The sequence below is a fragment of the Mixophyes fleayi genome, chromosome 2 (assembly GCF_038048845.1).
Source record: "Mixophyes fleayi isolate aMixFle1 chromosome 2, aMixFle1.hap1, whole genome shotgun sequence".
Classification (NCBI taxonomy): Eukaryota; Metazoa; Chordata; class Amphibia; order Anura; family Limnodynastidae; genus Mixophyes; species Mixophyes fleayi.
Window position 1 is genome coordinate 219,991,620 of NC_134403.1, and position 72,089 is coordinate 220,063,708.

Below are 72,089 nucleotides of genomic sequence, written 5' to 3' on the forward strand. Positions count from 1 at the left end.
GTCGGTTTTGCAAAACCAAAATCAAAACACGAAGGTAATCCAGATCCAAAACCAAAACCAAAACCAAAACACGGGGGTCAGTGAGCATCTCTAGTTTTAAAATATCTTAGAAAAATTAAAAATATTCAAAATTATTTTTTTTAGCACAAAATTATTAGTTCATAAAAATAGTAAGAATGTTTTTTTTTTTTTAATATTCCGGTTAAAAACATTGTTATATAAAAAAAACTTGTTGTGTGAGCCTTTTGTAATTTAATTACAAGAATTGTGTTGAGGTTATTTTAGCCAATAATGGCTGGACATTTAGAACATACCTTAATATTTAATTTACATTGTTCCCTTTGCACTACATCATAATTTATTTCATCATTTATTTATTTATGATGGTACCAGCAACTCTGAGGCACTGTACAGAGAACACAGTCCCTGGGCCATAATTTGGGCATCATTCTACTATTGTAAGACCAATTTGGGCTTTGACATGTGTATAAGGTAATCCTTGCAAAGTGTTTACCATAATAGCACAATGATACACCAATTTCATTCTCCTCAAACAGTATATTGGCCACCCTCCAGAATGTATACAGGAGGGTGGCCAGTAATCAAGTAGGGTATGATTCAATAAGGTCAGTTAAGCAAAAGTAAGTAAGGCAAAACCATGTTGCATTGGAGGGGAGGTAAATTTTAAATGTGATAGTAAATTTAGATTTGGTTTAGGGCATGTCCCTAGATCAACTTTAAATCTCAGTGTACAAAAAAATCCTCAAGTATTTGTGTGTTACATGCAAAAGCAGCCAATATTTTCATTATCTCCAATTATAATAAACAAATTTGCACCCTTTTCATTGCAACATGGTTTTGTCCGAAAACATTTTTTTGTTTACTTACCTTGGTGAATCAGGCCCGTAGCTATTACTGACCACTGCCACACATTCCCTAGGGAGGTGGAAGCCCCCCCTCACCCCCAACACAGGGGTTTTCAACCATGTGCATTTATTAAAATCTCCCTTCACTATACACAGTAGTGTTTTTGTGACCTAAGTAGCACTAGTACTACTAGGTGAGGAATATGCCATGGCTGCAGGCCCATGCTGTGACCTAGAGGGATTGAGTTGTAAAGGAAATGAAGGCAGTGCAAAGCTGGTAATGTGCAACTTTGCACAACCATGTCACAAAGCAAGGGTGATTAAAACCCAGGGCACCAAACCAAAAAACAATATGATAGGTTGAGTTATACTTGGAACAGCCCTAACCCTACTCAAAATCTTCCTAGGATTAGCTTAAGCTGGGTACAGACTACACTGATTATCGGGCCAATCAGACGATATACTACTGATTAGCCAGATATCTGTGAGTGTGTATACTTACCCGATGACCCAATGTCATCCCAAAGTGGCGGTTATCGCTTCATCTGGTTGGTCGTACTGGTTAGATTTTTGTCGTTTAGCAGCTAGTTAACAGTCAGCAGCTGCTGACAGTTCAGTGTAAATCTGCACTATCTGCATCCCGAGTGAAGGAGAACCGAGACAGCGAGCAGGCACACGGTCAGCGCTACAGATAGTGAAAAATGCCAGCCCTTTCATTCATTCATTCTCCTGCAGCACAAGCCATTGATGAACGCTTCACTAGGTTAGCTAAATAAACAAAGAGTGGTCTTTAAGGGCAGAGCTGACACTGCAGACCATTTGCATGCTTCAGTTCCTTGCCATAACATCTTCCAGGCTGACGGTGACAGGCTGTAAATCTGAAGGTAAATTGTGTGTAGTGTGTACAAATGAATCGGCATTTCATGTAGTGTGTACCCAGCTATACTTTATAATTGACACACTTAAATACTACAAGAAAATTCAGTAATAAAATCATGTTACCCTGCAAGTGGGGCTAATGAGTACTCTCTTTGGTCTTTCGTTTACAGAATGTGTTTTATATTAAATTCATGTGATGTTGAAAGCATTTGCACATCATATATTCATTTAAAAGTGCACAACAATGCAACATGTTCGGGCATAATCAAGCATTTCTTCCATTCATTTGTGGAAAAAGGACATAAAAAGAAGCCTGTTCAAACAACACACACCACAGGACAATAAAACCTTTGTTTGTTCTAGATTAAGAGGTACACACATATTTATGGCCCCCGGAATAAGGAACAGACAGGTCAAAATTGAACTTTAATTGTAAGAAAAGCCACAATTAAGCATCAATGCTTATCACTTTACACAAATCAAGTGTATACTGAAGTTACACACTTGTCCCTGTGCCTCAAACAATGTTAGTTAACCAAAAACTAGTATTTTCATTTTTGAATGCACCTTGGTTTATGATGGGTTTAAAAGATTGTGTGGGGGGGGGGGATATGCTTGTGTATGTATTTGTTTACAAAAACACATGGCTTACACTCATAAAATATGTGTAAAGGTAATCCTTAACACTCTTTTACTATGTTGACAGTTTACCCAAATAATTTACGGATTGGTTCAACCTATTATTTATACCTTTATTTCACTTCATTGATCGTCCGCCGACAAGGAGCAATGGCATTCACTTGTTGCGTGATCTGTTCCCACTGTCTGTTTTATCCAATGGCCGACATACGCGTCTGGTGTGTATGGAATTTCTCTATATACAATTCCACCAAAATCTCCACCTCTCTCCCTGTAAAATTTAATTGCCGCCTGCTTTTAGCCCCCTGAGTGCGTGGCCCAGCATCAGACATTTTGTTTTGAAAACTAAAGATAGATGAAAAAAAAAAAGACCAAAAACAAATGTAAAACATTTACATTTCTTAACATCCCCCCCAAAAGAAAATGATTGCATGCTTAACAAAAGCAATGCATTCCTCATGCTCCTACATAGTTTGCAACTACATGAACATTAGAATATAAATGGTGGTGCATTTGAATTTGATACGTGTAGCGTGTACCTAAGTGGATGGCAAAAAGTCAGAAACTCACCATTTTACTAGGGTCAAATATGAACTAAAAAAAAAACCTTACACTGCAAAGTACTCCAAGACAGTTTTATAAAACAAAACATAGATATTGGCCAAAGCAAAAACTCCAAATTGGAACTGAGTGAATAACCTGATAATACATATGAGGCAGCATCAGAACAAACTTCAAACCCAAAAATAATGTAAACATTATCCAGAAAAGGTGTATGTAATTGCAAATCGAGCTAGTCACTTCTCAACCCATAGCAACGGCCCTCACCTCCCTTCTGAGGGCCGGATAAATGAAAGTAAAGTGGACAGATTCCATTCCTCTAGCTACTTCATCAGCCTAGTTTTCGGCACAGACTACTCACCAGAATCCAAATCCAGGACCAGACCACCAAGCAAAAATTTGAAAATTTCCGAAACAACACCAAAGAATCTAAGGAGAGGCAAATGCAAAACATAAAGACTATTGATATTAGAGTGTTTTTTTAAATAAAATTTTGGCACGTTAAAGATATTACATAAATACATTACAATGATTCAGGACGCCAATGCTATAGTGTACTTACTCTTGGGTTTAGTGTGGAAAACCCAGTAGCAGAGTGTAGCTCGAAATGTGTCACTTTTCACTAGTATATACAAGAATACATGGCACATGTAAAATGACAAATTGCACTAAAATTGTTTTATATATAAACAGTGAGTTACCTTATTGAAAACAGCTAATCTCTCTTAATACATGTCAAAGTGTACTCACTGCAATAATGTCTTCCAAGTGTCCCACAAATAAATGTATCTGCCTGAAATCATTGAAAAAAAGAGCATTACGGAAGGAAGAGCACAGCTGCTTCTAAATACCCACTGAATTGCAAATCCAGGTGTACATGTCTCATCCGATATATGCGAAGCACAGTGTACGCAAAATGTTAACAATCCCACCCCAGCTGCAAGGATACTATTGTTGAATGACAGGCAGACATTTTACTCAAAGATGTAGAAATGATCTGCGAGTGACGTGAGCTCGCACTCACGTGCTCTGCTAACCAATCAGAGAGCAGGGTATTGGAGAGTAAATTAGAGATGGCAATGATGAAGTCGGCAATGTTCTCGAGGAGAAAGCTGAGGGTGCTGACCGAGGGCATGGATAGCATGCCCTCTGCTCCGTACATTACCAATGAGGCCAAGCTGCGTGCGTACTAGAGGGTGCACCGCTACATTTGGCAGCATTTTAACTGCTGGCGCACAATAGTACAGATCCAGCAGCGCTAGAGTGGCATATGCCGGTATTAGGCCCAGCTTTTGGCGGAGCTCAGGGAGGAGAGAGTAAGATGTGAGTTCTGTAATAATCGCATAAAATACTGTAATACAAGCATATGAATAGTTTCAAACTTTAGTTTCAAAGTTTGCCAAGGAGGTGGACTACCCCAAATAGAGATCTGTGTCCAGATTTGAAATGTGAGTCCCCTTCCAATGCCACATAGTTAGGCCCCTGTTTCTTAATTTTAGCGGGATATATTTTCTTTCATTAATGATTAAGGCCCAAACTCCAGACCAATAAGCCATGTTTGGGATTCAAACTCGTGACCAAGTGCTACCCACTAAGGCAACGTGCTGACATTACCTTTCAGACATCAAGTGGCAGATGTGTTATATTGCCATTTTTGTAAATAATGCTCACAGTTGGCCTAAGATGATTTTCACATATTAGCAGGCCAAACACAAATACCTCCTGTATTATATGTCCCTAATCAGTCATTAATTATCTGGCTGCTTTAATTATGATGGGGCTCCAAAAAAGGACTATTTTCAAATTACAGACTAAAACTGAGATAGTCCACATCCCTAAGCCAAAAGCAAACATTTGTTACAGGCCATGTGAAGTGGTGTGTGTCTGTCATGTTTATATCCTTTTGGAGAAGTTAATCTTTATCTGTGGTGACAAAAAAAAAGTTTCACAATGTCTGATCACATTATTATTGGACTATATCTATATAATTGTTAAGGAGGTTCATCTTTGAACAATACACTTATATGTTATTTTTATTCAAACATAGTAGACGTCGTGAATGACGCCAGGCAGAGGAGGAGGAGGAGGAGATGCAAGAGGTGGAAGTGGTTGGGGAGCCTCAGGAGGAGGAGGCAGTGGTGGAGGCAGAGGACGAGGAAAATGAGGAGGTGGTCACGGAGGCGGTGAAGACGGTGGGTGGAGGTCGCAGAGGCAGTGGAGGAAGTGGAGCTTCCAGTGGCAGCCAGCCAAGAGGCCTTGGTAGATGGTAAGTATTTACATTAAAACCTTTACATAATTTAATAACATTTAGATGTCCATTGTACTGGTAATAAATACTGGTAATAAATCACACATGTTCAATTAAAGTTGACATAAATGTCACAGGTTTCCATCTTGAAGGGCCTACAAAGTATTTTTGAAAAATACACTCTCCAACCCCACTGCCCTGGCCCCAACAGAATTGTGTATATATATATATATATATAAAACTGCAACAAAAAAGCCTTAGGCCTCTTGCTCCAACTGTATTTTGCATCCCATTAGACATTGCAGTTTAAAGTAATGTAACAGAACACGTCTCTGCTAACTCCTGTCTGCTTTCAATATTCGGTGGACATGAATTTATTTATTTTTTAATTTTCTTTTACAGCTCCCGAATACACCTCAATAAGGACTAGAAACTGCCATTCGGTGGACGAAATCTCTGGAAACATCCGAAGATATTCTAAAAAAATACCAACAAAAAATAAAACAACAAACCAAATATTGGACGAGCTTTATGGTTAATTTTTTTTGTTTTGTTAATTTACATATGTTTTCATTTTTCAAAATTTGTTGAATAATATAATATAATCAAACACAATCATTGGTGTGTGTGTCTTTATTAATATATTATAATTGCACAACATAAAGACAATAAAGAATTGAGCTTTCAATAAAACAATAGTAACATTTAAGCTTGTTAGATTGTTTTGTTACTACTACATCATCATTGTAACATATATATATATAGCACCACTAATTCTGCCTCAGTGTACAGAGAATGCAATCTGTTCCAAAAGAGTTTACAATGTATAAGCTGGAACACAGACAGACTTAGGTCAATTTGTTAGCAGCAAATGAAGATACTAGTATGTCTTCGAATTTTGCGCGGAAATCCACACTAGCATGGGGAGAACATACTGACTCCACAAAGAAAAGGCAATGGTCAGGAATCAAACTCAAGACACCAACACTGGGAAACAGAGGTGCTAGGCACTAAGCAACCATGCTGACCCAGTGTTAGCTGCAGTATTTTTCTATACAAGATGGGTAAATAACATTGCAGCAGTAGATGAGCAAAAAAAGGTTTGCAGTTGCTAGTTGCATTTCACAAAAGGGAACCTGTGCCCTCAAACAACAATCCCCACCTACAGAGGTAGCCCATCCGTAGTAATAGCATACACATATTGTGCCCTGGGGGCCAGAATCATTAAGGAAGGTATATGCCAAATGCCATTCAAAATTAACAACTTCCCAGAATCATGTTGCATTTGAATGAGAGGTAAATGTTAAATCTGAGGTGATATTTAAATTTGAGAAAAAGCATATTGCACATCAACTTAGAATGTCAGAGTAAACCAATGCAAACATGGAAGAGAACATACAAACTCCCCACAGATATGGCCATGGTTGGGAATTGAACTCATGACCTTAGTGCTACAAACCAGAAGTGCTAGCGACTAAATTACCATGCTGCTCGACTGTGGTCTGTGTTGTTTTTTTGTGAAGCTGAGTACATAACATAACATATAAGCCGTAGATGCAGAAAAAACAAGGTTTCAAGACAATGTTGCATTTAACTCCAAGGAGCCTGTCCCTCCAAATCAACTCCCCCCCCCCACTCTTAGGCCATTCCTAGTAATAACTGTCAGCATTGAACATAATAATGTACATGTGAACTGTAGGGCATCATCCTTTTTGAAAGTTAAAACATTGTCAGAAAGAAAAAATAAAACTTGCGCTAAGAAAGTTGCATTTGAGGGGAGATACATTTAAAATATGATGGCAGATTTGTCATTGTGGTAGAGCGTGTAGTAGATCACGTTTGAACAGCAAAGTAAAAAACAAGCTACCAAGTCTTTGTGTGTTACATGAAACAAACCGTTACTTTCCTTATTAGCTAAATACTATCCTAATACTTGCTCTTGCAAAAACAAAACATGGGCTGGTTTGGCCAAGGCTCTTGTTGTGTTTCTTTCATTTCATTTCAAGGCCACAAGCTGCACACAGATGCTACAGCCATGCTTGGTATTCAAACTCATGTGGCCAATTTTGTGAGACAGAAGTGCTAACCACTAAGGTACCTGTGCGGATCATAATTGGCATATATTTTTGAATAATAACTAAGAGTAATATTATCTAGCTCTTACATCGGTTGCACACATGCTGTATTGTTGTGCTTCTCACTCTAGTCTATAGAATTTATTTATGTTTCCAAATGAATGTTTACTTAGTGGATAGCCAATCCACCTTCCAATAATGGATTCATGAGTTTGATTTCTGACTCATGCCCTTTCTCTGTATGCACTTGTCTATGTATTGCTAATGGAAGAGTAAGCTACGCTTTTTTTTTACCACAAGTGATAGAAATTTTAAAAAATACATTAATTACTGTTTATTTTAATATGCATGTTCATTTATGCTAGTGAATTATTATAAGATTAAACCTTCTTAGTTGTAACCAAACTCTTTATACAAACTTTCATTAAGAAGGTGTGTTAATTTAGTTAATTAAAAACAAAACAAAATAATTTGTGCAAGGTTCTATAAACTTGTAAGTGTTACAAAGAATAATTATGTATTTTTCCTTCCTTGCTGACATAAGGCACTAAGTAGTATAGAAAGGCATGTTACAATGATATAAATGATCAATAGGACCACAAGATCTACTATATATTGTACTATACCTTTAACCGACATCCATTGTGATAAGCCTACACCTAGCTATGAGAAAGGATCCCATGTCTGTCTGCTTATTTTACTTGCCTCTTTCTCATTTTTGTTAAATGCCCCTCAACCACATCATGTTGATCTGAAATAAAAGTACATCATTCTTGGCATATTAACTTTCATACTCCTCACCTGTCTGTTAGTAACACATCAAGCTCTTCTCGGCTTTGTCATGACACTTTCCTTATTTGAGACAATTCTTCACTTATGATTGAATGTGATTCGTTAGTTTCATTTATCTAAACGTTCTGACTATTGTTGCAACCGCTACTTGAGGAAAGGGTGCAATGCCAGAACTGTTTATTTATGCTTTTGTATACTACCACTCTTTTCTGTACCTTATGTACTTTGGGTAAACTATTTCTCATCACTATTGCAGGGATAACTCAGCCGAGGAAAGTTCCATTAGCCCCAGCCAGTAACCATGAGTAAGCCTTTTTTCCGCACACAAAATACAGCTCCCTGGGTAACACAAAGGAGACCCCATAACTTATGGCCTGGGCTGCTTTGTGCCATATGAATTATTTCATTTTGTAGGAGGAGGTACACTTAGGCTCAGGGCATGTCATATTTACATTAAATAATGTGTCATTCTTTGTATTGTTCATTTTGATAAAATTATTGATATAATCAGAAATTCCTTATCCTTATTACTAAATGTGAATTTAAATTATATATTTTCTGGGTCTGTGTCTGAGGTTTGGAGACACTAAGGGCTAGATTTACTAAGCTGCGGGTTTGAAAAAGTGGGGATGTTGCCTATAGCAACCAATCAGATTCTAGCTGTCATTTTGTAGAATGTACTAAATAAATGAAAGCTAGAATCTGATTGGTTGCTATAGGCAACATCCCCACTTTTTCAAACATGCAGATTAGTAAATCTAGCCCTAAATCTCTTATCAATGTTTCTAAATTAACACTAGTACAAGACAGAATGAACCTGGAAAAAGAATACATTCCATGAAGCATGAAAGTCATTCATTTCTTGCAAATCTTAATTTCATTCAAACTATAACATATAGCTACAATATAGTTTCAATAATGGCTCCTAGACTCCATTTTGTTATCCTTACTGAATAATCAAGCTATTCTACAACAAAGGCAAGGGTCTTCACGGCCACTTCCGCTGCAAGGAAGCTTTCCCCAGGGGAACTGGTTCTTCAGCTCCCCCCACATGGAGGAAGCCTCCAATGATTAGGGAAGAGGGTCGCCTATAAGGGTATATACACAAACCCCATAAAACAGAACATGCCATACACAAAGAAAAAAACTTGAAAAAAGAGGTCGCCAGTGACCGTGTTGAAGTCCAATATAGACACATTTTTCTAGTGTGTTACTGTTAGAGTGAAGAAGATTATATTAAACCCTTAAATACATTATATCTGCATTAAAATGAATTGATGGAGATGGAATATGTCTGCTAAATTGACAGCACAGAGAAAGAGTGTATAAGACCTAAACAGTGACTTAATTACCCTTTACTATAGTGGAAGTGGTATCATTGAAGACTACTAGGATGAGGATATTATTAATGTCAGTGACAACTAATACTATGTACTGAAACTAAATACTGACCTGTCACTCTGTATTGCAGCATATAATATAGCCAAGATTCTGCATTTTGTTACAGGTTTAGCCTCAAAACCAAGGATTTGGTTTTGGTTTTGTATCTGGATTTAATTAAGAATTGTAAAAAAATAAGAAAAATAATGTGATTTTGAGCTGTTTATCCTCCTATATTACTATTTATAGCATTAACAGTCAATTGCAGTTTATTTTCTAATAATGTCTTCACAACTGTACAAATATTTGACAATTTTGGCCAAAGTATTGCTGATGACCCTCTCCAATGTGTCACACATGCTACCTAACACCTACCTACTTGGTGTATCTTCTTATTTAAAATGACAATGTAATTGATGTAGACATCTGGGATGAGGGTGAGGATAACACTCATTTGTCACCATTGAGGAAGATGACCAGTGACCACTGTTATCCAAATCCCCATGATTCATTTGTTAACATCCATATCTATTCTCCAGTCCAACAAACAAAATGTTGGATTTTGTGTGGGCCCAAACAAATGAAGCATTTCAGCCACAAAAGTGGAAGTCCCTGTTGCTGCAGGGCTTGGTTTAGTAAACTATGTGCATGTCCTTTTCAATATATGGGTGGATGCGTGGGCCCAAGGACAATGTCATCTTGACTTGCACCATTTAACATTGTGCTCTCTCGTCATCTTTTAAATGACTACTAATGCCACTGTCAGTCTATACGGTTCCTTAACTTCATCACTGTCAGATTCACTATAATGGTCGGATCCTTGAAGCCCCGTGTGGCTAAGCGCTACTCAGCCCAGAGGTACAGAGACTAGCAAGGCAGATGGTTTTAATCAGGGATCCCCACAAGGCGTTTTGAACTTTGTGACCTCTGTCCCATAGGTCGCTGTCCTCTGAGTGACTGCCAGGCGAGACCAAAGTACCCAGAAACTGGGAGTAGGTGATGATTCAACTGAGACAGGAGAAGAACCAATGGTATGAAGTGGTTACTGGAGATTAGGAGTGCTGGAGCACAACACAGTTGCCTGATACAAGGTATTATGCGAAAGGTAAGGAGCCCAATGAGAACAGCTGCAGACAGGAGCGATAGTCTGCGGCAGATATGGAGACCACTGTGGTTAGCTACAGAGTTGCTGGAGACAGAAGTGATAATCTGCGATCCAAGGAGCAGAAGAGCAGTGGGAGCCACATCTGTGTGCTGAAAAGAGCTGACTCAAAGAACAGGCACCTTACCTGTGGAACAGGTGGGTGCCTTAAATATCCTGAGGGATAATTAGTCTACCAATGAATGGGAGGAGGTGATAAAAGCTGGGTCTGCACATGTGTCATGGGAAGCTGCTGTACCACAGAGCTGGCAGGATATTTAGGGAGCGTGGACAGTTGAGTGCGCTTAACCCTTGGCGTTATGCCTGCAGATCTGAGGTGTGACAGTACCCCCCTTTTAAAGGTGGGCACCAAACATTTAGGACAGGGCTTCCTGAAGAAATTGACATGGAATCTCTTAAGTAAAGAGGGAGCATTGATGTCTGAGGAATCCACCCAGGAGCATTCTTCAGGACTGTAGCCTTTCCAATCCACTAAATATTTAATCCTACCCCAGAAAGTTTTGGAGTCAAATTCATATCCTAGTTGACACTCAACCAGAGCGGGATGAGATGATGGATGAGAGAAACAATTGATGACCAGAAACTTCAAAAGCAAAATATGAAATCCGACAAGATGGTGGAAGCTTAATATTAAAAGAAACGGGATTGATGACCTGCAGGTTCCTAAAAGAACCAATGAAGCGTGGAGTGAACTCATGCAGGGATCCTTCAACTGAATATTCTTTTAGCAAGACAAACCTTAACTTTAACCTTCAGTGTGGGAAGTATTCAATGCTTCTTATCAGCAGAAAACTTATAGTGGTCAGATGTTTTCTTGAGGCAACCACCTACTTTGGACCAGATGGAAGTGAAGTCAGGGTGGAGTGCATCTACAGCAGGTACCTAGGTGGGAGGGAGGGCCGTGAATTTAAATAGTGAAGGATGAAGACTACATACTATATAAAAAGGCGTAGCTGAGGTAGATTTGTGGAATAAATTACTATAGGCGAACTTAGTCATGGCAAAAGATCGGACTAGTTGCCCTGGTTAGCGGAGGAGTACATTCCAATATAGGTCTGAAGGTCTTGATTGACCCACTTCGCTTGTCTGTTCGACTGAGGACGGTAGGCCGAGGAGAAGTTCAATTGGATGTTGAGAAACTTACAAAGTGCTCTGTAAAATTTGGAAATGAACTGGACACTAAGACAATTTCAAGGGGACAGCTGTGTAGCCTGAAAATTTCCTTGATAACGAGCTGATCCATTACTGGAGAAGATGGTAGTCCAACCAGGGGAACAAAATTGTCCATCTTAGAAAAACTATCAACTATTGCCCAAACCGTGTCAAACCTCCTGCTGAGAGGAAGGTCTGTGATGAAATCCATGGAAATATACGACCATGATGTGGCTGGAATAGAAAGCGGCAGCAGAAGGCCCAAAGATAGCTGATGGGAGGATATGTGCTGGGCACAGGTATCACAAAAGGCCACAAAATCTTTAATGTCAGAGCGAATAGTGGGCCACCAGTAGTCTCCGGAAATGATTTCAGAAGTATTGACAACACTGTTTTGTCCAGAAAATCATTAGGTATGGAACCAGCGGAGAAGCCTCCTTCGAAGATGTGGTGGAGCAAAGGTCTTGCCCAGAGGTGGAGAAACTGCTGGTACCAAAGTAGATAAAAAAAGATACCTGGGATCCAGAATAGGACAGTAGTCAGACTCCTCTGTATCCTGTGTGGAATTAAAGGCCCGAGAGAGTCCGACTTCATGTACATATGGCCAGGTTTGTAGGTGATGTGGAGATCAAAATGGGGGAAAAACAGAGCCTGGCGAGGATCGAGATATTTGGCAGTCTGGAGGTATAATAGATTTTTATGGTCAGTAAAGATGGTAACCAGTTATCGAGCACCCTCCAGAAGATATCTCCATTCGTAGAGAGCCTGTGTCATAACAAGGAGTTCCTTGTACTCGATAGCATAATTCTTTTCTACAGGGAGGAACTTACGGGAATAGAATGCACAACGATGAAGTTTCCCAAGAGAAGATTTTTGGGAAAGCACAGCCCCTATGCCAACTGCGGAGGTATCTACTTCAAGGAAGAAGGGCAGTGTGTCATCAGGCTGTCTGAGTACGGGAACTGTAGAAAAGGCTTCGTCAAGGAGGCTGAATGCCTGAAGAGCTTCTGGGGTCCAGGATTTGGTATCTGCTCCCTTCCGGGTGAGAGCCACAATGGGAGCGACCAATGTGGAATAGCTCTGAATAAACTGACTATAGAAATTTGCGAATCCAAGAAATCGCTGGATGGACTTGAGACCTGGGGGCAATGGCTACTCCAATATAGCCCAAACTTTCTCCGGATCCATTTGCAGCCCAGAGCCGGAGACCATGTACCCAAGAAAAGGCATCTGAGAGGCCTCGAAGGAACATTTCTCCACTTTGCAAAAGAGATGATTCTTTTGAAGTCTGGAGAGTACCTCAGAAACCTGGAGGCAGTGAGAGGAGAGATCTCAAGAGAAAATGAGAATCTCATCCAAGCAAACCACAGCGCAGGTATAGAGAAAGTCTCTGAAAATTTAATTCACAGAAACTTGGAAACACTGCCGGAGCATTGCAGAGTCCGAAGTGCATGACACGGTACCTGTAATGACTGTCACGGATGTTAAATGTGGTCTTCCACTCGTAACCACTACGGTTTCGGATGAGGTTATAGGCTCCCCGGAGGTCCAGTTTAGTGAAGATTTTATCACCCTTGATAGGGTCAAAAAGTTCCCTTTATTAATGGGATAGGATAATGATTTTTTTATAGTGATGGCATTGAAACCATGGTAGTCAATACATGGGCGCAGGGATCTGTCTTTCTTCTTAACAAAGAAGAACCTGGTGCCAGCAGGGAAGAAGATGGTGTGATGAACCCATGTTGAAGATTCTCATTGATGTATTCGGCCATGGCCTGGGATTCCGGGAAAGACAGAGGAAACACCCAGCCCCTGGGTGGCGACTTGCCAGGCCGGAGATTGATGGGACAATCCCAGGGACAGTGAGGTTGAAGGAGTTCAGACTGCCGTTTGTCAAAAGTTTTGGTAATGGCGGCGTGCAGAGGGAGCACAGATTCCTCCTTGCCAACAGAAGATGTCACAGAGGTTTGATTTGAAGGAGGCATCGTGACCTACAAGTGTCTCCCCAAGCAAGGATTTGGTTAGAGGATCAATCCACTTGAGGTGAGTGTAACTGAAGCCATGGGAGACCCAGGATGATAGGACTTGTAGTCTGAGATAACACTAAGAAGGTGATTTGTTCTTGGTGTAATGCCCAAATTGGAGAGTAAGTGATTCAGTATGCCTCTGGATAACACCGTTGGAAATTAGAGAACCATCAAGTTCAGTGATGATCACTGGAACCTCCAAAGGAACCCTAATCAGAGACCACTGGGATATTAGTGAAAGAGAGATAAAGTTTCTGTCTGCCACAAAGTCCAGAAAAGCAGAGGAGTCGTGCTTTCCAGAGGGACAGTGGATTGTGACAGGAATTGAAAAAATTGACGGATTAGAAGATTTGCAGAGGATTTGGACGACCCCAGCCTGACCTCTCCGGAGCAGGTTAGGGCCTGGCATTTCCCAAATGCTTAGGACAATAATTGAGACTATGCCCAGAGTCTGCACAGTAGATGCAAAGATTATTCTTTAATCTCCTTTCACATTTCTCCGGAGTGAGGCGAGAGTGTCCTAATTGCATGGGTTTGTCGGTGGGAGCAAGTGGTTGAAAACGAGGTGCCATCTTTACGGTTGGGCCACGTGTTGATTCTTTCTCAGATAATCCCTCTCGGAAGCAAAGGTCCACCCTGTTACAAAGAGAAATTAAAACATCCAGGATAGATGGTAGCTCCTGGGAGGCCCAAACATCCTTTATTCATTCATAAATACCCTACCAGAACATCGCTACTTGTGAATCATTGTTCCCCTGGAGCTCAGATGAAAATATGCTGAACTTAATGACTTATTGGGCGACCGCCTGCAATCCCTGGTGAAGCCCGGAGGTGACTCAACCAGGCTTGTCAAAAATTTTGATTAAGACCGCAATAAAGACAGCGCTATCACTGAGTAGGGGGTCATTCCACTCCCAGAGAGGGGAGGCCCAGGCTAAGGCTTCACCTGATAATAGCGAGATAATGTAGGTCCCCTTTGCGCTGCTAACAAGGAAATTTTGTGGTTGAAGTTCGAACTGTATTGAGCACTGATTCAAAAAGCCCAGACAAGTTTTGTGTTCTCTGTCAAATTTAGAGGGTGAAGGTAAATGGTAGACAAAGAGTAGAGGAGACGGTTGAATGCCCTGCAGGAGAATGAACTTCAGTTGCTGGAGAAGCAAAGAGATCAGGAAGAGCAATCTGGAGGGAATTTAAACATGTCACCAGGGCTTGAAGGCACTGTAGAAGCTGACGCTGGGTGTCCTCTTGCTGCTCCACCATGCCCACAAAGTGTTGCAGTAAATCTTTTGTGAAGGTTCTCCTGAGTAATCCATACTTGGCCTGTTCTTACTGTCAGATTCACTATAATGGTTGGATCCTTGAGGCCTGTCTAGCTAAGTGCTACTCAGCCCAGAGGTGCAGAGTCTAAGGAGGCAAATGGTTTTCACTAGGGACCACCTCAAGGAGTCATGGACCTTGCTGCCTCTGCCCCGCAGGCTGTGGTCCTCTGAGTGAGTGCCAGGCGAGACCAAAGAACCCAGAGACTGGGAGTAAGTGATGATCCAACTGAGACAGAAGAAGGGCCAATGATATGAAGTTCAAAGAGCTTATGCTGAAAAAATGACCAGGCACTTGGGAAACAGGTATGGACATGGGACTCAATATGTCCTGTCCCAGTACATGGAAAAGATAGAGGAGAATATGTGCTAGATACACTCTGCAAGAGAATGTATCCTGAAGACAATTAAACAGCAATTAAACTTAGAATAGATGGGTCATTTTGCACATTTAAACCCTAAAAATAGGGCTTATCCTTTAATATAATACATCTGGGAGTATAATTCCCCATTTAAAAATGCCAATCTACAGTGTGGCACTGTCAGGTATGACGTTTATAAGTATATTTTTGCATGGCAGGCTTAATAAGTCTTTATGGTGAATGGTAATATTGTCACTTAATAATTATGCCCTAAATGGATTACAGACATGCCAATGATTTAAACGTAGTTTAGTATTTTAAAAGATGTGTGGTACATTTGTGTTTGTGTTGCAGTCTATGAAATGCTTTATTTTTACAATCTATGATTGAAGTTAGTCATAGTGAATCCATGGAATATTTTGTAAGATGAACCACTGAAAATATTTGAAATCCTATGTTCTTCTCTTTCTGAACAATCATACAAATGTAGGAGTTTATTTAAAGTTCTTAGAACTAGTTGGCTTGCAGTTCATAAAGGTTTGGAAACAGTGTGAAACTTTTTCAAAGCTCTGCTGTTGAAGTAAAACATATACATCATGTGAAAATTAGAAGATAATTCTTAGGAATGGAATGAATCATAGAAAAATTGCCACCATTGTGGATTCATTTTTCTTCAATCCTAGCCTTAAAACTGAGCATTTGATGGTGAAAATTATCAAGGGGAACATTAAGACTCAGATGGAAAGGAAGCTATGGGACAACAAACTAATGAGAACATTTAACACACTGGAGACCATTTTGAATCTAATGAATGACTTTATGTGTCATTGTAATACACAGTAACTTATGACATGACCGTCAGGGTTGCCAACTGCCAGTAAATTTACAAACAGTCTAATTTACACTTGTCACTAGGAAAAAATGGAGACAGCAGTAATAATCAGAACCTCTTCTAAAATTACAATAAATCATATAATAATATAATAAATAAATGTTGATAATTGTAAACATGAATTTTCAAATTCAGGGCTAATCTTTAACTAAGACTGATTTTTATATATGTCAAAATGAACAGTGTTCACTGGTTCTCACAGTAGTATGTTTTAAACATCTCAGTTTGTTGAAGTACTTCTACATGTTCCGGAGCTCTTTCGCCACTCAGGATGAACATAGCCTGTAGAGATGCTGCAATTTTGCACATTATTATGCTTGATATAAATTTTACTCAAAACACTCCACTCCAATTAAAAAAGTCATTTATAAAGATTATGCAGATGAAGTCTTAATGAATATTTTGTTCCATGCTGCAAAAATGTTAAATGAGGGTACACACGGTAAAAGGGTCACTCATAATGACTGTTTTTGTGGAAAAGCAGGAGATTCACAGAGAGAAAGGGAGAGAGAGAGAGACATAAAAAAGTGATAAGTAAATTGAAAATGAGAGTGAAAAGAATAGAAAGAAAAGGAGGAGAGAAACAAAGTAAAAAGGAGACAAAGAGAAAAAAGATCATAAGTGAAAGGGAGATCTAAAGGATTTAGGAGTAAATTAGAGATAAAAAGTAAAAGCGAGAGACAAGGAGAGGGAGAAGTCAGTGAAAGAGAAAACATTTGTGAAAAATCCTGGCAAGGTGCATAGATTAAAAGGTAACTTTGGCATAGTACCTACAGCAGTCCCATCAGATGTTTTAAGTGGTGGCTGGAGAAGTAATGTGGTATTTGTGTTTCCAGTTGGCTCTCCATGTTGAGTCTCATTTAGAGAAATGTATTGTATCAGACTGTAGCTTGGGGGAGGCTTTACCTTTGTCAACCTTGCCCATAGTAGTTGATACATCAGAGAATAGTGGTGCAAATCCACTTACATACAAATCTAAATTAGGCCCTGAATTTGCAAATTCAAATTTATAATTAGCCACATTTATTTACTACACCATAATGGTGCTTATATTTTTTTCTTTCCTTTCTTTCTCATTAAGACACAACACTGGTTAATATTGTAACCTCCCAGTTTCAAACCATCACAAGTGTGTAGAATATTATCACTTTTTGGCACAGTATTTCATCCAAGTTCACCTTTTGTGTTTTTGTTCTTCCCATTTAGTGTGACACCAACAATTTTTATATATTGTATCCCCATCTTTTTATAGATTCTACTACTTCTTCTTCTGAATTCTGGATGTCTTTGGATATTACAAAGCAATGCGTCAGTAAAAATGTATGTGTTAGTAAATGTTACAAAAAATTGTCAGCAAGTGTTGGCTACTATTGGCCCCTTCTCCTTGTCTCACAGCTCTTGTGCTGAGGAAACTAAAATTCTTGAATGTTTCTACGTTGGAAAATATATTTTCTTCTGTATGCAAATCTGGCCATAATTTCAAATTTATAATTTCATCTATATAGTATGTCTTGTAAATCCAGCAAATTCTAAATAAATATTGTATACTGTTTCAATTCAGCTTGAATGATACCGTGCATCCAGAAATCTTTATATGCCTATGGACAGCTCAGAAAAGGTATCATTTTTATATTTTCCTCCATAGAATATAAATTACATCTATTCTTTTGGCTAACATGCTGTCATACCCTGTCTGTGATCTAAGCTTTTATTGACTTTCTCTACTACAGACATTTAATCAAGGGTCAATTTAGGATATCAGTGTAACATATATATTATTTTACTGCAAAGCTTGATCTTAAGCATTTTGCTTATACAAAAAGATATTGGGTTGTCAACACTTGATTACCCAAGTGTTTAATTTATTAACTTGTATGTTATATTACGTATTTGTTTGCTTAATAAAATGTAATGTTTTGGCATTAGTTTCCAATATTGCAACATCTGTAGAAACACCTTTGGAAGCTACCCATTATTACTACACTCCTATATAAAAAATACTAATTGTTAAATCTGAAAATAGAATATAGATTTGAAGGATGTCTTTTTCACAGGAAATAATTTCAAACAAATGCTTGTAGTTCGTTACATTATAACCATACCATCAGTATTTTTTCACATTTTACCCCTTTAGCAATCACAAGATAGGTACAGTTCATTTGAATGATAGATTTATCTTGATCTTAATTCTTCTTTGTGATAAAATAAATGTAATTTATCTTAAAACACTAATTACAGATGGCAATATACATTCAAAATGTATTATTTACATATTAACACAAACATTAACTTGAATCAAATGTTTATGTTTTAATACTAGCAATCTCCTGATGTAGTTGATGGCTTTTTCATGTCCAAAATCTGTATATTTCTGCTGATCCATTAGAATTCTGTTCAAAAATGTATACAATTAGCATCATTGCAAATGTTTGTAATTGTCTGTAGCATAAAGTACTATTGGCGTTAACTTAGTCCTAGGAAAGTTTCTTGAGCCTTATTAGCTTTTGGAAAGCTTGTTTGAAATCCTCATTGAACACTGTATATATCACAGGGTTGATGAGTGAGTTAAAATACCCCAACCAAGTAAAGAAATCAAATAATAAAGGATGGAACCAGCAACCATCTTGACATATGGGCAAGACTAGAGACACTACGAAGAATGGCAGCCAGCATACTATGAAGGCACCAAGAATAATTCCTAGAGTTTTGGTAGCTTTCCTTTCCCTGGCTACAGACAATCTCTTCCTTTCTAGAACACTGTCTGTAAGTTTTATATTGATGTGATTGATGCAGACTGGAGTTCCTCCGGTGTGGGGGTGAGCCACATGTGAATTTACATTGACTGAGCAAAAGGAAGATCCAGTTGATCCAGTGATTAAGTGAGCAGTGGTAAACCTCTTTCCATAAATGGATGGTGGTTTGAGAATTCTTGATCGTGCTGCTATGTATATTCTCCCATACAATATGATCAGCAATATCGTTGGTATGTAAAACGCACCACAAGTAGAGTATATGGTATAGGAGAGTTGATCTGTGTTGATAGAGCAGTCTGTAAGTTCTTCTTGAGCTTTGGCTTGTCTCCAAAAGAGTGGTGGGATGGAAATGCATATAGATATTACCCATACTACCGATATCATTGCAGCAGCTCTTCCTGCTGTACGATGTTTAGAATATTCCAATGCATCTGTAATTGCCCAGTATCTATCTAAGGCGATAACACAGAGATGAAGTATTGAAGCCGTACAACAGGTGATATCCGATAGCAACCATATGTCACATATGACCTGACCAAATGTCCATGAGTGATTTACAGTGTAAACAATACTAATAGGCATTACTAAGATAGAAACCAATAAATCTGTAAAAGCTAATGAACCAATTAAGTAATTTGCAGGGGTATGAAGCTTGCGGGTCATAACTATAGTAATAATGACAAAAATATTGGAAAGGAGCGTTGCTAAGGTTAATAGTGCTAAAAGGATTGCCAACGTGATCTTTACTCCTAATACTGTTGATTCATCCCAAGCTATCATAGTTCCTGAAATATTAAGGGACAGAATGTCAAGCTTTGGGACCATTGATTGGTTATAAAAATTCATTTTTGTTATTTCAACAATTGTAAATACTTTACAACTACAACTTATAAATAAATATAATGATTCAGGTGATATGTGTATTTATTTTAGTAATTGTGCCATAATATATTTAGTTTGGGTATACATTTAAATTCATTTAGTTTGTTACTTAAATATGCTAAAATAATTATTACTATCTTTATTATTATTATTATTATTATATTTTTTAAAATAGATATATTCTGTTTTATTTTTAAATGCATATTTGTAAGGTGCCTTTGTGTAAAAAAAATATTCTACCTATCACTAAAATAATATCCCTAACTTTCTATTAAAATCCCATTTTACTTTAAATAATATAGCATTATTGTCCAGATATTCGTGTAAATTATAATTTCTAACAAGTGCTTTTCAGATTTTTCTGTGAAAGAAACATTGAATGTGAGATATTACTTTTTATCGTAATATTGTAATGGGGAACAAAAATGCTCTGCTAAAGTATGCCTTTGAAATTCTACCTCTGTAACGCTGTTTGACCTAGATTTAAAACCTTCTTATTGCGCTCATGTTGGTCCAGGATAACTTCAAAGCATGACATCATTGAGGATTGGGAAAATTTAATGCAATTAGAATCCGAAAATATTTGACAAATACTCCAGTGGAAGTTGAAGATTTTTTAACGTTCATTGTAGAAATCCAGGGCTCTGTGACCTAAAAAAATAAACAAATTATCCAGTCAAAGCAAAATTTTGGCTATATATACTTAATTATTAAATATAATCTGAAGAAATTAAATAAACCGTAACATCAATGGCTTAGCAGAAAATACAAAATGTGATCCTCACTCAGAATACATCTTTGTAATTGAATGCTGGTTGAAAATCTTAACAATTAATGAAAATATCTGATGGCAAAAATGTCAATGTGATGACTTCTCTCCATAATTAATGCCGGGTTCTGACAACATGGTTTATCGCTGGATAAATAGGCCCCTAAGCCTTTTCTTTCTACCATTGTGCAAATTGTTTACTTCTAACTACACAAACAATTGCAAGTATACTGTTCTAACTATACTGTTGCAAGCATATGCGTTACATAGATTCTATTATTATATTCAAGGCTTAGTCATATCATTTATGATGACTATTAGTGCAGCAAACCACATTTTTCTATATTTATTATGTCTTTATATTAATAAAATGGTTTTATATTAGTTATCACTGCATCAGTATTTCAGTTTTATAGTACTGAAATTACAGCACCGTTGTGTTCTTTACAACTACAGAAACTAGTTCACTTGTAACAACACAAATAATAAACAATATTACAATAATTAATGTAAATCAATGCAACGTATTCATAGAGTAGAGTGAATCCAGACAGCAAAATAAAACAAAAAAGAACAATGTTACAAGTGTTCTGATGATGCATGTGTCATGGTATATTTCTGAAAACATCTTCATTAGATTTAATACAGTGTACAAGTTTGTATCATATTTAACATGTACCGGAGTACACGTTAACTGGACTATCCGAGTCCTAATCGTCAAACAAATCAATGCAAAAGGCAAACAGTCGCTCACTTCAGGTTTCTTTGTAAAAACCTCATAGAGCTATTTTATTGCATGGACAAGTAAGATAGGGTACAATGTTTCGGGGAAGCTCAATTCCCCTTTTTCAGGTGATAACATTATTAGTATATAACTAGTGTTTTTATCTCATACTGCTAAATTGCCCCCAGATACAAGAAATCACAATTGCCATTTCTGTAATCATTACATAGTGCCAACATAATATGTATTGCTTTTAAGCACAAAAGGCCCGATTCATTAAGGAGCGTGAAATGTGATATGTTACATATAATGCGCACAATTACTCTGAGCATGCCCAGAATTGGGCCATATGGTAAAGAATGTAGAAACGTTTAATTCATCTTCGAGCGCAAAGGACACTTACTACAGCCTACGATTTCAGGAGCAGGATGGGGAGAGGACTGGGCGTATGCATGTAGTCAATGTACAGTGTGGTCAGGCCAAGATTGAGCAGCAGCATCCAAGCATCATCCTTCTGGCATTGCAAATGTACCTGATTTTCAGACACTTGCACCAGCTATAGGCAGGGGCGGATTGGCCATACAACCTAATGGGACTTTTCCTGGTAGGCCGCCGGCCTCAGGAGGCCGCCAAATGTATCTTTTGTTTTTTTTGTTTTTAAAAAGTAAAATTAATTGTGAGTCCTCCCCCTTCCCCGGAACGGGTGCTAGTGGAGGGGGTCAGTGTGGTAGTGGGTGACTGACCCCTCCTTCGAAACCAGCCACCTTTCTTAATGTGGCCGCGGCGCGGATATCTGTGTCTGGCTGCTTCCTCCTATCAGAGCTATAGACAGGAGTCACATGGGACAGCACCTGTCACGTGATGCGCGTCCCATGTGACTCCTATCTATAGCACCGATAGGAGGAAGCAGCCACACATGCAGAGCGACAGGAGAGGCTCTCTGCATCTCTCAGACAGCGGATGTTACAAGGTAAGTGTAAGTGGGGAGGGTGGGGGTATGTTAATATAGTTTGTGATTGGGGGCTTTTAATATATAGATAGTGTATGAGGGAAGGAGGGTTTAAAAAAAAAATAATATATATATATATATATATATATATATAATGTGAGGGGTTCTAAATATTAAGTGCAAGGGATGGAAGGGAGTGGGAGTTCTTAATATTAACTGCGAGAGATGGAAGCGTGGGTGGATTTTAATATTATGTGCGAGGGATGGAGGGACGGGGGTTTTTAATAGTATGTGCGAGGGATGGATTGGAGGGGGGGATCTTAATATTATGTGCGAGGGATGGAAGGGAGGGTGGGTTTTAAACTTTTAATATCATGTGCGAGGGATTGAAGGGAGTGGGGGTTCTTAATAATAAGTGCGAAGGATGGAAGGGGGGTTTAATAAGTGCAAGGGATGGAAGGAATGGGGGGTTCTTAATATTAAGTGTGATGGATGGAAGGGATGGGGAGTTCTTAATATTAAGCGCGAGGGATGGAAGGGAGGGGGGGTTCTTAATATTAAGTGCGAGGGATGGAAGGGAGGGGGGTTCTTAATATTATGTGCGAGGGATGGAAGGGAGGGGGATTCTTAAAATTGAGTGTGAGGGGGGGTTGTTAATATAATTTTTGTGGGAGGTAGGCTATTAAATTAATGGTGGTGTTTAGGTGGGGGCTAATTATGTAATGGGTAATATTTTATTTGTGGGGTGATGGTGGGGCAATTTAATTTATTGGTGGGGCCTATTAATTTAAGATGGGTTAGCTCGGGGTCTATTAATTGAATATGGTGCTGAGTTTGGGGAGAGGATGGCTATTTAGTAAATGTATATGCTATTGATTTAACGCCGGGGATGGATGGAGTTTTCTACATTTCAAGTACCCAATTTTTTTCCAAAAAGGGCCTCCAACATTCCAAGGTCCAGACAAGGGGAGGGGCAAGCAAGTATTTATGGGATAGACATTGAGAGTAGTAAGGAGGAATTTAACAAGAGTAAAGGGGGTGGAGAGGGGGAAAAGGGAAGCATAGCCGATAAGGAGCGGCCCTTTTTAAAGCAAAAAGAAATACCTAAGGGAGGCAATAGACTTAAGTGTATGCTTGCAAATGCAAGAAGCCTGACAGGTAAAATGGGGGAGTTAGAACTAGTAGCAATGAATGAGCAGTATGATATTATAGGTATTACTGAGACCTGGTGGGATGATACACATGACTGGGCAGTCAACTTGGAAGGCTATTCTCTCTTCAGGAGGGATAGGGTAAATAAAAGGGGAGGAGGAGTATGTCTTTATATTAAGCCAGAATTAAAACCAAGTATTCAGGAAGTTATATACGAGAATATTGGTGATAATATAGAGGCATTGTGGGTGGAAATATCCAGCGGAGGAAAAAGTTCAGAGAAGTTTCTGATAGGGATATGCTATAAACCGCCAGATATTAGTACGATTGAGGAAGCCCAACTTCTACAGCAAATTGAAAAGGCTACACAACTAGGTCAAATTTTAATTATGGGGGATTTTAATTATCCGGACATTGATTGGAGTACTGAGACCTGCGGTACACCTAGGGGAAATAGGTTTCTGAGCACGCTAAAAGACCATTACATGTCCCAATTAGTTGAGGAACCAACTAGGAACCGGACTATACTGGACCTAGTAATAACAAACAATGTAGACGTAATATCAAATATTCAAGTAAAGGAGCACTTGGGAAACAGTGATCATAATATGGTCTCATTTGAAATTAGTTTCCAGAAACAACAGTATAAGGGATCAACTAGGACTTTAAACTTTAAAAAGGCAAATTTTAATATGCTAAAGGAGTCTATAAAGAGCATAGACTGGGACAAAGCCTTTGAAGGAAAAAATACGGAAGAAATGTGGGCTGTCTTTAAAATGTTGTTGGAAACATACACGTATAAGTTCATTCCTATGGGAAATAAATGTAAAAGAATTAAGTCTAAACCAATGTGGCTAAATAAAAAGGTAAGGGAAGAAATGCAAGGAAGAAGCGTGCATTTAAATTGTTTAAGTCTGAAGGGTCAGAGGAGTCCTTCCATAGGTACAAGGAATGTAATAAAACATGCAAAAAGGAAATTAGATTGGCTAAATTAGAAAATGAAAGGCACGTTGCAAAAGAAGGTAAGACAAACCCCAAAAAGTTTTTTAAGTATATAAATGGCAAAAGGATTAAAAAATATAATATAGGACCCCTAAGAAGTGAGATGGGTGAATTGATAAATGATACTAAGGAAAAAGCAGAGGTATTAAACACTTTCTTTTCTTCAGTATTTACCAGAGAGGAACAAATGGCAGGAGTAATACATAAAAATGGAAATGAAACCATGCCATTAATTAATACTTGGTTGTCAGAGGAAGAAGTCCAAAGGCGACTGAAGAATATTAAGATAAATAAAGCTCCAGGTCCAGGTGGCATACACCCAAGGGTTCTTATGGAGTTAAACTCGGAAATAGCTAGACCGCTATTCTTAATTTTCAGAGATTCAATCTCATCAGGCTCAGTACCAAGGGATTGGCGAATAGCAGATGTGGTGCCGTTGTTTAAAAAGGGGACGAGATCACAACCAGAGAATTATAGACCTGTAAGCCTGACATCAATAGTGGGGAAACTACTGGAAGGTATTTTAAGGGACAGTATTCAGGATTACTTGGTACGCAATAAAATTATTAGTGGGAATCAACATGGATTTGTGAGTGATAGGTCATGTCAAACTAATCTAATTAGTTTCTACGAGGAAGTTAGTGGGAACTTAGACCAGGGCAGGACAGTAGATGTGGTCTACTTAGATTTTGCAAATACCTTTGATACAGTGCCACACAAGAGGTTGGTTTACAAAATTAGGGGACTGGGTCTAGAAATCAAAATTTGTACTTGGATCGAAAACTGGTTAGAGAATAGGGAACAGAGAGTTGTGATAAATGGAACATTTTCTAATTGGTCAAAGGTCTTAAGTGGAGTACCTCAAGGTTCCGTGCTGGGACCGCTCCTTTTTAATATATTTATTAATGACCTTGGTGATGGTTTAGAGAGTAAAGTTTCTATTTTTGCAGATGACACTATACTCTGTAAGGTAATAAAATCAGAGCAAGATGTAGCTTCTCTACAGAGGGACTTAAATAAACTGGAGGATTGGGCGGCTAAATGGAATATGAGGTTTAACACAGATAAATGTAAGGTTATGCATTCAGGGATCAAAAACAAGAAGGCAATCTATAAATTAAATGGAATTAATTTGGGAGAATCTATAATGGAAAAGGATTTGGGAGTGCTCGTAGACAGTAGACTTAGCAATAGTGCTCAATGTCAAGCAGCAGCTGCAAGGGCAAACAAAGTATTGGCATGCATAAAAAGGGGCATAGATGCAAGGGAAGACAGTGTAATTTTGCCACTGTATAAATCGTTGGTAAGACCTCATCTTGAATATGCAGTACAGTTCTGGACACCACTCTATAAAAAAGATAATTTGGAACTAGAAAGGGTTTAGAGAAGGGCGACAAAATTGATAAAGGGTATGGAGTCATTAAGTTATGAGGAAAGGTTAGCCAGTTTAGGCATGTTTACTTTAGAAAAGAGGCGTCTAAGGGGAGATATGATTACTATGTACAAATACATTAGGGGTCAATACAGAGAGCTTTCATGGGAACTTTTTACCCCAAGGACCATACACAGGACACGTGGTCATCCCCTAAGGTTAGAGTAGAGGAAATTTCACAACCAGCAAAGGAAGGGGTTCTTTACAGTAAGGGCAGACAAGATATGGAATTCATTGCCAGTGAAGGTTGTGATGGCAGATTCAATAGATATGTTTAAGAAAGGGTTAGACAAATTTTTAGCGGAAAGGTGTATCCAGGGATACGACCGTTAATTTAAAATAAAGGATAGTAGTGGATATAGGGTAAAAATTGGATTGCAATATTGAGTCTGGGGGGATTTTCAAAATTGAAACAGATGGGCGGTTGCCTACTCTGGATTAATTTCAAATATAAGTGCAGGATCGCAGGAGATCCAAAATAGGTTGAACTTGATGGACTGGTGTCTTTTTTCAACCTCATCAACTATGTTACAAGCAGTAACTGAGCTAAAGACACCAGCAGCCACAGGAGGTGAAAGGAACAAGAACAGGACACACGTATACAGGTACACACACTGGGCACACATATTCTGGGCACACACACGGGCAGACACACTGGGTGCACACACATACTGGGCACTGCTACCATTTATTTGGCCCCGCCTACTTGAGGCCACTTTTAGTCTTTTTTCCAGCGCCACTTTAAGTTCCCAATCCGCTACTGGCTACAAGTATAGTGTAAGTCCATATACTAGTGATGACAGCTGTGTATACATACAGGATCATGTATCGCAATCAGGAGAATCTGTAAAAATTTATTTTATGTACAGTAGATATTAGAGACATCCTAATAAATGTATTTTATGTGAAATATATATATATTATATATATATATATATATATATATATATATATATATATATATATATATTAATGTTTTGTCGTTAATGACTATTAGAGCCTGATTCATTAAGGAACGTAGGCAAGAAATTTCTTACTTAAGTCTCCTGGACAAAACCATGTTAAAATGCAAGGGGTGAAAATTAGTTTTCTATTTTGCACATAAATTAAATGCTGGCTGTTTTTTCACGTAGCACACAAATTTCAGCGTACAAATAAGCTATCAAGTATTTGTGTGCTACATGAAAAACAGCCAGTATTTAACTTATGTGCAAAATAGAAAACTAATTTTCAACCCTTGCATTTTAACATGGTTTTGTCCAGGAGACTTAAGTAAGAATTTCTTGCCTAAGTTCCTTATTGAATCAGGCCCTATATTATTAACAGGCGACATCAATTTAATATTTTTTTTATGTGCGTTCCTTTGTGACTTTTTTATTCCACATGTGTATTGAACATTTCCTGCAGTGTCTTGTCTGTTAGAACAGAGCGGATTTGTATTCAATAACAGACATAGCTTTAGATCCGCTCATTGTTGAATATGGACACGTGTATAACCAATGTAGGTATGTTTTTTGAAAAACACATATTACAGTCTTTTTGTGTTTGTTAATGAATCAAGCCCAAAGTGTTAAAATGTGTGAAATACATTGACACGTACAGTAATTAAATAAAACCACCCTCTTCCTTTTCCAATAAGCAATCTGTTCCACTTTATTAGTATTATTTGTTATTATTATTATTATTATTATTATTATTATTTATTTGCACTGCAGTATATTCATTCTAAAGCTTTTCGTGCCAATTGCTGTATCATGTCAAATCTCTTGGCAGATTAATAAATAACCATTATTAGTATATTATGTTAACTGCTTCTGATTTCCCATACTGACATTACTGTACACTACATTTTGCACAACAATAGAGTTTACAGAAATTAATTAATACAAAAAAGAACATGTGATCATAAATATAGAGAGTTAAAGAAATAATCTGTTTACATAACCAGATAATTAAACTTCATTTTTAATTCGTAATGTTAATGTTATTTCACAATTTTATTTCCTACTTGGACAAATCACAACCATTTCACACATCTCACAATCTTATTTCTTAATGGTTTCTGCAAAAAAACAATAATTGCAATTATAACTTTCAATCAGTTTATGCTTATTTCTAGTTTCTTACAAACACTGATGCATCTTAAACCTTCTTTAATGACAACAAAATAGATTACATTTTTAAACTTTCCAGGAATTGCTTCTCTCTTGTACAGGAATTTTGTAAGATTACCTCCTCACATAGATGGTCTAGTTGCTTCTGTTACTTGCCAGTTCAATTGTACTATATTATGTCTGACTATCTTCCAAATACAGAGCTAGCTGAAGCTCCTGTTTTATATTTCCCATATTTTTGTCAAATCAAAGGGTCACAATTCATTTGTATGCTCTGCTATTTGTGTTTTTATTTTTATTTCAGTCTGTCCGATGTATGCCTTCACACAGGGACATTTTATAACATAGATTACATTCATACATGTAAAAATCCTCTTATGCTAAATGTTGTGTTTTTGTATTACATTTACTTAGGAATATAATATTGCAGGGTGCACAGTGCAAACATGGGAACAATTCTTTTGTATCCCCAAAAATAATTGTTTTGATTACCATTTAATATGGACAATCCTATGTGCAATATTTTGTGCCCTTTTAAATGCAAAACTAGATTATTTTTTGAAAGCTGTCCCTATATGTTGACTATTCTGTAAAACCTTCCAATACTCATTTAGAACTTGTATTACCAAGCCACTATTCTGTATGTGTTAAAATTAATATAATTCTCTTATCCTGAAAGTTTTCATTTTCTCTTTTACACAAAGTACCTGAATGTGGCATCTTACTCTATTTAAACTTCTTTTTTTAATGAGATTTTCTTTAAATCCCATCCTTTCAAATTTATTACACCTCTCTGCAGTATTTTCTCTTCATTATCTAGTAGTCTTTTAACTCTGAACAACTGTCCATATGGCAAATTGTCTATAACTGCTTTTGCATTGCGGCTAATTGCTTGAAGAAACCAATTCCAATCTATATTTAAGTAGGTTGTCCATGGCTTTCTTATTTGGTTATTTCCACATCTAGATAATGTATAGCAGTCTGACTTTTTCATATGTAAATTTTATGGTATTGTGTGATGCATTAATATAAGTCATGAAAGTCATGAAATTCTCTAATTGTTCTAAATTGCCAGCCCATAACAAGGAATAAAAAGAGATTGTCTATCAACCTATATATATCAGTTTCTTAAGTATGCCATTATTTACAATTACTGGGACTGATTTAGAGTTGGACAAACACTAGTTTGTGTACCGTATTTTACGTGAAATTGCACAGCGCAGGCTTACAAAATAAACATATGCAATTGTCATACCCAAATCCATCTATCATTCTTAAGCTCCAATGAAATCAGAGCCTGAATGGATAAGAGAAGGGACAAATTAACGTAGCCCATGTACATTGAGGGTATGTCAATCAGACGCGGATCATTCAGACCCAGATGTTTTTGTGACTATACATTTTCACGTTTTCATATCTGTTGCACCTGCTACAGGGTAGGTGTGAATCCCGGATGACAATAATAACCAACAGCATTATGTTGTATACGTGGAATTCAACTTGCGTGTAGCTTGCTAGCAAAGCATATGTACACAATTGTTAATTATTTGCTTACTATAATGGAATAATGATGTGCTAGATTTTTGGGATTGTTTGTACTCACTCTACAATCATGTACTTTGCAAACAGATTTGAAAGTGTGCCTAGGGCGCCAAGGACCCTAGCACCGGCCCTGCTTATAGATATATACATACATAGAGAGAGAGAGAGAGAGAGAGTAGATGTCATGCTCTAAGGCTTCCTTTAAAAATGATCCACCATATTTTTAATGACTGCAGTGCAGTGGACTCTGGTGGTAACTTTCAGTAATGTAATGGATTATCCAGTCAGCACAGTGGCCTAGTGGTTAGCACTACTGACTCACAGCACTGGGGTCATGAGTTCGATTCCCGACCATGGCCTTATCTGTGTGGAGTTTGTATGTTCTCCCTGTGTTTGCGTGGGTTTCCTCCGGGTGCTCCGGTTTCCTCCCACACTCCAAAAACGCACTGGTAGGTTAATTGACTGCTATCAAAAATTGACCCTAGTCTCTGTCTCCCTCTCTGTCTGTGTGTGAGTGTGTGTCTATATTAGGGAATTTAGACTGTAAGCTCCAATGGGGCAGGGACTGATGTGAATGAGTTCTCTGTACAGCGCTGCGAAATTAGTGGCGCTATATAAATAAATGATGATGATGATGATGATGATATACATTCTAATCTTCCTTACCCCAGATAACTGTGACCCCGTCTTTGCTTTTTTTTCTATTTTTGTTTTAAATAAATATTCAAAGTCCATGTAAACAAACCCCAACCACTTGAGTAATACTGTTACTTCTGTATCAGTTTTGAAGTATTTAGATATATTAATTACCAAGTTGTCTTCTACTTGGTTTTCCCTTTTTCCTGCACTGATAATGTTAGCATAATGTTAGCAACTCCAGAAATGAGACGGAGCCTCCTCAAATTATTGTGCATTGTTTTTCTTGCAATAAAAAACGGTTTTGCAAAAAAATAAATAAAAAGGTGAATAGCTATTTGTTTTCTGCATTTGTTTGTTGTACTATCAAAAAGCAAAAGTGAGATCACCAGGGGCTCTATTTATTAAGGTGAGAAAAATGTCCATAGAAAATGGGTGCTTTTGTTGGAGATAGGGCTTTTACCTATCACAGGCTACCACTGTGCTATCACCTGCAGTAGCACCCGCTGGTGAACAGGTTCAACGTTCTTCTCTGGTGAACAAAGGAGGTAGCAGTATATGTACAGACGCAATCCTCATTTCGCTATCACCATGTCAGGATGGCAACAGAAGGATATATTCACTGAAAAAAGTTCTTCATTTATATAAATATAGCACTTTTTTCAAATTGCAATGTCTGCAAATTAATTACTTTAAATATATAAATATATATATACACAAGTTAACCTGTGCATGATACTCATGCATTCTAGTCAAATCAAGCTACTGAAGCTTCTTAAAAAGGTTCTTGTCATGCATTTGGGCCTAGCCCAGGCCTCCTCAGGGGAAGAGCGTTACTTCCCGACGCAAGCGCCCTTTTTTAACGTGGTTTTGACCACATGTCACCACCTCATCATTTTTCTCCATCACCTCATCCTTCATCTTCATCGCCACATCCTTCATCAAGCTACTTAAGGTGTTAAAAACTCCCCACTGTCACCCCCGGCAACCACCAACCACTCCCAACTGTCACTTCTCCTTCAAGAAATATATAGGTCAGTGTATAACTCTGCCCAGCAGGTGGCGCTGCAGCTTGGTGTTTTTTTTTTCACACACGCCACTAGGCATCTATACTGGGGGTATGTTACAAGGGAAAGTGACATGGGACACATAAGGAACATCTTACAAAAAAATAATAATAAAACCTAAATATATATATATATATATATATATATATATATATATATATAGCCTGCTATCGTTAAGGGGGCTGTACTGTATTTAATCCTGTTCTGCAAAATAAATCATCCTTCTATTTTTCCTCTAATACCATGTCTGAGTGATTTGGGAACCACGTATCTTCACAGTGACATTCCTAAAGAGTGGGCAAGCATGACCTTACTAGTTTGGTGCTCTATGGAGCAGATTCTTGTTCAAAAACCATGTCGGTCAAGAGGGAGTTGCTGAGATATGTTTTAAAAATGAATGAACAACTATTGGTGTTATATTTTAATTGAAAACAAAATAAAAAGTAATCTTTTACATACTAGAGGAATTAAACTTCCAAATTATTTTAATTCTCCATGTTTTTAACCATGCATCTAAAAGTGATAAATAAATATTTTATACCAACAAACATTTGCTGACTATGAGTATCTGAAATGACTCAAAGTGACTGATATTGTATAGTCAATAGAGAAAATTAAGTGGTAAATAAAATTATTTGCTCTATTTTGTAAACCATCAAATGTTAATAAAAACAAAAATGCAAAAACATGATTGCAAATATATTTTCTGAGGACAATATTGTAATGATATTTGGCCACTTGAGGGAGCATTTGCATTAGGTTTAAAGGAACTCAGCAATAATTGTATACCAAGAAACAACTATCTTTGGTAAGAAATGCCCCAGCATTTTTTGATGTTGCAAATAACATTTGGTAGAAATAGTGATTCCAGCAGAAATTAAATTTGATACCCCATGCTTCACTTGCAGAAAATCTAAACCTAATTGTATTATATAAATATGAAGAAGGAACAATCCAAAGACACACGATGAGTGTTATCTTTTTAAGTTTTGTTGAGGTTTTAATCTATATATATAAAATAAGAAGTTTGTTTATTGGCAAACAACTTCCACAGCTCTCAAGGTGAAGTTGCCAAATCTTGCCTAGTTATTTAGTATCGAAAAAAAGAAACTATTAGACCACATATCGAAAACGCGACAATGCAACAAAGCGACAGAGCGACAAATATTGAAAACCTCGCCACAACACGACCTAACGATAATGCGACAAAGCAACAAATCATATTTTCTAAACTGCATTTCAGGTCTATTTGCAAAAAATAATTTGCTAATATATAAAAACTGGTACACATTACAAATGGGACCTGCTGAGTGAAAACTTTGCAGGCTCCTATTTAAGAAGTGTTTAAATGAGTTTATATGCTGCTTGGGAAGGATAGCTGACTGGTATGAGAGCAATACTGTAGGACAATGATCTCTATGCACATTTTTTTCTTGATAAATCCCCCTTAAGTCTATTGCAGAAATGTAACACTAATTTGTAAAATAAATGCACAACCTAGCTATTTTCATTTTTTATATATACTGTTTAATAAATTCTATCTAATGGTTACCTGCTTTTAATCCTTTTCTTCATGGTAAATTAAAAAAGCTGTGTGCAATGCGTACAGACTTTCCCCACCACTGTCACTGCTGCATGAGATTGTCAATGTTGCTGGTTTTCAAATGCCCAGCATGGACTCGAGTAAGTATTGTGGATTTAAAACCCAGTATGGCTCAATAACTAACACTACATTTAGCTTTCACAATTTAAACTATAGCAACCAAATCAGAAAATGACAGAAAAATCAAACTTTTTGTTTGCTGTTATTTAGTGCAAATTTTGCACCTAAATGCAAGGGTAATAAAATGAAACATGTAACGTGTATAAAATAACGTATACACTAATTCAGAAGTTAATCTTATTAAAGCAGACTTATGGCTTAAAAGCAAAGATATTTGCATCAATCTGGGTTCAAATATCTAAGGCCCATGCTCAGCTTAAGATGTTAAAGATTTGTCAACTAAGCATCTATGTGTTAGCAGAGTAAAGGTGAACCCATTGATGAAGAGCATCATAAATTATATGCCTCTTCAGCTCTCTGTCTAATGTGAGGAAAGAATAAATGACATAGCTAAATACAGCTAAGCCCTGGTGCAAAATCCAACCTTAGCCCTTTCGGATATGCCCTCATTAATGACACCTACCACACACATAATGGGGGTAAATTTATCAAGCTGCGGTTTTAAAAAAAAGTGGAGATGTTGCCTATAGAACCAATAAGATTCTAGCTGTCATTTTGTAGAGTGTACTAAGTAAATGACTGCTAGAATCTGATTGGTTGCTATAGGCAACATCTCCACTTTTTCAAACCTGCAGCTTGATAAATTTACCCCATGTATATATTGTTCACTGACTCTGACTACAGAAGCACAAGTGTTTAGTAGAGTTGTTTTTCCTGTCCTGAATTTCTTTCAGGAGCACAGTGAAGAGATCATCACACAATGCATTCAATATGGTTAGCAATGTCTTGCTTAAAATACTTATTCATAAGACATATTTGTAAATTAGACCTATCATATTGACATGAAAAACAATAAGCTTTACTTTGGAAATATATTATAGACCTCAGGGGCATACTAACACATGTAACAACCATAGGTTTTATTGTTAATATCATTGCTAACACATGATTTAATAAGACCATTGTTATAGATGTAGTGTACAACATTGTTGTCTATATATTTTCCAGAGATTTATTTTTGTGTGGGGGTAATTTCAAGTAAATTTCATATCAAATGTTTACCAAAAGTGTTTTGTTTTGTTTGTTTGAGGGGATGGATTCTCTCAGACAAATTGCGTTAAAAATCATGATCTGCTGGGAGGCGCAACAACAGTGGGGTGTACCTGGCCGAAGGTGGTGTTACAAGAGAGAATGTGAGTGTCATGTGATCTGCTCACATCCGCTTGGTACCCCGCTGCTGCTGAGCCACCTGGCGTATTGCAATTAATAATACATGCCAGAGGTGTCCATCCATTTTAAGAGCTTCATTTAAAATGCATTAAGGTTCATACTTAAATCAATAACATGTTTTAATTATTAATACCTGCCTATACTTTTGTATTGGAATATAATGAACAAGAATGTCTCCGAAGTTATTGCTTTGGTCAGCATCTTTAAAGTTTTAGATATGCAATCCATTAGCTTTTATCTATAGTAATGTATTATATTGATAGGATTTTCAACCAGCATACATGGAAGAAATTTGCTTTAAAATGCAAATATGATATTATTCTGAATATATTTGACTGTACAAATACAATATTTATTTATAGTACAATACAAAATATCACACCTTTGCATGATTCCTATAACTTACTACACATACCCAACTAAAGTAATGCAGTCAACAGTCCTTATCACTTCTACCACAATTAAGGAGTCATAATCTAAAATAAACACACCAAATTGGTATTCTATAAAAGAGGAGCAAGCAAACTGTAGTAAAATATGTTCAAATATCAAAGTAGTATGAAAATTAGCACCTTATTTTATATGTTTTGTTTTTTTAGAAAAAATATCAGCCATTTCAGTCTTATAAGTCATTTTGGATGTTTCACCAAGCCTTAATGCCAAAAGAAAAAGAAGACTCATTATTTTCATTCAAAATCTCTGAAGTAAATTATAAAAGTTAAACAAAGTTGTATTTGTTTCAAATAGAGCAAAGTTTGACTCCAAAATCTTCCTGCATCAGTTTGACAAGAACCTAACAAAACTACTCTGTAGTGTTGAGTAACACAACTTTCAGTCTGTGGAGTCCCACTTGATTCCATTGCCCTCCAAATGTGGACTGCACCTTTAACTGCTACATACGTATACCAAAATTATCATATGCATAAAATTTCCAAAACTGAGCTCAACATCTTCCTTCTTCCCCACGTCCCTACCCATAAATCTGCTTCACCATCAACACCACCACAATTTCCTGAACCTCTAAAGCCTACTACCATGGTGTCACCCTGCTCTACTTCTCACATCCAATCGCTATCTATCTTTAATCCCTATCACCTTCACCTTTCTTACCCAAGATACAACCACAATTTTTATATATTCTCTATTTAGCTTTCACCTCGTCTACTGCATCCTCTATCTATGTGGCATTACTTACACCCATCTGTCCTTACTTCAGTCTATCCTAAAAGCAAGACTACAGAATCCAATTCAATTAATCACAGTCTACAAAGCCATCAATGACACCGATCCTTTATATATCTCATACCTTATTTTTAAATAATTACCTTCAAGGATCTGCTGCTGACCTACTCTTCTCTGATAACCACCTCTAACTCCAGCCAACTAGACTTCAGACTTACCGCAACCCATCTATGGGATTTCTGACAATGCTTAATTACTCTTTCCCCCAGCCTTTAAATGTTTAAAAGCACTTAGAAAATCCACCTCTATGCTAGGAGTCTACCATCTTTATTACTCACACTGGTACACCCTTGCTACTGTCCCAATCTCCACTCTAAGCAGCACTTGCTCCTCTTGTCTCAGGTCTGCCCTTCCCCCTATATTTGAAGCTTTCTTGAAAGCAGGATTGGATTTTATGTATAAAGACAGATGACATAAATGTGAAATGAGAAAATAAAGGAGAGTGCATTGCAATGGAAAAGAAATGATAGAGGAGAACTGTGACACAATAACGAAACCTAATATTGGCTCTATCCATCTTACTAACATGTAATATGCACACACATTTTATTAATGTATGTGAGTTTCCATGTCTATACATAAATAAAACATACTTTCACTAGTTCAGTATTATTTTAATTGGAAATAGATGCTTAGAAGAAAAAGAACACCAATTCAATTTTAATAGGTGTGAAAATAAAAATAAATTAAGTCTCTATGTAATTTAATTAAAATCCATATGTTTTGCTATGCTGTGATGTTATTCCTCCTATTTAGCATTTGTAGTCATTGCTTTTGTAGTCTATAGATTCTCTATTGCAATTACTTTTGGTGGTGGCATTTAGGTTTTCTGGAAAAACAAAACATTTTATACAATCAAAATTACAGTTTATTTTAAATAAATAAATTGTGATATTTAATATGTAATTGTATATAGCATTCTGTACTTGTATTTTGATAATAGTTATGTATAATAATCATACAGCAGTCATTGTCTCTCTTTACTCCAGATGCAGAGTCGGTGTTAGGATAGGGGCTATTGATACTTTAACTTATCACATGAGAGCAGATACAGCGGAAGTCTGTTCAGAGGAGATTACAACCTACCATTCATTCAGTGATGCAACTACTGACATAAGGACTAAGCCATTATTCTATTATCTTACATTAATTACATGTGTAATCATTTCAGCAACAGCTACTGAATGATTCCCTTGTGTAGTTTCCAACCCTTGAAAATATTTTATACACATTTAACCTCCGGAGCACAAAGCAAGAAAGAAATAAAAGGCTCATAAGTAATTTTTACACCTGAAATTGATGTAGTCAGGGCCATATTCCTTATTTAGAATTATTGGTCGACGGCTACATGAGGCTGCTTGGAGTCAGTCACAGGGAACAGGTCCTGCTCGGCAGACCTGGTTCCTGCAGATCAATTGATGAGCCTGGGTCCTTTGTATATTGGACCGGAGTCTGGGAAAGACTGGCCGGCTGCTTGATCCATTTCTCTGAGCTATGCCTCCCAAACCCCTGTTTGGCTCTACCAAGATGGATACGGACTGCCTGGAGACATCTCTCCAGCCCTTCCTCTCTTTCCGGCAGCCACAAATAATGGCTGCTCATGTTGAGTGCAGGTGACATTTCACAAACTATAGACTTATAAGAATATGCGACATATAAAGGTGCATAAATGTGAATATATGCAGAAGACATGTTATGTGGCTATAATAAAATGTTTTCTCTAATTTCATTAAAAAATTATCAAAAATATAAATACAAGTGGAAGTTACCATGCTGGGAATTGTTCATGTAGTGTTCAACCTTACTGTGTTACTGTGGTCATAATGTAATAAAGTGGTCTCTCTAAAGGCTGAAATATGTCCATTGTCATCCTCTTCAATGTCCATAACCACTAAGCTTAATGTGTGTCCCATTGTCGCCTACTGCAGGTCACATAAATCTTGCCGTGCCTGTAGTCTACCTTGCCTGCAAGAGGATTTATATCCCCTGATGTAATTTGTTTTTTCATGTGTCTTCCTTCAACTACATCCGAACATCCCCTTCCCCATGGAAGAAGCTCTGAGTCCCAGGTAACAGTGCATTAGTGGCTTGGTCAGGCAGGAGCCAGGCAGCGTACTCTCTTTTTCCTCCTGTCTTGTAGAATGGGGAATTCTCCGGAGGGGAGCTGGCTCAGTCCAAGTGGTTGCTTAATTAAAGCAACAGCCTGGCCGTCTACAACAATAGGTCTTCCACCTTTACCACTGTGTTGCAGGGCCTTAAGAAGAAGAGAGTGAGACAGGTTGACAAGGATGTTGGCATCTGCATGGCCTGGTACTAATGTAAGTTTTTTTACGGGAGAAAGTTGATTTGACTCTCTGACATCCATAGACATCTCAATGACAGAAACATTGCTCAGTGTATAGATGAATATACCAACATTTTAGTCACTGACTCCTTAACCATTATATATATGTATATTATGTAAAGTGTTTAGTATGGGGATCACTAGGATGTTCTCTGTGTTATGTATATTAATCACTGGGATGCTCTCTGTATTGTATATTGGTCACTAGGATGCACTTTGTATTGTATATAAGGCACCAGGATGCCTTCTAAATTGTATTTCATTCACTAAGATGCTCTCTGTGTTGTATAACAATCTTCAATTTGATACCGGGGCCACAATAAAATAAATACACCCTCAACTGGTCTGAATTCCACCAAACAAGTATCTGGACTGCGTAGTGGGGTGGCCCCGGTACCCAATTTGATACCGGGGCCACAATAAAATAAATACACCCTCAACTGGTCTGAATTCCACCCAACAAGTATCTGGACTGCGTAGTGGGGTGGCCCCGGTACCCAATTTGATACCGGGGCCACAATACCTCCTCCAAGTTCCAAGTGTAGTGTTTATAACATCTTAACACTACACTAATTCTGGCACGTCAAAACCTCTTGTTTTAAATAATGACAGGGCATTTAACTTTTGATTTAATTTATTGAATTTGTTGACATTTTCTTTTACTTTTTGAACATGGCAAACGACTGTTGAATGGTCACATAATGCCAAAAAAATAGTTGCAAGATGGAATTGTCCTTGGGCTCTCCCACCCACCCTTATGTTGTTGAAATAGGACATGCACACTTTAACAAACCAATCATTTCAGCGACAGGGCCTACCAAACAACTGTGGCTGTAATGATTGGTTTGTTTGGGCCCCCACACCAATAAAACAATTCATCTCTCCCTGTACAAACTAAACAGGCTCTACTGAGGAAAGATGTCGTCCTCATCCTCAACCTCTGATTCCTCTCCCCCTACAGTGTGTACTTCCTCCTCCTCACACATTATCAATTCGTCCCCGCTGGACTCCACAACCACAGTCCCTCTGTACTGTCTGGAGGGCAGTGCTGTACTTCATTGAGGAATTGATTATTCATTTTTATAAACATCATTTTTTCAACGTTGTGAGGAAGCAACCTCCTTCGCCGCTCACTGACCAGGTTCCCCGCTGCACTAAAAACTCTTTCCGAGTACACACTGGAGGGGGGACAACTCAGTTAAAAAATAGAGCCAGTTTGTACAGGGGCTTCCAAACTGCCTTTTGGAGTTCTACCACGCCACTACCTCTAGTTAATTTAGATTGCAAGGCTTGTAAATATAAATACTTTGAAGATAAAAAAAGCAGGCTGCACAGACTGTGGAGCTAGAAAGTGAAATTAAATGGACCACGTTACTTTGGTGGCTATCTATGCCCCCCCCCCCCCCCGCCCTACACTTGTAGTTGAATATAAATAAAGCAGCCTGCATAGACTGTAGAACTAGAAATTCAAATATATAAAGAAATGGACAAAGGCAGTTTGGTATCTGTCTGCATCAGATCCCCTCTCCACTAGGAGTAAAACAGAAAACTTTTCAGCCGTTATATAATCTAGAATATAAATAGAAATTGAGAAAGGCAATTTGGTATCTGTCTGCATCATAATCATCAACATCCTCCTCAGCGCCAGCTACATAAATATCTTCCTCCCAGTGTACAACATTCACACCTTCATTAGCCAAATCTGTAACTGGACTGTGGCTGATCCTTCCAGCATATGCAGAGGGCGTGCTGCAAATGCTGGATGGAGTCACCTCTTCCCGTACAGTGATGGGAAGGTCAGGGTTCACAACCAACAACACCCTTTGACTCGCCTTGGGGATTTGTGATGTCATCTGTTTAGAAGGCAGAGTTCTTTGCTGTTTTGTTGTTGTTGCTGACAGCATAACTCTCTTCAATTTTTTGTAGTGGGGGGGGGGAGGAGGGCTTAGATCCTTGCGTGAAGCTGGACCACTAGTCATGAACACGGGCCAGGGCCTAAGCCGTTCCTTGCCACTACGTGTCGTAAATGGCATATTGCCAACTTTACGTTTCTCCTCAGATGATTTTAAGTTTCTCTTTTTGCTATTTTTTGAGAACTTGGGCTTTTTGGATTTTACATGCCCTGTACTAGGAGATTGGGCATCGGGCTTGCCAGACGACGTTGATGGCATTTCATCGTCTATGTCATGACTAGTGGCAGCAGCTTCAGCATTAGGAGGAAGTGGGTCTTGATCTTTCCCTACTTTATCCTCCAAATTTTGGTTTTCCATTATATGTAGCACAAGAGAGCGTATCCCTAAGCCACACACACTCGGCAAAGCCTTTAAAAATTATATGCGGCACAGGAGAGTACCACTGGACTTATACTGCTGAATCAGTGAACTTTGTAATAGCAGTACCACTGGACTTATACACTGCTGAATCAGTGAACTTTGTAATAGCAGTACCACTGGACTTATACACTGCTGAATCAGGGAACTGTGTAATAGCAGTACCACTGGACTTATACACTGCTGAATCAGTGAACTTTGTAATAGCCGTACCACTGAACTTATACACTGCTGAATCAGTGAACTTTGTAATAGCAGTACTACTGGACTTTTACTGCTGAATGTGTGAACTTGGTAATATTGCAGTACCAATGGGCTTATATACTGCTGGATTGGCTTTGCAAATTTGGTTATAATTATTATTTTTTTTTTTTTATAACTTTTTTCTTTAAAAAAAAACTTGGGAATAATGGGGAAATAACTATGCCCTTAGAAGCACAGAGCACAGGACACAGCACCACTGGACTGAACAGGACACAGCGCAGGACCCAGCAGCACTACTGAACTCAGCAGGACAGAGCACAGGACACAGCACCACTGGACTGATACTGCAGAATGTGTGAACTTTGTAATATTGCAGAACCACTGGACTTTTACTGCTGAATGTGTGAACTTGGTAATATTGCAGTACCAATGGGCTTATACTGCAGGATTGGTTGTGCAAATTTTGTTGTAATTAAAAAAAAATGTAATTAGTTTTTTGTATTTTTTTTAAATAACTTATTTTTATTTTTTTAAACACTTTGGAATATTGGGGAAATAACTATGCCCTTAGAAGCACAGAGCACAGGACACAGCACCACTGGACTGAACAGGACACAGCACAGGACCCAGCAGCACCACTGACCTCAGAAGGACAGAGCACAGGACACAGCACCACTGGACTGAGCACAGCACAGCACAGCACAGCACAGAACTTAACTGAACAGCACAGAACTTAACTGAACAGCACGAGATATAGCAGGACAGAGGACCGCCTAACACACCCTCCCTCTACCCTGATCAATGCCCGAGTGAAGAGGGCGGCGACTAGCGGGGAATTTATAGGATCCGAGTATCGCGAGATCCGACAACGGGATTATGAGTCAGAGCCTCAGTTTCAGATTTGAATTTGGCGCCAATACCCGGATCTGTCTCGGATCCGACTCGGATCCGCAACGTTCGGGTGGGCTCGGATTTCATAAATCCGAGTGCGCTCATCTCTAATATATATATATATATATATATATATATATATATATATATATATATCACTAGAATGCTCTCTGCATTGCATGGTGGTCAGGATACAGTCAGTATTTTGTATCGCTCAGTAGGTTGCTCTCTGTATTGTATGATGGTCAAAATTACGCTCTGTGTATTGTATGGTGGTCACTAGGGGGCTCTCTGTATTGTATATAGGTCTTCTGTAGTTATGTATAGTTTAGTTGTGTGGAGCCATAGTTCTACAGAAGTTTTAGTTATACACTCTCATTAAATTTAAGACAAGTACTAATTATGGATGGGGCAAGTGGGGGAGTTTTAAAAGTGCAAATGTGACCGTAGACAAAAGTGACACCGTACAGGTATTATACTGATTACGCTAAAGTTGAATGAAATATAGATATGTCAGCCAAGACACAGAGCTGGAGAGAGTGCTCCTATTATCCACTTGCTGTGGCTTGGAAACCCTTCTCCATTCCAGTACATGCTAAGTTCTACCATTTCACTAACTCTACAAATGTATTTAATATCTTCTCCTTTTGTTTTTCAAAGTACGATAAATATACTTTTGCTAATGGTATGTAATACTACTACACAAACACTGTTCTCTCTATGCACATCTAGAAATATATCTTCACTTGTCAGTCTTCTATCCCCATCATTCACAATATTATCTTTTGCTACTGCCTTAACTAGTATTAACATACAATATTGCACAAAACATTTTCCATACTGACATTCGATTCCTCTAATCAACAGACATTTCTCTTGTTTGTTTTAACAATATTTCCAGTAGTTGCTTATCAAACCTAAATATGTAAAAAAGTGCAACAAATGTTATAAATAGAAATTAATTGAATACTGTGGGCCTGATTTAGCAAGGCACGTATCTGCCGATTGTGAGTGTATCATACACAAAATCAATCTGCACAGGGGATACATCTGTGATGACAGACCAGTCCACTGCGTCTGAGAATGCAAAGGACCTAAACTACAGCCTACGATTTTGGGGAATGTACAGGGTGGGGACGCGGCATTTGCTGTAGTCAGTGTACAGTAAGGGCATGCCAAACTCAAGTGCATGCAGCCACGTCCGAGTCAAAGTCTGAGCATCTCAAAGTTACTAGTTTTTTTTTTATCTCTTGCTCCAGCTAAAGGGCTAGTTTAGTAGTGATAACAGTTTTGTTGCATGCTATAACGTGTGTTTGCAATAACGTGCAAAACAAAAAAATTATTTTATGCTCAGTAGACATTAACAACATTCTAATAAATGTATTTCAGGAAAAAGAAATGTAAAAACAACAACACTATTCTTTTTAACTGTTTTATCATTAATGCCTATATTATTAGGCAGTAGACAGTAGACAGCAGACTATACAATAGTGCCCAATGTCAAGCAGCAACTGCAACGGCCAGTATAGTATTAGGAGGCACAAAAAGGGGCATAGATGCAAGGGAAGAAGGTGCCACTATATAAATCGTTGGTAAGTCCTCATCTTGAATACAAAATACAGTTCTGGGCACCACTCAATAAAAAAAGACATTTTGGAACTAGAAAGGGTTCAGTGAAGGGCGATAAAATTGATAAAGGGTATGGAGTCATTAAGTTATGAGGAAAGGTTAGCCAGTTTAGGCATGTTTATTTTAGAAAAGAGGCGTCTAAGAGGAGATATGATTACTATGTACAAATACATTAAGGGTCAATACAGAGAACTTTCATGGGAACTTTTGACCCCAAGGACTATACACAGGACACGTGGTCACCCCCTAAGGTTAGAGGAAAGGATGTTTCACAACCAGCAAAGGAAGGGGTTCTTTACAGTAAGGGCAGTCAAGATATGGAATTCCATTCCAGGGAAAGAGGTTTGTTCAAGAAAGGGTTAGACAAAATATTAGCGGAAGAGAGTATCCAGGGTAGTGGATCCAGGTAAAAAAAGGACTGCAATATTGGGCCTGAAGGGATTTTTCCCGATTAAAACAGATTGGTGGCTGCTTCATCTGGATCAATTTCAAATATAAGAGAGGGATCGCAGGAGATCCAAAATAGGTTGAACTTGATGGACTGGTGTCTTTTTTCAACCTCATAAACTATGTTACTATGTTTCTATGTATTAACAGGTGGCATTAATTAAAAGAAAATTCCTATATTTTTTTTGTGAAGTTATGATCCACATAGGTATTGAATGTATCCTGCAGTGTCTTGTGTAGTAGAGCACAGCAGACCTGCCCCTGATTTCAAAAGCACACGTATCTTGAGGTCCAGGCTTTGATGAATTTGAGAGTATGCAACCCCTAAATACGTGCATATAATACTAAATGTAGTTTGGGCTCAGAATACGTGTCTTGATGAATCAGGCCTTGTATGTGTTACATGCCTTGAGTATTGTAAACTTCTGCCTGTAGATATGATTACACACTACATCCTACAATTCAATTATCTCAAGCATAGGCAATGTTAGAGAAAGAATGATATTGCTAGTTGATATAAACTTGACTGGGATATAGGGAACCTGTATCTCTTAGGACTGTTAATGCAAAATATTATTAGCATTACTGATACTTTTCTACTTATGAAAATCAAATTAATTACTGTCATAATAAAGTTTGACAGCCAAGGAGGCAGCTTGGGGTTAGATTAGTAGAGAAAGAAAGAAGTGAAATGCAATACAGCTATTATGCTGGAAAATGGTGTTAAGATTCAAAATATTGGTATGGGGATCAATAATTTCTAGTTAAACTTCTGGATTCATGTCTCAGTAGTAAGTACATTAATTGGTTTCACCAACCTTTTCTCCAGTTTCACAGCCCTTTATATAAAATCATTAAACATATAAATCAACTTCACCTAAATTCAAACCTCTAGAAAGGGGCATAACTACTGCGATAACAGTACAGCACAGCAGTAGGGGAATCGGTAATGTGTGGCAATCCACCCCAGAGACGCCTACACTTCTCTTTTGAGTATGCACGGGGAACAGGCATATTGGGTTTAATTTCCACTGTGATATTTCTTAAGAACTGAAATAACAAATGTGTCTTCTCTACGCAAACATTGCCCTTGTACATGATCAGAAGAGCAGAGCATGGGCCTCTGGAGCGGTAAGTATATATGCATTGCTGGACACTAGAAAACAATTTAACTTTGGGTCCACGTGTTTGCAAGTTACCCCTCGGCTGCTATATCACTTAATTATGAAAAAATACATCAATTAGCATTTGCAAAGCAGCATCAGTAGCTTTTAGTTTTTTTAGTAGATTATATACAAGAAAGATAATTATGTCAAATTCTGTTAAATTAAGTCAAATTGTATATGAATATTGCCTGATTCCAGGATCTGAACAATTGTATGAAGTAAATCTCGAATTGGTTGAAGTTTTGAATGAACTCAGCCCATCAGAATGCAGAATGACTGCATGGTCAAATTCCATAGCTAGGAACAGGAAATGAATTAGAAGAGGAAATTATGTCAGCAGATTTACTTCGCACAAAATGACCATTTTGCAAGCACTAAAATTATATTTGCTTTTAATAAAAAAGCAGAAACAATGGTGATAGAATAATTAAATTACCAGTGAATCAGATTGTGGTGGCTATGTTCATCTTTACAGCATATAGGTGGTCAGATTGTGCTTTGATTTTCACACACGGGGGCTCTTTCAGAGGTGGACGCATATGTGCCTTTGGCCTACGTTAGAAAAATGGACAAAATAAAAAAATTATTAGATGCAACACTTGTGTCGCATCTTGCGATCTGAACAACTCAAACACAATATTACTTACATCAGCATACTAGTGTCTGCATGTAAGCCTGATGGAAGTGTAACAAACACAAGCATTTAATGTAAGATAAACATGTTTGAATACATTACTATGTGTGTACAAATAGGGTAATGCGGTCAGATACACAAGAGGGAATTTGGTTTGAAAAAGATTGAAGACCACACATATGTTGTCTTTCAATTGCCCTTCCTGCGACAACAGGCTAATTAAGCAATGCAAATAGACGGCTGCTAATTAATTTAATTGCCGGATCTAATAATCCCATAGATTGTAAAATTGCCAGCAGGGCCTTCTCATCTCTTTGTCTGTTTTACCCAGTATTGTCTATTACGATGTTTGTCCCAAATTGTAAATCGATACGGAATTTGCTGGCGCATTATGAATAAATATTGATGATGATGATAGCTGCAATGTTAATAAATTAAATATTATAAGACGGACTTTAATCTGTCATCAGAAGCAGCTAGATAGCGCTGCTGCTAGACATCGTCATTGTTACGTACATTTACACTAGTCCTGCAGTATGCGCAAGAGATATGCCTCATTGACAGCATATCTGCATCTGCATCCATGTTGAATTTAGTTACAAATAAGTGAACAAGTCATTACTGTACCCAAGCTGCACCTATCTATTCCTTTCCTGCCCTGTACTGCCTCTGCACGTGTAAAAAGTCACAAATCAAAGATACACAAAAAATTTCACATGGACATATGCATACTTTTTTTTTGTGCTCATGTGCAGAACAAAAATGCATATCTTAAGCAAACAAAACAGATGCATATCCAATTGTACATGAGGCCCATAGTGAGCATTGATATCTAAAGATAGACACAGTAGTGAATAAAACAACCAACAGTAACACCATACCACTCAGTCAATCACAATGCACACAGCAGAAACTTAACATGTACTGTTGCTACTACTGTACAAACTAGATGGGGCAGTTCTTGGATGGTTCTTGGCAGCAGGAGACCTACTGAGCAGTAGGCTATAAGAAGAATGTGGGTATTTACCACTTTTATTTCAGGCTGCTATTACTGGTTATGGACTACCATGGCAACCACTGTCACATGGCATATAATGTAGTGAGCAGAGAGGCTTCGGAATGCCCCACTGAGCTCTGTCTGCACTATGAGGTCCTCCTTCTTCCCTCTCTGCCATCACATGATGTGTTGAGGGCTGTGAGCTTGTGTAGTGTCTGTCAGCCATTTTTGTTTGCCAACCAGAGAGCTTTTGAATAGGATAAAATGATTTGCAGCAGGATAGATAAGAAAATTAACAGATGCAAGCTTAAAAGGTACTTGATTTACTAATTTATAAAAACAAATCGTACATGTAGGATTGTTGATTTCCTTTGGATAAACAGTTTAAACCAGCATAAGCTTGGTGGTACAGAATTCTACCCACTTGGACTTAGGACAGTATTATCTGTGATGGTGGTCAAGAATTGTAAGTCAGTATGTTTAAATTGGTAACTGAATACCACCTCTTACCCCGCCAACCGCTCTTTCTCTGTTTCCATGTCCGGATCATCCGCCCTCCCTGTAGGAGTCCCTCAGGGCTCTGTTCTTGGCCCTCTACACTTCTCTACTACCTCCCTAGGTGCTCTCATCACTTCATTCAGTCTTCAGTATCACCTATACGCCAATGATATTCAACTTTACATCTCTTCTCCTAATCTTTCCCCCCCCCCTCCTCTCTCGTGTATCTGACTGCCTCTCTGCCATCTCCTCTTGGATGTCCTCACACTTTCTCAAAATTAACATTGCTAAAACCGAACTCATTGTTTTCCTTCCGTCTAAGTCCCCATCCCATCTGGATCTCTCCATCACTGTCAACAACTCCACTATCTCTTCTGTCCCCCAACTCTGCTGCCTGGGAGTCACTCCTCTCTCTCTTTTGCCCCCCACATTCAATCCCTTGCCCAATTCTGTCGCTTCCAACTTCGCAACATCGCCCGCATCCAGCCCTTCCTATCTCATAAAGCAACCAAAACTATTATCCACGCGCTTATCATTTTTACGGCTGGACTACTGTAACCTTCTCCTCACCGGCCTCCCCCACTCTCGCCTTGCCCCCCTTCATTCTATACGCAATGTGGCTGCGAGGCTTATCTTCCTTTCTCGCCGCACCTCCTGTGCTTCCCCTCTCTGCCTTGCCCTACACTGGCTCCCCTTCCCTTACAGAATCCTTTTTAAACTTCTTACCCTCAACTACAAGGCTCTCTCCCACTCCACTGCCCCTTATATCTCCAATCTCATCTCCATCCACACTCCCGTCCGGTCCCTGCGATCGGCCAAGACCGTCGCCTCTCCTCCACTCTGATCTCCTCATCCCATTCTAGAATTCAAGACTTCTCCCGAGCTGCCCCCCTGCACTGGAATGACCTCCCATGCTCCATCCGTTTGTCCCCTAACCTGTGCTCCTTCAAACGGGCACTCAAAACTCATCTCTTCCGTAAAGCCTACCAGCCTTCCACCTAACCCTCTCTCCATGCTCACTCTCTTCATTTAACTCCTCCTCAATAGTGGGAAGCGACTGCTCCCCTCCTCCGACTCCCTTTGTGCCTGCCGTCTGTCTACCCTCCCTATAGGATGTAAGCTCGTATGAGCAGGGCCCTTCTCCCTCCTGTCTACTTTCTCTTCTGCTCCAACTTCAATACATTTGCCTTGCCTGGAGCCTCTGAAGTCTTGGTATTACTTGTTTATTGTTCTGTACTTTTATTCCCTGTACTGTCCACTGTTTGTACTGTGTACGTTGCTGTGGAAACCTAGTGGTGCCTTATAAATAAACGATAATAATAATATTACCACATGCACAAGAATTATGTCACATGGCCCTTGTTGCTGGAGATAGTGGTTGGATGTGGAATGGAAATCATTTTGCTATTTTCAAGTACTAGTAAGTAGAGCTTACTTTGAATATACCTTACCCAGAAAGAGGAATGCAATACAAAGCACCTGGGGCTAATAACCAAATCTCCTCTCCAATACCCATTTTTTTGTGAACTTGTTTAACCACAGGCTCTACACTGCATGAACATAACTTCTTTGAGTTCAAATACAATAGCTAAAAGAAAAAAGAATACCACAAAACCTGGAGTCTGCTTCGAAAGTCTGGTGTTCACTGTTGCCCCTAGTGGTGGGGACAGACTTGGCTGCAGACTAACGGAGGGTCGTGAGATGGGTACCGGCTGCGGAGAACCCAGGAATGAGGTGTAATGGCAGACAGCGAATCCAGTAAACTAGCCGAGGTCAGAGGTCACTTGCAAGCAGGAATAGTTGGTATACACGCCAAAGGTCAGGGTCACAGGCACGGTAGCAAGATCCAAGGTACAGGCCGAAAGGTCAAGGGTCACTGGCAAACAGGCAGAGTCAAAAGTCCAGGCAGGGGTCATACACAAGAAATCAATCCACAGGTTGTCACCAACATGATACAGGAGCAGGTTAGCTGACAGGCAAACTGGACGCTATAACCGTCAGGGAGGCTAAGCCCTCCCTGCCTTATATACAGAAATTGGTCAATCAGGGCTCAGCCCTGTAATAAGCAACAGGCAGCACTACTTAATAGATAATGCTTAATTAGTCCGCAGGCTATACTTAGCGCATGCTCCCGGCTGCCGGGAGCAGCGCTTAAGACACTCGGCGTCCTTGGCAACAGTCGGGCCCGAGTAACCAGAAGTGACGCCCCGGTCGTCATGGCGCTGCGGCTCCTGACAAAGTGTAAATTCAAACTAGGTATTCCCTCTATGACAAAGCTCTATACAACATAAGGTCGCCTTTACTATAGATTCCCATCATGGGTGGAGGGAAGGGATTCAGTAACTTTCTCTGCTTCTGACAAATTCTACTTCTTATTCCACACACAGCTAAGTCTGAGTGTGGAACAAGATGTAGAAGTTGTCGGAGTTGGAGGCAGGGGCAGACCTAGACTTTTTTTTTGGGGGGTGGGGGGTGATTTAGCTTAGCCATGCCCCTCCATCATTCTGATTGGTTAGCCCCAGTACTACCCAAGTCCTCCCCCCCACTTTGATAAGAGCTGCCCGCTCTTCTGACCTCTTCCCCATTCCCCACCCCAAGGGCCACATGACATAATTCCATACTTACCAACTCTCCCGGAATGTACAGGAGACTTCAGAATTCTGGGTGGGTCTCACAGACTCCCGGGAGAGTGTGACAGTCTCCCGCATCTGCCCACTTCACAGGCAGAATTAAATAAAAAATGCAGCGATTCACCGGGAATTTGGCCCCAAAGTGACGCAATTTTCGGAGCCCCGCCCCCTGCACGCACACCTGCCCCCGCCAGCTCCCAGATCATGCTTGCCATAAGTTGGCAAGTATGCATAATTCTTTCCCAGAAAGTGGAGAATGCAATACAAAGTACCCAGGGCTGACAACCAAACCTCCTCCACAAGCCCCATTTTTCTGTGAACCTCTCTAACCTATGCTCTACAGCGAAGAGTCTAAAGAGACTATACAAATATACCTAATTTGAGTTCAAATACCATCTCTACAAAAAAAGACCTATAAGTGTAACATCAAACAAGGTATTCTCTCTAAGACAAAGCTTTATACGTAAGGTATTCATACCTTTTATATTTTTACTAAACCATTCCCTATTAATGTACTCACTCTTTGAAAAGAACCACTTATGTGTGCTCTGTATCTTTAAAACAGGTTAGGAACTCCTATATTTCAAAAAGGGAGCAGTAATAGTTACAAGATACGCCACCTACAGAGCAGACAATTCCCATTTTTATCTATATAAAAAATCATGACTTTAGAAAAAAGGGGAATAAAAGGCAATGCTTTTTTTAGCTATACCACCGTGTCTATCTTAAGATGCCAACTCAAAAATGGAGCATGCTCACAATGTATAAAAATCATAGCACAATCTTAGATCATTCTCACCACTAGCATGGCACACAGAGCAGATATAAAGCTGCTACGGTTGTCATATTAAAAAATCCCTGTGGCTGACAATGATAAGTTGAAAAAATACGTATTGCATTCACATTTTGTCCAATCTCCATTATATTAATCAACTGGAGAGAAATGTATAAAATAATTTTTAATTATGGATCATATCTGAATGAATGGTTATAGAATAAGGGTTTGATCAGGCAATCCTGAACACATGGACTGTTCATGATTCAAGAGACTGTTTGGAAAAAAATATGTTTAAACCAGTTCTTCAAAGACCATTAGCTAACCAGTTTAATCAGTCAATTATAGTATCATAATACGATTTTAGCCCCACTGAGCCAATAAAAGTCCTATGTATACTAAAGGTACAACCTAAAGTTTTTATTAAAAAGAACAAATAAATAAATAAAAGCTACTAAACTTTTCAGTAGCTAAACCTTTGAATACTTTGTCTTATGGAAAGTAGCTGTTTCTTTCTCTAATAGTAGAAATGAGTTCCAGTAACAAATCTATCAATAAATAATCTAATAAATAATTTACACCTCAATAAAGTCACTGCATATTTTATTCCATAAACAATGTCATTACCAATTGCAGATTTTGCTAATTAAACATGTCTGCAAAAAGTATTATTCAAAATATTATTATATTATTCAAAATAAGCTATACAAACTAGTTTTATTCCATACCTCATATTGTTAGTTTTGGTATTAAAAAAAAAAATAATTTGTATGCAAAACAGATTTTGTCCTGTTTCTAAATAACTACAAATACATTTCCATAGCCTGAATAAAAGATACTAATGCAAATTTGACTTACCAGCATCAAAAAGCATAACAATGGAAATTCAAAAGTAAGATTTCATGGTAGATTCATGCATAAAAAAGTGAAATCTCCAACATGAAATAATTTCTGTATAAATATCAGTGGCAGAAATATATCATTCACATTTCTTTACCAAGGAGAATGAATTAAAATGTTCTAAGCATATGACATGGGATCTCTAGGCAATAAATCCAAAGTCAAATCTTCTAGTTTATCGCAAGATTTGTATTCCACATTCAGGATGTTTGTATATTGAAATTGGCTTTTTCTTCCTCATTGTTGTGTTCCTTATCTGATTTAAATCCCAAACATTGTGTCTCTTTTCTGGGTTAGAGTACTCCAGAAAATGATGAATGCTGCATTGAAATCCACCCAGGAAAGGTTGTTTAAAAGTGTAAGAGGGCAGTGTTTGCTACCAAAGCTTACAGCTGTCTCTAGTACATATTGATGTAGGACTCGCAGTATAAGCTAAGGGAGGAGTTAAATTGTTCACATCAGCATGTACAGAGTAGATTAACCACTTCACACACTTGTGAATGAAGATATGCAAAATGAGAACAGGCACATACTGGAAATGCTTATTAAAAGCTGCATTGTCTTATATATTATACAATTCTATAAAATATGACAGCACACATAAAAATAGTGTAAGCAGAAAGATTTATGTCAGTTTCCATGTATACAAATACCTATAGATACATATACAACGTTCATCAGACTTCCTGCACAAATTAACAGAAAACCGAGTTCACTGTAAACAGCCACAAACACCACAAAAACTTTAATAAACAGCAGTAATTTATAAACAGATGGCGCAGTGCAGAAGAATATAGCAATTTATAGAAGTGCTAATTTTTCTCAGGTTACAGGCAGATCTATGCTGAAAGGGATGGTATTTCATGGATGTCAAACAGGAGCAGGCTAGGCTGGGAGCAGGGGGCATATGCCCCCCCAGACCCCCTCCCCCCAAGCCTACCCAATAGTGGGCTACCTTGGGCTGGGTCTCTGGGCAGCCTGCATATTGTTTTCTTTTAAAATGTTTCCAATAGGCTGCTGAGTCGAGTCTTGCCTGGTGCGCTAAAATTTTCTAGCCCTTCCCCGATGGCAACATAGTTCCAGCTATGCACAGATATAATTCCTATCCTTTTCAAAACAATATTGGGCTTTGTGAACATGATATTAAATTGAGCTGCAATGGGTGAAGGTAGTACATTATTGAAAGTGGTCCCAGTGTTGAAGAGCTTTTTACAATGCAGAAATGTCACTACCACATCGGAAATAGTGTTATTTCCATGGGTTAAATAATAGCTAAATAAAAGTTAAAACAGCAGTACATTTGAAAAAAATTAAAGGTTTAAATTAATCACGTGAAAGGTCAAAGTTGTAAGACGTGCTATCTATTTCACCTTGTGCGAACAGAGGGGTTACAGAAGTCCAAGAGCAACATGCGCACAGAATTGTCTCTGCAAACAGGCGAATGCATTGATCATGGAGGTGTAGATAGAAAGGCTAGATTGCACAACATAGGTAATAGTGCACAGAGTTGGACTGGAATATACTGGATCTACTAAAGGAATTTACTGTGAAGGCCCACTTTTTGAGCTAAAAAACATTGTTGCCACATCATAAGGGTGTTATTTGTCTAATGTGGATTTAGTTTTACATACCAAATGAAATGTATGAAAAAAATTAAATTTCCAAGGGCTATTGTTGAATGCAATACAGCCACATATGACCAATATTTAATAGAAAACATATTCCAGTTATCTTATACAATACATAGTGCATTCTAGTGATTAATAAACAAAACATTGTAAGAGTGTTGTAATTACCAATATCAAACGCAGAGAGCATTCTAGTGACTCTTACACAAGACAGGGAACATTATATTGACTCATATACAATACAACCTTTATTCTAGACCAGTTGAGCATTCCAATGATTGATTCATATACAATACAGAAAGCATTCAAATTTTAATCTATAATATAAATGTCTAGTGGCGTGTGTTAGTCTGTCTGTGTGTGTGTGGAAAAAATAAAACCAAGCTGCAGCGCCACCTGCTGGGCGGAGTTATACACTGACCTACTAAATTCTTAGTGTGTGTGGAAAAAAAATTCAGAAAGGGCTGAAATTTGGTATACTAAGATGTTTTTAATTTGTTAATTTAATTTGATAATTGTTAAAAGTGTTTATAAAAATTTAAAAAAAATATATATATTCCTTGAAGGAGAAGTGACAGTTGGGAGTGGTTGGTGGTTGCCGGGGGTGACAGTGGGGAGTGGTTGGTGGTTGCCGGGGGTGACAAAGTGAGAGGAGTGTGATACTCAGGACCGCTGAGAGAGATCCCTGTGTCTGGATAGACATCTGGATAGATGTGGCGATGAAAATGAAGGATGAGGTGATGGAGAAGAATGATGAGGTGGTGACGTGTGCACAAAACCTTGTTAAAAAAGGGCGCTTACCTTTTTAACACCTTAAGTATCTTGATTTGACTAGAATGCATGAGTATCATGCACGGGTTAACTTGTATACAATAAAAGGAGATTACAAATCAAAGAGCCTAATAGTGTTTGCTATGTAATATAGACCCCAAACCTCTAGTGGCAATGTAATGCAAAATCTCAAGTAACTATAAATACATTATTATTACTACTATTATTATTATTATTATTATTATTATTATTATTATTATTACTATTATTATTATTATCATAGATTTGTAAGGCACCATGAGGCTCCATAGTGCCCAACAACAGCATAAAAACAAAGGGTAAGGAAAACCCTGCTCATTAGAGAGCTTACATTCTAAGTGGAAGAGTGCACATCTTAAACAAGAGGAGTAGATGTGGCTTAGAGTGGAGATTTGGACAGTTGGGAGGATGCATTAGTGTGAATAGTATTATCAGGGATAAGGTAAGCTCAAAAAATAGATTGGTGTTCAGACGGCGTCTAAAGATTTGAAGGCTGTGGGGAAGTCTGATTGGACATGATATGGAATTCCATCTAAGTTTCTTTTGGTTATATGCTACAGGTTTACTGTTTTCCTCACCAAAAACTGGCTATTGAAATCCTTTACATCTTGTAATGCTCTCTCTAATCATTTGTGATGATACACTTTTCCATAACAAAATTTATAATTATGTATGCTTATTTCAAAAATGTGTTATCCACTGTATAGCTCGTATTCTAGATAGGCTCTTAGGCACTTTGATAAGCCATTTTTTCAAATGGCAACTACTTAACAGTATGTAGCTATTAAAGTCAACCTTCTTATGATATGGCTTTATAATTAATATATCATCTATTGTACTTATTATAATTTTGATATCAAGAATCTTAAAGTTAGTATCACTGTGGTGACTGGCCTAGCTATCAATGAGAGCAGACATGCATGGAGTGAGCTCGCTACCGGAGTACAATAAATAGCTAATTTTGCACCAAACTCCCTCATGGGATCCATAAATCGAGTGCTGTATGTTATCTGGTTTCTGAATTCTGCTTTTATAGCTTCATCACACTAAAAAAAAACTGCAGACAAAAAATGCACACATTTAATAATCTCCTGGAACAAGAATAAATCGAGGCTTTGGATGCACCCTACCAGATGCAGGTCATCTGAAACCTCATAAGCGCCATTTATCTAGAAAAAGCGCAGAAAGAGCAATATTGAAGTGTGAGAAATCCATTACGTTATGCCAAATCAACAGGAGGACTGTTCAAAATTGAAGCACAGTCTTCAGCTCAGTCCCAAAAGGCTCAGTTCCTAAAGGCACTTAACTATCTATAATTACTTTTATGAAAGCAGTATGCTATTTCAGCTACAGATCCTGATCATATAGGTACATATTTTGGCACAAGCTGATAATCTTTGCTTCAGGAAACCTGAACAGCCAAGTAAATATAAAGTACCCAACAACATTAGTCAAGTACTAATAGAGCAAATAGAGAGCTACATCTTAAACACTCAAAGGCAGATCCACCAAATGATGCACAATATGAATGTACTCCTTCAAGACCAAAGAGGATATATTTGCCCGTAGTCGCAACCAGCCATACATTTTCTTTGAAAAGGGATGTGCTTCATCATCTACATGTCCACATGTGTTTTGAGGGAACTTCAACCTCTACCCAGAAACCTTCTCAGAGCCTGCTGCCTTCTACTTTGTCACTGGTGCCTTTGCCTATAGAGACATAGGGAGCTTCATCAATGTAAAATCAGGAATCAAGTGAACTGGGTCAAGAAGAGGTGGGTAGATCTATCTCCAGCACCTTATTTGTATGAAAACACTGTTTGGCAATATAGGATTTTGTCACTTTACTAGCAAAAATAAGATTCTCCAGCTGTCTCTCTCATTGAATTTTCAGCGGAACACTTGTCTCTACATGTTGGCCTTTAGTTGTTTGTTCAACAGCTGTATTGGAGCTCCAGTTCAGCTTGGACATATTTAATTACAGAGCTATGTTCCAGTAATAGTTAATGGAGAATTTGATCAGAAATTATCATTAAATAACTTCAACTACTTGGGAGACCCATGGGTTTATCAGTCTTTGTTTTGATCTAACATTTTAGATATGGGGAACTTAAATTGGGTAACCTTTTTTGTGCTCATGTATAGAGCATATCCAATTATGTTTTAAATACTAGAATCATATCTCCTGTTAACAAATTGGCAGTTCAACAAAGTAATATTATTAGCAAGCATATGGGGCTAACATCTTGTTTCATTTCTCATTTTACAATGTGTTATTGTTTTTATACTACTAATCTTGCACTTTTAATAATGGTTTGCTAAGCATAAGTTTTTGTTTATTATTAGGCTCCCACGGAGGGAACTTCTCTTATTGTCTAATTTGTCCCACAGCATCTTAGAGTACCTTAATATACTTTTTATCAGTATTTTTATGTATAGTTATTCTGGACCTGACAAATACCTTTTTTCCCTCTCAAGCGCTCTGCATATTGTCCTTCTCATTCCCCCTTTTGTTGGAGGCCCCTATCAGCTAAACAAACTTTTTTGTTCAAACTGATATGACATCATCTTACATTATTTGCCACATTCCATGAATCTTGTTCACCTCCCTTTAGTCCATCCACTTTGGTAATGATGAATGGCCTGACATCTGAATCCTTCAAGCTGGTAAATGGGATGAGACAGGGATGCCCACTCTCCTATCCAGTTCTCGAAGTGGAAATTTAGAAGGGGAGAAATAGAAATTTAGAAGTCCGGTATAGAAAATATAAGCAAATGGAATTTGATATTTTTACAGTGAAGGCAGAAGATGAAGTGGTGGTATTGCATCCCTCCGTATACCAGCCCACTGCGAGCAGGGCCACCTTAACAACTTTATGGGCCCCCGGGCAATGCAGTGTACCGGGCCCCTAAAAAAAAATATATATATATATATATATATATATATATATATATATAGGGGCCCCCTTAACTTACCTTAAGTCCGATCCTCTTCTTTTTTCCGCGCTGCTGAGTCTCTTCTGCCCTCTTCTGTGCTGTGGTTGCATTCACTGTGAGCACAGCATGGAAGAGGGGACCAGGGAGGGAGCCGGATCACCGCTGATGTGACCGCAAGGTAAGTATTTTAAAAAAAAAATTTTTTTTTTTTGTTAGGATTCGGATGGGCCCCCCTTGCCTGCAGGGCCCCCAGGCACCTGCCCATCATGCCCAATGGAAGAGACGGCCCTGACTGCAAGCACTGCCCCTATCTGATATTTGCCCTCATAGAGCTACTATCATCATCATCATCACCATTTATTTATATAGCACCACCTATTCCACAGTGCAGAAAAGATAAAATTTGTCATCAGTCCCTTCCCCATTTAAGCTTGCAGTCTAAATTCCCTAACACACGTAGACAGACACACATATCCTAAGGAGAATTTTGTATGCCTTCTAATATGTTTTTGGAATGTGGAAGGAAAGTGGAGCTCCTGGAGGAAACCCACGAAAACATGGGTAGAACATGCAAACGCCACACAGATAATGTCTTATGAAACCTGTCAACCTCAACCTCATGACCCCAGTGCTATGAGGCAGAAGTGCTAAACACTGAGCCACCGTGCAGCTCACTAGTGGCTAAATTAAACAGAATCCAAACATGAGTTGAGTTCAAAAAACATAATCTATACAATTGTTCTTTATCATATTCTTGTTTCACTTACAAAACTTATAATCTCCCTCCCTTGAATATAGAACTCGATTCATATACCTTTAAGGTTAATAGCAATAAATACAAAGCACTTCCCTTATATATTTCATGGGTGGGTGGGATCAATGTCATTAAAATGTTTAACACATGTTCACTTTTTTAATATTTCAAGATTCCTCCTATCAGAATACCTGACTATTGCCCTACAGAGATGTTCAAATAAATTTATCTGAGAGGGGAAACCCAGGATCATTTAGTTTTCAGCTATTCTATTCATTATTCTACCAATTCTTCCAAATGTACCTGTTTATTCAGTGTAGCACACTGAAAGGGGCTCTTAGACAGGTTACATCTTTCAATCACCACTTCATATATATATATACCCATCTAAGAATAAGGGGGGTATTTCTTGGTAATATCACACTCAAGCCTAATATCTGATTTATCTATTGCAACTAAATAACAGGTGAAATTACTCCTTAAACCACATGGAAATAGATATTTCATTCAATGAATCCAAAATGCCTCTCTAAGAGGGAGTAGTTTAAGCATATATGTGCCTCTGTTGATAACAACTTATAGTATACATATTATATGTTCACACATGTTGATTACAACTAATTAGCCTTAAAGGGTTTATAACCCCATACATGTTATTATGTTTGATTATTGCAACTGAAAAAAATGGATGTCATGATATCCACCTGTCTTTCACTAAACCACCACTGATTAGCCTTTGAAAGTTATGCCTGCTTGACATGTGTTGCTTGACAAGCCATTTCTCATTGTTAAATTAATCAGTAGAAGTGGATGATTGGGTGGGCACAATGCAGTGGACAGCTAAATGTTCCCTGAGTGTGAAATAATTGAGAACTCACACAACATTTTAGAATGGGTAGTATCTCATTCCAACTCATCTTCACCAAACTTAATAAGTGCTTTCAGATAGTTGCTGAAGAAATTGTGGTCCTGAAGGCACATTCGAACATAGTTTCTAGACATGTCCAATTATGAAAATTTATTGGCAAAAAATACTAGAACTGAGGAAATTAGTTAGATGTAGATATTCCATATGAGCTATTAGTCCTTTTGCAAAACAAGCCAATTAAATATCTTAGCTAAGTTTAATACAAGACTTATTTTCCTTATGTAATGCTGCGTACCATTATTAGTCTGATGAATAATGTGGTCTATAATTTGATTGGTGTTTGGCGGAAGTGGTACTCATTTTTATCATCATTTTTCAGGAAGCCTTCTGTGATCTCAATTATTTCTACCTAGATGTGATCCTAACATCCCTATTCTCCCCTTCTCCAGCCCCATTTCCCCACTACTCCTTTTTCATCCCTGTAAGTATGCTGGAGGAACAGGGAAATGTTCTTACTTACTTTCCCCAACCTACCGTGTAATTATATTGTAATCATTATAGTAAAAGAGGTATGTATGGATAAAAATAAAGGTAGTGTACTCAAATTGTGATAATGCAATATGCAAAGAATGTCTAGTCAATTTGCTTTCGAATGTTTTGTCAATGTCTAATAATCTTGTGCAGCTGTAGAATTTTGCTGATCATATTTCTGTTATCTCTATCTTTGCAAGAAAAATTAAGGAGATTAAAAAAAATTGTCACTAATTTGTGGTGTAAACATTAAATTGGTAGTATTTGTTTTGATTTGTGCAACAAGTATTCTTAAACTGTAGTGTCCCCCTTTTTTTTATCATTATACAATTGTCACGATATCTACACCAAGAGACCTGGTCCTCTTCTAACTATTTGGGCAAAAGCATATTGAATGTTTCCTCATAGCCAATAAAAAGTTTGTTGAAGTCAGTCATGAACAATGTGCCCAGGGTTGGCTCTGGTGTCTAGATAATAATATGCCTTAAAATAAAAATAATTGTGTTCTAATATAAAACATCTACCATTAATATTAAAATCTATCTGATTCTCGTGTTCTAGAATTAGAAGAACATATGTAATGTCAAGTGTGTGATCAATAACACTATACAGGAATGAAACATTAACTGTGCAGGATACTCTATATAATTCTCCCTCTATCCAATTCATTCTAAAATTTATATATAAATTATTTTTTCACATATGGTTGTAAGAAATCAATAAGATTTGACAAATCAGATTGACAAGGGATTCATATATTTAAGGTAGGAAGTATAAACATGGGATCCCAGGATTTTCATGTTTTTTTAAAAAAAATCAAAACCATTTTCTTCTAAATTGCTAACTACTTTCACTTCAAATAAGAAGTTTCTTATGACTCCTGAAGGTGGCTGGAGACCTCCCTATATCAGCTTTGTACTCGCCAATCACTCATTGTCATTTAGAGTTGGCACATATGTTTAATTTACTTAGGAAAAAGAGCAACCTATAGACTTTTGCTTTTCTCCAGTCCTACATGCCAGGACTTATGATTTGGGGTTTATTTTAAGCTGAGCAAACTGTGTAAGTACCTATTATCTTTCATCTAGTGACTCTACTACCCTTAAATTGTACATAATACATTACCTATTACATATGATCTCTATTAACCATTTATTTACCCCCCCAAAAAAATATAAGGAAGTGTCAGATACTGGTACAGGGGTGCACAATTAGTAATTTAGCTTTCTTTCATCTAAAATAGGGTCCTTGGCTGTAGAACCAAGAGCAGCGAATATCCTTGTTTCATAATGGCTTCTTTATTGAGAATACAACTTAAGCTATGCATTAAGAGTCAGGAATTCCCAGATCAGGAAGGACAATTTGAAAAATGGAGCTTTCTTTCTTATTTAATCTTGTACAGTAAGACTAGCAAACTAAAATCATGTCATGAAGACAGCTTGTATTATCAGCCAGAAAAAGCTTCCCTAGAGGGTTTACCTATATTAACAATCGCAAGAAGTAATTTATTAGTGCTGTCCAAGAGGGCCACATACATTTTGGGCTAGATTTACTAAGCTGCGGGTTTGAGAAAGTGGGGATGTTGCCTATGGCAACCAATCAGATTCTAGCTGTCATTTTGTAGAAGGTACTAAATAAATGAAAGCTAGAATCGGATTGGTTGCTATAGGCAACATCCCCACTTTTTCAAACCCGCAGCTTAGTAAATCGAGCCCTTTATATCTATATTGTCACAGGTTGAAAACTATTTAAAAAAGTAAAGTTATACAATAAAGCATATGGACCTTGCCATGGAGGATATGGTGTAAATGGAGCAACTTTATTAATAACACTTTTTGATGTGATATTAACCTTACATTAGTAACACAAAATTAATATTAATATTAAGCTTATTTCTGTAACACAAACCTTTAAAGTAGAGATGTGCGCAGTCCCCCATTTTGGTTTTGATTCCAAAACTATCTTCGTGTTTTGGTTTCGGTTCTGGTTTTTCCCAAAAAATCTCATATATTTTGGTTTTGGACCTGGATTTAATTAAAAATTGTGAAAACTTGCCAAATTTAAGTAATTTTGAGCTGTTTTTGTTCCTACATTGCTGTTTATAGCATTAACATTAATTTAGAGTCATTTACAGAATATTTCCTAATGATCTCTTCACAACTTTTTTGGTCAAAGGCTTCAGCGAACTGGCTGGCTAAAATTAGTGACAGAGCAGTGGCACAAATACATGTCAGTTTAATAAAAGATACAATCCCTATGAAACATATGCATAAAGTATCTACATGTGGTCGCTGAATGCCGAAAATGGCATTCCTGAGTATTTCCAACAGAAACACAGGTATATTTCTTAGTGAAAGCAGCCATACAAAGAGTATCTTACCTGTGAATTACCTGGCATCGTGTGCTAGCACTACTATTCTGAAATGATGAGGAGTAGGAGGATGAACAACCCAGTTTTGTGTACCAATCATGCTGTGAAACATAGTGACAGAGCACTGGCTGACAGAATTGACTTTTTAGACAAGTAGATAGATTAAGGAGGGCTGCACCCAGAAGAAAAAAGGTGAAAGTCCTCACACACTACATATTTTAACGCTAGTCAGCATGCCTCTTGGAAAGTGAAAATGCAGTAAGAATCAGAGATCATATTAAAGTAATTTTATCGTTTTAAAATAAGCATTGCCCAATCAATTGTATGTGTTTCCAAAGCACAAAGTGATTTATTTTAGCAGATGTAAATAGTCAACAATGCAATACATTATTATTTTATGATACAGTACAGTACAGCCAATACCAAAAGATAAATACATACCGATGCTATCGCATGCGCTCGCTGCGCACCCACGGGACCCGGTGGACAGTATATCTTTTAGAATACTGTGTCAGAGTTGACTGAGGGCCAGGGGGTGTGCAGCTATGATTATATAGAGTACAGTGTTACACAGTGAACAATAGAGATGACGTAGATTGTTTCTGTAGGTCCAGACATTGGGTGGGTCCTGGGTAAACAGGTCACAGGCTGATTCAATCTAAGGAATCCAAAGGTGGGGGTCGTCTCTCCAGGTGGTCTGCTCCTTTCATAGCCAGCATCATACAAAAGGTTTATTCCCTAATATCAATAACTAAAGTATGCAATGTGCGATCTCTTCGCCGAATGCCCCGGACAGCTGCTGATGAATAGGGTTTCAGTATGATACCAGACATGCCACCTTTCCCACAACCTGAACCATATATATCACTGAAGTGTACGTATAATCATTATATATATATTTATATATATACTACTAATAAACAAAATATTATCTGCTCATAAATTACAGTGGCCTAGTGGTTAGCACTTGTGCTTCACAGCACTGGGGTTATGAGTTCAATTCCCGACCATGGCCTTATCTGTGTGGAGTTTGTATGTTCTCCCTGTGTTTGTGTCGGTTTCCTCCGGGTGCTCCGTTTCCTCCCACACACCAAAAACATACTAGTAGGTTAATTGGCTGCTATCAAAAATTGACCCTAGTATCTACCTCTCTGTCTGTATGTGTATGTCTATGTCTATGTGTATGTGTATGAGTGTGTGTCTATATTAGGGAATTTAGACTGTAAGCTCCAATGGGGCAGGGACTGATGTGAATGAGTTCTCTGTACAGCGCTGCAGATTTAGTGGTGCTATATAAATAAATGATGATGATGATGATGATACAGTGTAACGAAACCAATATGAATATGAATTATATAAATAACTCAATGTTGTAATGCGAGTGTGTGCGTGCGTATTTTACCGTGCGATCGCACCACGCCACGTGTTACGTGGCGTACGGATCGCAATTGCACGGCAAAACAATATTAAACCAATATACTTTCGTTCATCCAATTATACGACTTTGACAGTCCACCCTTTGATAGTACAATAAACTATCACCTTAAAGATGTTATATGCAAGATCTCAGTACCACATTTCATTGTTATGTATACAAGTCCCCCTTGGGGTATGACTACGCTGTTTGTAGATCTAAACAAGTTATCATAAGAGATAGTCTTAATCCTCTAAACAACTTTTTCTTTTACTATAAACCGTACACTTCTGGAGCTTGAAAATAACCTTTTGTATGCCCTTCAAGTGATCGGCTTGCAAAGCATTGGCATACTTCAGACTAAGAGACCTAGGTGTTATACTTTTTCCCCTAGTGACCTCCCACCTATAGTTCGAGTAACTCAAGAATATTTAGTGGAAAGAGAACTAATCCTACTTGATATAATCACTGAGGTATGTGAGAGCACGCCCGGCACTTTGTTTGGTCTAAAACCTTACCCTTCCAAGAATGATAATCATTCTCAAGGATGCCTGCTCAAGTCCGAATATTACTGGACTGGCATCGCTGGGTGTATCTCTTTTTTTAACTATGGGGTCTCCGCACTTACGGACGTAATGCTACTCAGACAATAGCCCCTCACACTTTCTCCAAGCTCCGGGGTTTCCAAATTTTCCTTTACCCCTGAATTGAATAGAGTAATTGGCTGGACCGATTATGCTACTAACTTCTCCTCCATCCCCAATACCTCCGTATCATTACCTGAACCAGCCTCTGTCACCTGCTAATAATCAAAAGAATTAACCGTCCTGAGAAGAGAATGAAATGAGAGAACACAAAACAGGAAAAACTACAACTTCATGCTGGACAACAGTCTTAGCCTTTGGCTCAGGGGCTACTAACTGCATTCGAGGCCTTCAAGACCAGACTCATGAGTGCCCTTGGACCCTTCTCTGAGTGTTGGCCCCTCTGCAGTGGGTGGAATGGGCACCAGTGTGTCTCTGCTACCCTTGAAGCCGTGATGCTGGTAGCCTACACCTGGTACCTGTCTGTCAAGTAACCTGAGCCTAAGAAATTTCTGTTCCACAACTTACTCTCCCGATCCAACATCCTGACAGTTAGTGTGACTTTTCAGGAAACAGTGTTTTGGACGTTCTCGGTTGCTGTCTCACTATTTACCTTCTCTCAAGGTCTAACCTAGCCTCCCAGTTACAATCTCATCTCACAAGGGGTCAAGAACATTTCAAAAACTGACAGGTTAGGAGTCTGCCCAGGAGTGATCTTTTGGTAGCGGGAAAGGACTTGTGGCCGAAGCTATCAGTCACTTCAATCAAGTTCCAACTCTTATTCTATTCAATTCATTCTACCGAGCACCAGCAATCTCCTATCCACCCTTGTGCATCCATATAAAGGCACATTTTTGTACAGGAGGCACGAATCCTAAAACAAAAAAAAACAAAACAGATATGCAATCTATAAAACATGAATCGTATTTCCACAGCCAAACCTTTCTGCTTAAAATCAGCAGTTTCTATACACATGAAAACAAAACCCCTGACTGTTTCTGTAACTCATGTCAATCTAGTGTGTGTATCTCTGAATTTGTCTTATGTAAAAAAATAAAAATATGTCTTAGCCCCATTGATGAGACTGTGTCTGATTTTATCTCTACCAGAGCAGAGAGAGAAAGAGAGAGAGAGAGAGAGAGAAAGAGAGAAAGAGAGAAAGAGAGAGAGAGAGAAGGGTACTAGCATTTGTGTAAAGAATGAGAAATAAGAAAGCAATGAATAATGGGAATACAAACATTTGAATAAAAACATACATGTAGAAAGGGAGATTTAACAGCAAAAATGACAGCTGGATTGGACTCTATGGCGAAATGGCTGTATTCATTCCACTGCTCCCCTTAGCTGTTTGCTAACTATGACCCCTCCCCATACTTGACTAGGGGGTCTTAACCGTGCAATCCAGTGTCGTCCGTCATTTGTTCATTAAGAACTCGGTATCACATTGACTACATACCTTTTCAACGGACTTTCCTAACTTATGATAAAGAAATGTAAAAATGAACTGTTGATGACTCATCTGAGATACATAAAACGATATTTTGGAGCAAAGTATTTATATACTTCATTGTTGGATAATGATTCTCAGCCAAACAAATTATCATGAGACACTGCAGCCTAAAACAAAGAGTGTTCCATTTGTCTATTGTTAATTAGTCTTTCAAGAGTAATTCTTCTATTTCTCTATCTCACCCCTCTAATCACTAAGTCTATACTCCTTTTTTGTCCCCTTTATCTGTGAGAAGAAAAACAAGATAGTTATCTTAAAACAGCAAACAAAACAAACATTTCCATTCTTTACCATCGGCCAGCGATTAGGAAAACAAGCATTTAACAACCTAAAACAAACAAACAAAATCAATAAAGATTACCTTTTAAATCAGTTTTTTTTCTTTCTGAACCTGCACACTGATACTTACCACAGATTAACATTTACCCCACCTAGTTGTAGGACCACAGGTCTGACCTAACCTCTTTTTAGTTGACTGTGGTTCTCCCTCAAACATTTACTGTTGTGAGGTGTGCAGATGTCTGTTGGAAAACCTCTGTGGGTGTCTATGTGACCCTCCTCTAGGATTGTTTTTCTTTCCTACAATCTTTCCTAATATGTCCTTCTTCTCTGCAATTGTAACATCTCAATATTCTAGGTTTCCTGTTGTGTGGGTCGTATGCTGGTGGCCGTGTGTGCAGTCCCTCTAGTGCTGGGATACTTACCGTCATTACCCTATTACTCTGTGCTTTTTTCTTTTTACATTTATTTTTATCATGTTCTACAGCATGTTCTTTGATGGCATTTACCGTGAGACCCCTCCAATTAGGTAAGGAGGTTTGTATCCAAGTCCTTAGAACTCAGAGACCACCCATTAATACTGCAACAGCTATCTCCCTATAATGTGGATTCTCCCTTATATCTGGTATCCCTGTGTACTTAGTCATGGCTGCTAGAGCCCTGACAAAATAGTCAGATGTAACCTCACTACATTTTTGTTTAATAGTGACAATTTTTTCCCATTCCACTATCACTGGAAAATATATGGCCAACTCTGTGATTATACGTCCAATATTATCCTGATTGTCATCCTCAGTTAAGGGTTTATCCTTCTCCAACCTACAATCCTTAATGAACTTTTGTATATCAGTATCGAGAGGAAGACAAGCTTTAAACAACACTCGCCAATCTTTATTAGTAGGCTCATGTGCATTACCTAAATGTCTAATAAATTTCTGACACTTGGCCAAATCTTTTCTAGGATCAGGGAAATCAGACATAATTGTAAATAGTTCCGTCTTAGTCCATGGAAAATACATTGCTACCTGTTTCATGGGAACTACACCATCTCTGTCCGCTTTCCCATTGGAAACTGCTGTTGTGCGGACAGGATATAAGCCTACCAAATCACTATGTTCTGAACTAGTTGCTGTAATCGCTGTTGCAGTTCAATGAATGTCTCCCCCTTTGATAACCTTTACATTATTCTCACCAATTTCAGCTACTGCCCCTGCTGGTGGAACCATTCCGTTTCCTTGTCCGTGTATGTTACTGGCATGGGCAATGGCTGAAATGACTGTGGGTACATTTTCTTCCTTTAAAACATTACTTAAGACATCATACAACTTACTAGTTACAGTTTTTACATTTTTGGTATTGGCTGTACTATCCGCCCCGACCAAATTTGTCGGGGGCGTGTTTGCGCGCAGTTCGCCACGCTTTGCAACGCACACTTCCGGTATACTTGTTTCCGGTACGCTTACTTCCACTGACCACGCGCTCCCGTGCCACGTGTACCCTTCTTGTTGCCACAATTTTAAACAGTCATCATGTTCAATTCTCGTTTTTGTTGATTTACAACCGCACTGTATCTCTAACATTATTTAACACCTCTGAGTCAAGACTACCTATGTCTGGGAAAGGTTTCACACACTCCCGGGTCATCTTGACCCATTTGTCGCAGTATGCCGTAGCATACGCACCGTATTTATTATACATAACATACTTTGCCGAACCAACCGGCCATTCATTAGGCAGCACAACATGAACTATCTCTAACGTTTGCTTCACATCCATTGTGAAAACAACCTATTTCTCAACGCTACACAAAAAGACTTTTACCTGTTCTCCTTTCAAACAGAACCTACTAGAGATTTTTGCTTATTCGTGGACGTTTTCAACAGGCACGTCCCCTTAAAGATATCAATGCCCTTCCTAGTTTGAGTACTTTACCACTGTTAGCAACCGATATCAATCAATAATATCAGTGGTTGCAGCGTATTTCCTCCCACATCTCCCAAGTCGCAATCACGGCTGCACTAAATCAACCATGCGGTCCGATCGCACTGCTTACGGATACTAACTATCAATAAGCTTTGCGATTAATATTTGGGAATGCCGCGAAAACCTGTTATTTTTGCTTCGAGTATGACATGCATACTCTGTGGTGTCTCTTTATCACCTGCTCTTATTAGAACAGAACACCACTCACACAAAGGTTTCTTTATATCCTGCTCTGTTTCCAGAACAGAACCTTTGTTGTCAGGTCAACTTTTTTACCATGCCCCGTCAGACACACCTGAACCAAAGCGCTATCAATTTTAAATAGTTCCACACTGCCCTCCCAATACTTAATCACGGCCCTGCCATGCGGTCCAACCGCACTGCTCAGAGATACTAGTTATCTGTGAACATAGTGATTAGTATTGGGCACACGTGTAAAAACCTATAGTTGCCTATATTTACCAGTATATTTTTTTGCCTTTATGTATTCATTCACATACACACACATAACCTTTGTTTTCTGTACAGAAAATAAATTTCCCAAACAATGGCACTATCTTTTCAGAGATTTTACCAAGTGATTACGCTATGCATAGATAACAAACTATGATCATGACTGTTTACACACATGGCAACAATACCGGAAGTACACATACTTTACGCAGGAAGTACACATACCTTATGCAATGCTATACCCTTTAAAATGCAAAACGACAATAAAAAGAAACATTTTTCTTTCTTGTCCCTAGATTCTAATTAGCGTTCCTTCAGTCTATGCAACAACGGTTATTCGGTTTCGCAACACACAGTGAACCACAGGTCTTAAACACATTGCGTTCTTTCCTGTTATGTGACGCGTCCGTCAATCCACCCTTTGTTGAGGAACCGAATACCGTGAGCGTTCAATACCTGCCGATAACGTAACTCCTAAACTCACGAGCCCCCAAATTATTAAAGTAATTTTATCGTTTTCAAATAAGCATTGCCCAATCAATTGTATGTGTTTCCAAAGCACAAAGTGATTTATTTTAGCAGATGTAAATAGTCAACAATTCAATACATTATTATTTTATGATACAGTACAGTACAACCAATACCAAAAGATAAATACATACCAATGCTATTGCATGCGCTCGCTGCGCACCCACGGGACCCGGTGGACAGTATATCTGTTAGAATACTGTGTCAGAGTTGACTGAGGGCCAGGGGGTGTGCAGCTATGATTATATACAGTACAGTGTTACACAGTGAACAATAGAGATGACGTAGATTGTTTCTATAGGTTCAGACGTTGGGTGGGTCCAGGGTAAACAGGTCATAGGCTGATTCAATCTAAGGAATCCAAAGGTGGGGGTCATCTCTCCAGGTGGTCTGCTCCTTTCATAGCCAGCATCATACAAAAGGTTTATTCCCTAATATCAATAACTAAAGTATGCAATGTGCGATCTCTTCGCCGACTCCACCGGACAGCTGCTGATGAATAGGGTTTCAGTATGATACCAGACATGCCACCTTTCCCAACAACCTGAATCATATATATCACTGAAGTGTACGTATAATCATTATATATATATATTTATATATATACTACTAATAAACCAAATATTATCTGCTCATAAATTACAGTGTAACGAAACCAATATGAATATGAATTATATAAATAACTAAATGTTGTAATGCGAGTGTGTGCGTGCGTATTTTACCGTGCGATCGCACCACGCCACGTGTTACGTGGCGTACGGATCGCAATTGCACGGCAAAACAATATTAAACCAATATACTTTCGTTCATCCAATTATACGACTTTGACAATCATTAGACAGACAGTGGCATGAGTACTGTATGCGTGCAATTAATATGAAAATATTTGGAACAGGTGTAGTTTTCACTTTGTCCTGGAGTAGCTGTAAAAATTGGAGTGCTCGCTATAATTTGTATCAGGCAGACACCCAGTCAGGCCCCATCCATGCCTTTTCCTTTTGTTTCAATAGAATATTTGCATTGCTCATTGCAATGTATAATCTTGCTGTATTTTACATTGTTTTTCCTTTTGACCTCATGCTGTACATGCGCTTTGACTTTGAAGGGGTGGATGCTTCCTCTACAGTGTTCTATGTTTGTACAGTGTTTAATCATATGACACATGTAAGTGCACCTGCAACTTGTGCAACTTGTTTGATTTAAAAAGAAAATGACATGCACATAGTTTAACAAACCAATCACGTCAGCGACAGGGACTGCCACTTTAATAGCTAAAGTGCTTGATTTGTTTGGGCCCTCACAAAAGCAACGCTTTTGGTTGTTGAACTGGATAATAGATATAGTAGACATTTAGACAAGTAGATAGATGAAGGTGGGCTGCACCCAGAAGAAAAATGGTAAGAGAAAGCCCATGCACACTGTATTTGGAAGTTAGACAGCTTGCCTCATGGAAAGTGAAGAGGCAGTAAGAATAAGCATCCAATAGATAAATTTGTGGATTTTTCATACATATTTATAGTTATTATATATAAATTGGATCTATATTTTGGCCATTCCAGATTTGGATGCACCATCCTTGTTACGCAGTACGGCTACATTGTTAAGCTTTTCATATATAATGTGAAGCTTGTTTTTTGTTGGCAGCTGCTTATGACTGTTTGTTTACTTAAATGTTTGTGTGTATGTTTATTTTGAAAACCAATAAAAGCACACTGCATTTAAAAAAAGAATAAGAGGTCATTAGAAGGACAGTGGCATCAGTAGACATTTCAACAAGTCGTTGGGCTGCACCCAGAAGAAAAATGGTGAAAGACCATGCACATTATATTTTTAACATCAGCCAGAATGCATCATGGAAAGTGAAGAGGCACTAAGAATAATAGGTCATTAGACGAATGGCGGCATCATTAGTCATTTAACAGATGATGAAATGCCATAATGTAAAATGGTGCAAGATGAAATTGTACTCTGGCCCTCCCACTCTAGTACATACAGTATGTTCGACAGTTACATGATTGTCATTTATATGGTGGGCACTCTAATATAGACAAGGTTCGAAAGTCGACAATAATGTCTTTGACGGACACTATATTTTTAACATTAGCATGCATTAGGGAAGGTCAGAGGCTCTAAGAATAAGAGGTCATTAGATGGATGGTGGCATCACTAGTTATTTAACAGATGATGGTAAACTAAGGCCATAATGTAAAATGATGCAAGATGTAATTGTCATTGGGCCCACCCGCCCACCCACCCATATGTTATAAAGGACAAGCATTTCCGCAACAGGGACAAAAGATAACATTTTGATTATTGGTTGTTGAACTGGAAAATAGAAAGGGATTTTAACAAATTAGTAATGGGCATTTGGCTAACAATGGTCATCTTCCTCAGTGGTGACAATGTCATCACCCTCATCATAATCCTCATCAAAGATTTCTAGATCAATTACATTTTCATTTTACATAGGAAGATACGTAGGTAATTGTTAGCCAGTATATGTGACACATTGAAGATGAACAGCAACAACACATTGAAAAGGGGCATCAGTGACACATTGGATGGGGACTGCAGCGATACATTGGAAAGGGTTAGCAGTAACACATTGGAGGGGGACAGCAGCGATAAATTGGAGAGGGTCAGCAGTAACACATTGGAGGGGGGCAGCAGCGATACATTGGAGAGACACAGCAGTAACACATTGGAGGGGGACAGCAGCGATACACTGGAGAAGGACAGCAGTAACACATTGAAAGGGGACAGCAGTGACACATTGTAAAGGGACAGCAGTGACACATTAGAGGGGGACAGCAGTGACACATTAGAGGGGGACAGCAGCGATACAATGGAGAGGGACAGCATTACAGAACAATAAACACTAAGTACCAATGCTTCAGAAACTCCGGGCAGACATATGGAGTGAGGGCGGAGCAGAAGAGTCGGTATAGAGACAGGAGGGGAGAGGAGCCCTGCTCATTCAAGCTTACATCCTAAGGGAGGGTGGACAAAACAGGCAAAACAGGCAACCTATTAGGAACATTTTAAAGCAAAAAAATACAGGTGGCCCAGTGAAACAGCCCATGTTAGCCCACTATGGGACTGACCTGGAGGGCAAATGCCTCACAGCCCAGCCTGCCCCTGTTGCAGGTTTTGCCAACATGGGACATTTGTGAAGGGTTCATTCGAAAATAGACTGGATGACTGGAAAAGAATGTTAATGTTAATGTTAATGCTATGAATGGTAATATAGGAGCAAAAACAGCTCAAAATTACATTATTTTACCCATGTTTCACAATTTTAAATTAAATCTTATCGACACAAAGACTAGATTTACTAAGCTGCGGGTTTGAAAAAGTGGGGATGTTGCCTATAGATTCTAGCTTTCATTTATTTAGTACCTTCTACAAAATGACAGCTAGAATCTGATTGGTTGCTATAGGCAACATCCCCACTTTCTCAAACCCGCAGCTTAGTAAATCTAGCCATATGCCTTTTTTATTTGTAGCTCCTTTCATATATTGTTCTGACTGACACCCCTGTACTAGAGAGCACCAGCCATGGCCATTACAACAAACAAAGGGGCACAGGACAACTGTTATGTGACTGTTGATACTCTTGATACTGTTAACTGAATTTTCCAATCTGTGCCTGGGGAAATCAAAGCATCAGCTCTCCTATAAAACTTTAATGGTTAGAAGACAAAATAAATTAAGTTCAAAAGCAAAGATCCAACATGTACACTTTTAAATGAGTGAAAGTGAATTCAGTAAAAATGGTCACAGTGTGCATTAACGCCTCTGGATCAATTATCTTAGGCTTAGTTACCAGTAATTGAATTATATTAACAGTAGTCTCACACTCAGTTGCATTGTGTAATGCATGAATTTCTCTTGACAGAAAAAGAAATCCATCATGTTAAAGTACACTGAAAAACCACAACTTTCAACATATTATCTACTGAAATGTAATGAACCTTTAAAGAAATCCTTCATCCTCAGCAGCTGTATGGGAGAGTTGTCAGAGATATCTGTGATCAGTTGCAGGAAGGTAAAATAAAATGGACAGTCCAGGATAGGTTGTCGTGTAGACACTAGTGCCATCAACCTATTAACAGTGATACATTCTTTAACTGCTATAAATACATTGACTGACATCATTTTTTAAACAGGTAAATATGCAGCATCAGGATTTCAGTGTGTCGCTGAATACAGTGAGATAAAATACATGTATCAACCTAGTATTGGATGAATGAGGATTACTCTGGCAGTCTCTGGATGTAATTAAAAATTATGGCTTTCTAAATGCATAAAATAAATGTCCAAACCATAACCATGTAAATAACAGATGAACACACATTATTTTGCCAATGTTTCAACCTTTAATAATTTACTAAATATTTTCTGTTTTTCTAAGTACTGTAGTAGT

The 72,089-nt window shown here is 38.3% G+C and overlaps 1 protein-coding gene and 1 long non-coding RNA gene across 2 annotated transcripts; both read right to left on the bottom strand.

Annotated features, from left to right (window-relative positions):
• Window positions 1-17,013: 17,013 nt before the first annotated feature.
• HTR1D (5-hydroxytryptamine receptor 1D) lies at window positions 17,014-19,967 on the bottom strand. Its single transcript, XM_075198107.1, has one exon. The coding sequence runs from the start codon at window positions 19,948-19,950 to the stop codon at window positions 18,826-18,828; it is 1,125 nt and encodes a 374-aa protein (XP_075054208.1). The 5' UTR covers window positions 19,951-19,967; the 3' UTR covers window positions 17,014-18,825.
• A 435-nt stretch (window positions 19,968-20,402) lies between these two features.
• LOC142140299 (uncharacterized) lies at window positions 20,403-51,385 on the bottom strand. Its single transcript, XR_012688384.1, has 3 exons — window positions 50,972-51,385; window positions 45,016-45,131; window positions 20,403-20,637 (listed from the first exon to the last, which is right to left on the bottom strand). It is a non-coding gene; the product is annotated as an uncharacterized LOC142140299 (long non-coding RNA).
• Between the last annotated feature and the right edge of the window lie 20,704 nt (window positions 51,386-72,089).

What these genes read in the sequence shown, in the direction of transcription:
- HTR1D (XM_075198107.1), bottom strand. Translation starts at nt 19,950, where the DNA reads ATGAATTTTTATAACCAATCAATGGTCCCAAAGCTTGACATTCTGTCC.